We start from the raw sequence: 67,452 nt of genomic DNA, 5'->3' as shown, positions 1-67,452 counted from the left end.
GTTTACAGACCAGCCTGCCTTGCCTGGCCCCTGCTCACCTGCTTCAGTGGCCCCAGCTCCAGCCCGGATCCATTCCTTGCCCTGGGGGAGACCCCGAACATTCTCTCTGGATGCTGTCCCCCCAGACCACTCCCCTGGGGCTTCTCGCTTGGTTGCCCCTCTCCCCCTGCAGCGATCCCCACGGTCCAGAGGCCTCTGCAGCAAAGGCCCACCCCACACTTGGCTCCAGTCACCAGTGTGAGAGAAAAAGGTGCTGGCAACAGGATCTGGCCAGAAGAGGAGAAGATCTGTGTGCAGCTGGGCTCTGGATTCAGCACTGTTTCTGGCAGGTTGACCAGCTTGGCCTCCCCTTCCTTTGCTGGAGTCGGGGCAGGCTGAGAAGGGGTAGCAGAAGCCCCTTTAAGCTGTGGTTGCCACGGTGCTGAGGGACTCATTCCCAGGGCTGGCTGGGACCCCCTAAACCCTTCCTGGGAGAAAACTGGAACCAACCCTGCCCTACCTCCCTGCATTAACCAGCTTAGAGAATGGCACTGAAGAGCCCTGGGAGGGAACACACCTCCCTTGTGACTTTTACATTGACCATTAAAGTTATTTAACATCACCCTTCACCTGGTTGTTGAGGACAGATTGCCTCTTGACTTGGTCAGGACCCGCCACAGCCCCTCATCCTTGGAGCTTAGTTCACTAGTTGTGAAGTATGACCATGAGATTGAATAATCAGACAAGGGCTGGGTGGAGGGGAGTACTTTATAAATGCCACAGGGAAACAGAGGGCTGCTCTTGTCTCACATGCTGCTGAATCTCAGGATCTCAGCAAGGTCATAGCCAGTCACAGCAAAGGAGCTGCCTGAGGGGTCACAGAATCGGGCACCACAGATCTGGGTGTCAGGCACACACTCGCCATGGCCGTGTTCCACCTGGGAGAGAAGACAGCTGCTCAGGGCCTGTGGCCTCATCCTCGGGCCTCATTCCACTCCTCTTATGACACATACCTCAATGTAGCCACCCTCTGGGCTTCTGCTCAACTTCCAGATGTGTATGAAGGTGTCTTCAGCCGCAGAGAGTAGCTATTTTAAAGAAAGGCAAGGAGGACCAGTGGGAGTCAGAATGTGCTGACAGAGGGCTGGTACAGTGTGTAAAGCCCAGACCAGGTGCCTGGGGAGGGCACTACCCTGAGAGGCAGGGATAAGTCTGTGGAGTGCCTCTCAACATCCCAGCGCCAGGAAACAAGGGTATGCAAGGACAGAGCTGGAGACTGACCTTGCCCGCCTCAGGAGCCAGGTCCAGGGCACAGACAGCCCGGGCATGGGCGCTGATCTGGACGTGTAAAGTTCCTGTGCTGGCTTCATACAGACGCACCTGCCCGTTCCCATAGCCTGCTGCCACGGTCCCCTGCCACAGCTGCACAGAAGAACACGGGGCCCTGCAAGGGCGACATCGCACTTTGATTTCCCAGACCTCAGCCCACTCCCCACCTTGAAGCCGCCTCAGGAAGGCCTCAGCCCCCTCCTGCCTCACCTACCCGAATCCTGGAATCTGGGTCAGTAATTTGAATTTGGGCCCTGATCTCCAGACACACAGCAACCCCGAGTCATCCGCTGTGACAGTGTTGGCCACGCAGTCCTGAGGGGAAAGGCAGGGTTAGCCCTTTTTTCTCCCTGCTGGATCCTGTATGCAGGGCAGGAGGGGAAGGGAGGCAGTATTTGCATCTTTGCCTCTCCAGGGAAATGGGAAGATGTGGAGCCATCACTGGCTCGAAGGGCCTCTTGGAAGCATTAAATGCTTTCATTGTATTCCTTATAGAGTCTGACTCCCTACCCCAACCCCAGCACACATCCTGTGTGTTAGGGTATGTAATTGTCCTCACTGGATGAATGATGAAACTAGGCCACAATATCAGGACCTTCTGGAGGTCTTGCATTGAGCCAGTCATAGTCATGACCAGACTCTGGGACTCTAACTCCCCAACCCAGGCAGCCAGCAGAACCCATGGGCCCAACTCTGTGCCAGGTGTAGTGTAGCATAGGAATTATAAGATACATACCCTGTTTTCAAGAGGTTTACAATCTAATCAGGGAGATAAGAGTTGTCTTTATGGACAGTATCAATTCAGGGTTCAGCTAAGGGAGATGAGTGGGGGCTGGAAGAGGGGGAAGGCTTCTAGCAGAGGACAGCACCGGAGGTGGGCCTCAATAGGGGGGACTCGCCAAAGTTCAGAGAAGGAAGCCACACATGTCAGAGCTGGAAAGCAACTCAGAAACCATCAGTCCCAACTCCTCCATTCACACCAGGATCATAAAGTATGGGTGAACTATTAAGTACCATGTAAATATAAAGTATTTCGGGACTCATCACTGGACCTGAGGTTGCTAAAACTTAGCAAAGTGCACTAATTTGCCCAAAGTCAAGCAGCTGCTTAGTGGCAAAGCCAAGGCTTGAACCCAGGTCCCCTGCTTCCCCAAGGTGGGGAAGGCCCTCAGAGTCACTGGAACAGGTAGGGGGGATCCACTCACCTGTCCCTGGGCAGGCTCGGTGGCAATGTCTGTGATTGGTGTCTGGTGCCTTGCCAGCTCTTCACTCAGTACAATGTTGGGACCCTTGGTGGGGATGTCAAACACCAGTACCCGGCCTGACCATGTTCCTGCAGAACCAGTGCTCCACTGATGCCTTCCTGATCCTCCCAGATCTCCTGCCACCATGCTCATCCCTCCCTCCATCCCAGAAACCTTAGTAACAAACCCACCTCTCACGGTGCCAACAGCCCCGCTCCCAATATTCACTGCCCTTTTGCTATACCATCCTGCCCCTCTGAACCCCTCCATGGCTTTTTGGGAGTTTCTCAGACCCTCCTTCGCTCCCAGCCCTCTAACATCCCACAATTTCCTCAGACCTTCAGCAGCATCCTGGTCAAAGCCCACACCCCTATACCTCAGCACTCTCCAATGCCCTGCCTTTGGCCCCCTCACCCACACAGACGTAGTGGCCGCTGGCAGCAATTCCTCGGGCAAACACAGCCTGCGCTAGTATGACAGGGGAAAATGATTAGAAGCATTATCCCCCCTAGCCCCAGCAAACACTCCCTACCCCAACCCCGTCCTGCAGGTACCTAGAGAGGCATCTCCAGCGTCCAGTGCATGCCAGTAGACCATGACGGAGCCATCAGACTCGTACATCTGGAAGACCAGGGCAAGGATGGGGTCATAACCCAGCTGACCTTTGCTGCGCTCTGTACCAGCTACTCCACATAGGCATGTTAACCTCAGCCTGTTGAATCCTCAGAATTACCCTGGGAGGGAGGTGCTTCTTTTAGAAGCGCACAGAAGGCAGTGAGGCTCTGAGAAGTTCACTAAATTGCCCAAGGTCACGCAATTAATAAAAAGGCAGATACTGGAGATGGCACTTAAAAATTGGACAAGAAAGGTATGAAGATGAGAAATGAGGGGGCTAAGCATGAGAATTGCTTGGAAATGTTTAGAAGTAAGATCACTGGGTTGGGAAGATCCCCTGGAGAAGGAAATGGCAGTGTTCTTGCCTGGAGAATCCCATGGACAGAGGAGCCTGGTGGGCTAGAGTCCACGGGGTTGCAAAGAGTGGGACACGACTGGGAGACAGCACACATACACACACTAGGGGCCCTGGAGAGAAGCTGAGAAGACTCTACTAGCGCGGGAGGATAGGAAGGTCCTCTTCTTACTTGTATTCCTCGATGAGAGGTGAGTACCAGCAATACTCGGAAAGGGAGCACACACCAGTGGATCTAGAGGGAGATGAATCAGAGTAAGAAGCAGTCAGAGCAGAGGACATGAGGACTCGGAAGTGAGGAAATTCAGATGGTCAGGGAAGGCCTATTCCTTGAGGTTTGGAGAGGAAGTACCGGGTTCTAGGTAGGGCGGGGTTCAGCAACACCATTCCCAACTCCACACCTCACCTGGGTGATAAGTGGGGGGCTCACTCCAGCGCCCTCCTTAGCGTGGAGCTGGCGCTGGGCCAAGGGCACACCGTCAGGAGCAGCGCTGAGCAGCTGGGCGCTGGGCCCATGGACTACTCCAAAATGAGTGAGGTTGCGGGTGGGCAGCGGCAGCACACTGAGGTTGTTGCACAGGGCGGCCGCCGAGCCTCGAAGCGGGATGGAGCGCTCCCGGCGGAACATTCTTGGGGAGAGACGTTCGATCCCAGGCGCGCGGAAAGCAGAAGACAGCCGAGATTCCTATGGGGGCTTGGGGGTGGGGTGGTGCCGACTTGAGGCACTGGGAAAGCCCCCGGCGACTGGGTCGTGATGTGAATGAATGAGGGCCTCGGGGATGGTGATGGGGGTTGGTGGTCACATGGTGTGGGAAGAGTATCGCGGAGCTGGCGAGGGGAACCCTAGGGCTGAGTCATGAGGTGATGGGGGGGGGAACCCCAGAGGAGGAATGATGATGGCCCAGGACCCAGTGGCCCCAAGAGCCCGAGTCAAGGCAGGATGAAGCAGGGTAGCCCCTCGGCTCTTCCTCCCTCAGCCTGGCTCCCCGAAGCCCCCGGACCAGGTCAGAGTTAACACCAGCAGCTCCGAGACTCCAGAAGCGTTCTGTCTCTCCGAATCCGCCGCCACCATAGAGACGACGCACGTACGCACGGCCGTTGGGTGGGGTGAACTACCCTAACGTGCGACGCGCGGCCGGCGCGGCTGCCGGGGCAACTGTGGGCGGGGCGAGCCTCCCGGCGGCGCGGTTGCCTAGGAGACCGATGGGCTGCAGCAGCAGCTGCCGCTGGACAGGAAAGCTGCTGGAGCCTGGTGGTTGAAGTTACAGTTGAGGCGATGGCGCACGAAGGCTCGGTGAGCTTTAGCTCAGCTGAGGGTGGCCCAGAGCGGGGTTAAGACCGTTAAGACCTGTGTCCGGAACCGTGGGCCAGCTCTGTGCCACCTGGCATCTGCCCTTCACGCGGGCGTTAAAGATGCCCGAGAAAGCCATGTCGGTGCACTAGAACAGAAAACCTGCACCTGCACCACGCGCGCTCACAAGCATTGTCACACTTGGAGCCTGAGGGAAGGGGGTTAAATGCGTGATGAAGAGCCCAAGAACAAGAAGTGACTTTGGCAGCAGTTAATGCATTTAATGAGTCTCTTATATTGAGGTACTCATTTAAATGGATAAACCAGAATTGGTCAGGCACTGGGGAGAGGGTGTTGCTAGATAGGATTCATTTGGAGAATTTCGGGAGGAAGGAGTGGATTAAACAAGAACTTTGAGGCTGCACTTGAAAGTCAATTGTTTAAAAGCCAAGAAACTCTAAAATAAACAGACTGAAGAGTATTCATGCAGTAATATCTCCAACCCCTCTGGTCAGTCCATTTCTAGGTATAGCCAGCCATTAGCGCGGGTGTAATGAGAGCCTGGGCGGGGTTGTCTAAGGAATCAACTCTCCTCTCCCAGCCCTACCTACCCGTGCTCTGGCCAAGCCTGAACGGGGCTTTGGACCATTCCTTGGGCTTGCCAACAGAACTGTTCTCACTAGCAGAGAGGGGGGACGAAACTTAAGGGATTTTGAGTTCAGTGTGAGGTTTAGGAAACACCAGAGTTGGGGGAGAATTAATTTTAGAGAACACCATGTATGAAGCAATAATGTTGGGGCTGGGGAGACAAAAGTTAGGGAAATTGTGTTGGGAGGTAAATTTTAGAAGGAATCAGATTCAGGGAGACTGTCATGGGGGAAATTAAGAGGCTCCCAATAATTTACTAGTAAATTCATATGTCCCTAAAATGAGTTTTTGGGAGACTAGACTTTTATTTTTCAGTGGATTTTTCTTGATTATAAAAGGATATAAAGTCGTTGTAGAGAACTTATAAAATGGAGAAGAGTGTAGGAAAGAAACATATGCATGGTGCTTTCCTTTTCTTCAACACGTATTGGTTTACATACCTGAGATCATACTTGATATGTAATTTTATATCATTTCTTTCATTTAACATTACATCATAAGTATTTTCTTATGCTATTGTAAATTCTTCCTAAAGACTGCCTTTAATCATCACATAATATTTCATCATATAGGTAGCACACAATTATAGGTAGCACACAATTAGCCACCTATTTTCCTTGTTAGATGTATGCTTTCAATATTCTGCTATTATAAATGACATCACAGGGAATATTTTAGAGAATATATTTTCATTTCAGAGTATGCCTTTGTGTATTTATAAAACTGAAATTGGTACTTTTGAAGATTGGACATCTTTTCAAATGTTTATTAGTCATCAGTAGTTCCACTTTTGTGAAATATTATGTTCTTTGCTTATTATCCTTGGAGATCTTATGGTTATAAAAATTTATATGCATTTTTAATATAATTGGGAATATTTCTCTTTTTAAAAATTTGTTGCATGTATTTTTTGTTTAGGAAGCAGAATGAAGCCAAGCTTTGGAGTCAGACAGACCTGCATATGAATTATGACTCTACTACTTCCTTACTCTGTGATCTTGGGCAAATTCTGTAAATTGGGGATAAAAATAGTATGTAGTCTAAAAAATGTAGGAACTGAATCCATGTATGTGACTGATATACTTTAAGTGCCAGTAAATGATAACTACTATTATCAGCTTGTAATTAGGAATTTTAAATAAAAGCACAGGAAAATTTATATACACATATATGTGTATATAAATATATACACAGTTACCTACCCATTTCTTTATTATTTCTTACATTACTTTTATGCTCAGGCAGCTCTTTCTCACCCAGAGATTATATGACAATTTAAACTATTTTCCCTACATTTTATCTTTTAGTTTTGTTTTGTTTGTGTGCGTGCTTTAATTCATCTGGAATTTATTTAGATATATATTGTGAAATGAGGATCTAAGTTGATTTGGGGGATGGGAGGAGATGGGAAACACATCAATAATTCCTGTACTGTTTATTGACTTTTTAAAATTCTTGAACTCTGAAGAATTTTGAATACTTTGAACTAGCGCAAATAGCAGGGATGGTGCAGTCAGAGCTATACATAGCCTGTGTTCACTGTGTAATCCCAAGCAACTGGAGGTAAACTGCCCTCAGGTTTCAGCTCCTTTGTCTGTGAAAGGGACTGAGTGAGCTGTTTGAAAAATTAAATCAGCTGGGTCACCTGAAAAACATCTGTCACATAGGAGGCTCTTAGTAGTAAATCGTCCCTTTCTAAAGGCCTTTCCTTCGTCTTAGACAACCTAAGGAAGCTTCCTCCTAACCCATAACTGCTGCTCCACTCCTCGGTTTCCTGCCCTGATTGCCTTGTTCCTTTCCCACAGAGGCAGGTCCGAGACCGTGGGGTGACCCGATCCAAGGCGGAAAAGGTGCGGCCACCTACGGTTCCGGTGCCGCAGGTGGACATCGTGCCTGGGCGGCTCACTGAGGCCGAATGGATAGCGTTCACGGCTCTCGAAGAGGGCGAGGACGTGGTGGGAGACATCTTGGCCGATCTGGTGGCCCGAGTCATGGAGTCCGCCTTTAAAGTCTACCTGACCCAGCAGGTAGGCCTGGATCCTTGTCCTTCAGACATATCTCCGCTCTCCCTGACCCCTCCCTGCTGGACTGAGACTCTTTCTCGCCTCCGCAGTGCATTCCATTCACCATCAGTCAGGCACGGGAGGCCATGCTGCAGATCACCGAGTGGCGCTTTTTGGCTCGGGACGAGGGAGAATCTGCAGTGGCAGAGGACCCCACATGGGGCGAGGATGAGGAGCCCTTGGCTTGCACGACGGATGCCTGGGCTCAGGGATCCGTGCCGGTGCTGCACGCCCGGGCCTCGGTGGGGCTGGAGGAGACGTTTCAAGGCGAAGTAAGCCCAGCCTCTAGCTGCCGCCCACCTCTCACCGCTGCCCCGGACCCATTACTCGCCCCTGACCTCCACCCCTGTGCATTTCCCCAGGACCAAGAGAGCGTGGACCAGATCCCTTTAGAAGGATCGTGGACGGATTCAGGCTCTCAGGAGCGGATGGAATCTTGGGAGCTCACAGTCACCCCAGGCTCTCCACCCACGCCCGAGTTGCTTCAGGAGACAGGGCCCCGGGGTCCTCTAGAGAAACTGGGTGACCAGTCGAGGGGCGACCAGACTGACCAGTTTGCAGCCGGATCCTGGAACTCGAGCAGCCAACTGTCGATGGAGATGGTGCCGGCAGGCAGTACCCACGCTTCTCTGGAGCTGTCCTTGGTAGCCAGCCCTCAGGCCTCTGTCGAGCGGGCACAGCCCATCAGCTCTCAGTTCTCCCTCGAGGACCACTACGATTGCACGCCCCAGCCGCACGCGGCTGGAGACGGGCCGGAGCTCAGAGAGGAGAAGGTGCCCCTCATCTCCTCGCGGGTGTTGGTGTCCGATCCCTCCGCGGGCGGCTCCACCACGCTCAGCCCCTCGGCGGGATTCCAGCCGCAGCCGCCGTGGCTGGCTGACGAGCGGCCCAGCGCACTTCACTCCAGAATTGGCCGTAAGAGGGCGACGGCGCGTCTGGACCCCGCGCGGCTGCCGCGCCCCTGGGTGCGCCCGCTGTCGGAGGTTCTGGTCCCAGACTCGGAGGGCCGCCCGCTGGAGGCCTACCGGGGGCGCCAGCAGGGCGAGAAGACCGAGGCCCCAGGCGGACCGCAAGCCTACGTCTCCTGGTCAGAGTTCTTCCCTTTCCCACCTGGCGTTCCTGTCCGAGCTTTGGGCCCCGGTCTCAGCCTCCAGTTCCCTACTCTAAGCTTGGGCCTACCGTCGCCAGGCTTTGGTTCAAAGCTTCCCTTCCCCAGTCCCGGGCTCCGTTTTCTCGCCACACACCGGGCGCGCCGGGACATGGCACGCAGCCCCAGCCCCAAACTGTGGCCGGGTGCTAAGTGGCCCAGCGGCTGGGAGGGGGAGGCCGAACTGCTGGGTGAGCTCTGGGCCGGCCGCACCCGTGTACCTCCGCAGGGCCTGGACCCTGGGGACCGGAAGAGCCAGGATCCTCACCAGTGCCTTCATCCCGTGCCCCAAGTTCTGGAGGCCACGTCCCAGGTGACGTGGAAACCTGTGTTGCTGCCGGGAGCACTGAAGCTGGCTCCTGGTGTGAGCATATGGAACCCAAGTACGCAGGTGCTGGTCAGCGCCGCTGAGCCTCAACGGGACGAGAGAGAAGGCAGCGCCTCTCCTCCCATCCATACAGATGCCCCGAAGCCCCAGGTGACTGTGGCACAGCTGATGAACTCAGCCGTCAAATTGTGGTCACTCCCCTCCAAGCGCCTGCCCCATTCTAAGCCCTAGGCAGTGGGAATTCTACCTTCCTTCTGTCTGCTTGCCAGAAATAAACAGCTGAGTTGCCTTAAGAATTGGCCTGATGTCTATCAGTTCCTTCCAAGTGTGTGCTCTCACTGAACTGGAGAGGTCTATAAGAACACAGAACATAATTAGGTTACACCCTTAGGAGACCCTGCTTTAGGGTCAAGGTGGCTCTCCAGCAGAGGCATTCTGGAGAACCATCCCCATTTCCACAAAGGAGCACACAAGGGTTTCAAGAGGGATCTGCCTCAGTTGGGAGAACTTAAAATCTCCTTCCAGTAGGGGAAGAAGGGGATGGCTCTATTTAAGCACAGAGTGATTCAAGACATGAAGAATTTGATTTTCAGTCCCTGGAGCTCTATCAATGCACCTTAGAGTGCAAATCCAAGTTTCCTTTGGAGACAAATTTGAGACTATGTAGGATTTAGGGAAACTCTGACTCTCTTGATCTTTGACTTGGACCAGCATTGGAATGAGGCAATCAGATAGCTAGTGAAAATGATTTAAGGAGGAACTCACTCTCAGGTTCAAATGGGATATTCTAACACATCCAAGAGTGAGTGCCTCCTTAAATTTTGTGCTTTATGCTCCACACCAACTTGCTGGCTGGTCCTACTCAGCTTTGACCAGTCCCTGCCCACCTCCTGTGGGCAGCACTTCCCGGTGGCAGGCCAGTCTTCTCTGCCATGTCGCTGTGGTCTGTACTCAGCAGCCCAGTGTGGGGTGCTGGCTCTGTCCTCCTCATTCTGGTCCTCCTGCTTAGACTAAGTGTGCAGATGTGGCATAAGTTTTATCTCTGGGACCTTCAGCACTGCTCCACGGATTTGACTGGGAAGACAGCAGTGGTGACTGGGGCCAACAGTGGTGAGTGTTCCTCCTGACCTGCTGCAACCACAGCCTCCAACTGCCCCACCAGGGAGGGCAGAGAGGAGGACCAGCTCCTACCGTCAGAACCCTTGTTTCCCACCCTACTTGCTCCACTGGCCTCTAGTCACTCCCCAGACTAGTATAATCTGAAGCTGCCCTCCCACAGGCATTGGGAAGGCTGTGTCCCAGGAGCTGGCCCGCCGCGGGGCCCGTGTGATCCTGGCCTGCCGTAGCCGAGAGCGTGGACAGCAAGCCCTGGCCGAGATACAAGTAGCATCTAAGAGCAGCCGTCTCCTACTTGGTGAGGTGGACCTGAGCTCTATGGCCTCCATCCGGAGCTTTGCTCAGCGCCTGCTGCAGGAGTGTCCTGAGATTCATCTGTTGGTTAACAATGCTGCAGTCTGTGGTATGTGCCTTGACTTGCTTTGACACATTTCCAAAGTTTCATTTCTTAGGAACCTCAAAATAGGCATCCTTCAAGCCTAACCTGTACATCCCATGGAAAGTCTCTAATTCAGACACTATTCTGAAAAACCTAAATTATAGTCTCAAACATCATTGCCCCATCTCAACACATCCGTGCTCCTGTGATGTTCCTGTGCTGGGTTTAGTCACTCAGTCGTGTCCGACTCTTTGTGACCCCATGGACTGTAGCCCCCCAGGCTTGTCTGCCCGTGGAACTCTGTAGGCAAGAATACTGGAGTGGTTACCATGCCCTCCTCCAGGGGATCTTCCCAAACAAGGGATCCAGCCCAGGTCCCCCACCTTGCAGGTGGATTCTTTACTGTCTGAGCCACCAGGGCATTTCTACTGAACCCAATATATCCTCCCCAGACTCTGTCTCCCTCAGGATTCTCACTCCATCACCCACCACCTATGTTTTCATCTCTCTCAGGGCTCCCTACAACACTTACCCCAGAGGGCCTTGATCTCACCTTTGCTACCAACTACACTGGGCCCTTTCTGCTCACAAATCTGCTCCAAGGTAAGGAAGGATGGGTACTTACCTTCTGTGTGACCCCTGCTTTTCCATTCCTCTAGCATTTTCATGGCTTACTGTCTATCATGGTCATCTCCTTTCCCTTGGCACCCAGATGCATGCTGAGTAATAACCCAATACATTTTTACTTTTCATACCTGGCATCAGTCAAGATTAGGAGACTGGTAACGGAATCAGTTAGCCCCCAGATATCAATACAACCAGCAAGAGGATATAAGATCTACACCACACTTCTCTTTCCCTCAGGTCTGAGGTCTAGCCAGACCAGTAGAGTCAGTCATCTCAGGTCTGAGTTCTAGCCAGACTGGTAGAGTCAGTCATCTCAACAAAAGCTTCTTGAAGGTGGCATCAGGCTACTAGGTTTAAGGAGGCTGTGTTCTCCTAGGGAAGGGAGGAGTTAAGCAGCAGGCACATTCTCCCTAACATTTTCTCTGGATTGTCTAATAGCCTCTTTATAATTTTATTTATTTATTTTTGACTGTGCTGGGTCTTCCTTGCTGCATGGGCTTTCTCTAGCTGCCCTGCATAGGCTTCTCATTGCAGTGGCCTCTCTTTTCATGGGGCACAGGCTTTAGGGTGCGTGGGCATCAGTAGTTCTGGCATGCGGGCTCAGTAGCTGCATCTCAACTGTGCTGGGGCTCAGCGGTCGTGGTGCCTGGGCCCAGCTGCTCTGTGGTATGTGGGATCCTCCTGGATCAGGGATTGAACTCGTGTCTCCTGTACTGGCAGGCAGATTCTTTACCATTGAGCCATCTAGGAAGCCCTCTAATAGCTTCTTTAAAAGAAAATTAATTTTTTGGTCAGGTAATGAATATATGTCCAACGTACAAAAGGGTATATAGAAAAAGAAAGAAAGAAAAGAAAAACTCTCCTCTCCTGGAAAATCAGCTGCCCATTCCCTTCCTAGGAGGCAACTCTTATTGACAGGTCTCATGTACCCTTTAGTGGGCAATTAAATTAGTTCTGACTGGAAAGTGAACAAAGAGCAAGGCCAAGCTCTATGGGTTTGTAATGTATTAATATATGTTTTTCCCCTTTCCAAAAATTGTAACATGCTATAATACCCTGTGTCTTGCTTAGTAATAATTTCTTCAACTGTCTTCTTGTTACTGAAAAGCGTGTATGTGTGGGGGTCTTGCTGCTCGCCATTCAAAAGCCAGTAAACAGGCCAGGTTGATGGAAAGGAAAGTTTGCTTTATTTCAGATTCTGGCAACTAGTGGTAGGGAGGGTGGTGGACATCTGTTCAAAGGCTAACTCCACCACCTGACAAGAAGGGGGTGAGAACTTTGATAGAGTGTGTGTAGTCGGGAGATTACATGTGGAAACAGCACATTTATCTCTAACAGTCATCTTCAACTGGTCATCAGTAGTCTGACTAACATCGTCTTGATTGTTTTAGGTAGAGTTAATCTTCAGTTCCAGGGTCTGTTTGTTCCCATTTCTTTGTGGTCAGTTTTCAGAATTGTGGCAGCTCATGTCCTGGGTAGAGTCTGGTCACCATGTAGTTAACTTTTCCACCTGATATTTTGGTATCTATAAGACAGCTCACAGGATATGGCTCAAAATATTATCTATAACCCTTGAGAAAGAACTAAATGTCCTTGACTATGCTTAATGACTAAATTACTATTATTTAGTCTCTTTAGACCGTTTTCCTTTGTTTCAGTGTTTTTCACTTTTCTGGTTAAACTTATTCTCTGATTAAACTTTTCTACAGACAAAAGGCAGGCAGAGGACATGGGGCGGGGAGGAGGGGCAAGGACCTTATGGTCCTGGTCTGTTTCATTCTCTCCTGTCTCCTCTGTCTAATCTATTCTCCCTTCTGTGTCTTCTAAGAAATCACCTTTCATTATATCACTTTCTTGGTTCAAATTCTTGGAAGGTAGTCTGACCTTTATAAAGTAACTAAGCTGGTTCAGTTCAGTTCAGTCGTTCAGTCGTGTCTGACTCTTTGTGACCCCATGAATCACAGCACGCCAGGCCTCCCTGTCCATCACCAACTCCCGGAGTTTACTCAAACTCATGTCCACCAAGTCAGTGATGCCATCCAGCCATCTCATCCTCTGTTGTCCCCTTCTCCTCCCGCCCCCAATCCCTCCCAGCATCAGGGTCTTTTCCAATGAGTCAACTGTTCGCATCAGGTGGCCAAAGTATTGGACTAAGCTGTTTATCTCCACTTAAAAAACCTCCTGCAGACTGAGAGCATCGCCTTGGCCTTTCCCAAACCCACACCCTCATCTTCAGTTAAAATTTTTTCTCTCTTAGGCCACACTCTGTCTTCTAAATCCTGGCTGTAATTTGCACATGTGTTTCCCTCTTATTTGGAATATCCTTTCCCATCCTTTTAGCCTGGCTAACTTAATTCAGCTTCCAGCACTCAGCACAGATACCACTCATGCTGTGGATCCTGTCCTGACACCTCTGCCTCCCACGAGGTGTCCCCGTTTACCACGTAGCTCAGTTGATAAAGAATCTGCCTACAGTGCAGGAGCCCTAGGTATAATTCCTGGGTTGGGAAGATCCCCTGGAGAAGGGAATGGCAACCCACTCCAGGATTCTTGCCTGGAGAATCCCATGGACAGAGAAGCCTGGCAGGCAGTCCATGCGGTCGCAGAGTCGGACACAACTTAGCAACTAAACCAATACCACCAGCTGAGCCGCTGTAAACAGCTCTGTTCCTGTGCAGGTGTTGCATGAAGATCAGTGTCCAATTAGGTTGTGAGTCCCTTTGGTCTTTACGTCACTGTGTTTGCAAGTCTGGAGTTCAACTGTGCTCTTTAAGAATAATTTTCTCTTCGGCAAATTATGGCTGAATACCTCCACTCAATTTTTCATTTGTGTTTCTTCATTTAAATGGAAGACTCAAAATAGTTTTAGTATTTTGAAACAATAAGTAAACTCATATGTGATAACTATAATTTTTTATACTTTATATAATCCAGACTTTTTTTTGTATAGTTAGGAAACTCTTTTTTTTCCCCCAGAGATTTGCTTACACCTCTTCTATTGACAGTAATTTTACTTTCATTCTTTTGGAAGATAAATTCCAAAAATTTTTTTTTAATTTAAAAAAATTTTAATAAAACTCTTTCCCAAGCATCTCTGCACATATTTCTTTTCCCCTAAACCTAGCACACATATGTCTTTAGTGCCTAGCATGGCGTCTGCCATAATTCAGGGGCGCAGTGAATATTTGTGGGATGAATAAGTGAATGAATGAATGTATGACTGTGTGAAAGACAATTTTCACGGCATTTCCAGCCTCTCCTCCCCATTCTTAGCCATTAGCAAAATAAAAATATAAACAAGAATTAAATTAGCTTCAGCTGGCAAGTGGCAGAAAAGGGACAACTCCACTTTTATTTTAGGCAAAAAAAAGACCACACTAAAATAAAACAAGAAGAAGAACATTAGGAAAGCAGCTAATGAAAACAGTCACAGTTCACATTACACTATGCACAGGGCCCACTGACCGTCTTCTGAAAGCCTGGGATGGACCCTGCTCTCCTGTAATCTCATGGAGAAGCAGGCTGGGGAGTGGGCATGGGCGTTGACTCCATGACTTGGATTAAAGGTAAGCGGTCTTCTCTCCACCCAGGGGCCCTTCAGTGGGCAGGGTCAGCCCGGGTGGTGAATGTATCCTCCTTCCGGCAATCACATGGGTACATTGATGAGGATCATCTGGTAGGGGCCGGTAGACCTTTGGCCTTCAACCAGAACTATGATTGCAGCAAATTGCTTTTGGCCTCGTTCACTGGGAAGCTCGCCCAGAGACTTCGAGGGACAGGTGAGTGCCACTGCCACTCCCTACTCTTCCACTCCCAGCACTGCCTCCCAGCCCTTCCCATCTCACTCCACCATATTCTGGCCTTAAAATACTCCCAGTATCCCCAAGCCAGCTGTTAATCGCCTCCATTTATCATCTGTGCACCCAGTATCTCACTCAACCCCATCTTCCTACCTCCTTTTCATTCTCTTCCAACTTTCTCATCATCCACAACGTCCCTCTCCTCCAACACCATCCATCATATTCCCCCTCAAGATCACCCAATGCTTTCTAATCCTTCTATCTCCTTACTGGCTTGGGTATTGCCATTCATGTAAGTTACGAGACACGGACTTCTCTGGCAGCACCCCCAAGTCTCTGGTCACCTCTGCCTGACAGAACTGGTGGGCTCCTTCCTTAACTGCACACCGCAGAGCCACACTTAGCCCTCCCTTCCCTCCATCCTCCTCTCACTTCACTGTGCACTACGCTTCTCAGGTGTGACTGTGAACTCCGTGGACCCAGGTGTTGCGTACACAAAAATCATGAAGCACCTCTCCTGGTCATATCGCATCCTCTTCTGGCTCCTCAGCTTCTTCTTTAAGGTGGGTGCTGGAGAACCTGGCGCTGCCTGAAGAGGGTGGGTCAGGGCTCCGCTGCTCGGCGTCCCGGGAAGTCACAGCTTGCCTGGCGTTACTCTTCCACTTCCTCGGTGTCTCTGCAGGATAGCAAGCAAGGCGCAGTCCCAGTCCTCTACCTGAGCTTAGCAAAGGAGCTGGACGGCATTTCTGGAAAACATTTTAGCAGTTCCTGTGTGATAACTCTTCCCCCGGAAGCTGCTCAGGATCCTCACGTGGCCCAAAGCCTCTGGAATACCTCAGTCCGACTAACAAACCTAGACAAGGTGGACTGATCTTCTGTGACCCCTGCCCTAACTAGCCACCCTCCCTCTGACTCCCTTATGCCTTCTGTCTGCCAGCTCCAAGGATCAATCTCTTTTGTCTAGTAGAGTGACCGCTCCCTCTCCCTGTTGGTTCAGGGATGTGAGACCTCAGATCAGCCAGGGGACAGTTTCAGCTTCTACTTTATTGCTAGTTGTCTGATAGTAGTATTCATGTCTTAGGCACTGGGACCTCCAAACCTACTGAGTCCCACATTGTAGGGACAGGGAGTAAGACTCCTTTCAGTGGGTATTAGACGTGCCAGTAAGAGGGGGCACTTCTACCTATAGCCCTTGGTTCCTGGCCTTGGGAGAGGCAGCGCCACACTGTGTCCTCTGGATCAAGGTGTGTGCCGCGTCCTGCCGGGCCGCACTCCAACTCCACAGTACCGTGACTGAGCCTACAGGTAACCCTTCCACCTTGCTATCAAGCCAGCTGCTCCTGAGTGCTGAGTCCTGCAATAAAGATAGTGAATTCTGAGGGTGAGAGACCATTGTTTCTTTCAAAATCTAAATGAATTTTGAAATAAACTTTTCAAATTTCACATACACAAAGCCTGTATGTGTATGTGTCTACTTGGGAGGATTGAAGTTTTTATGACAATGAGTTGTTCTAAACATGAGCAGTGTGTACTTTTATCTATGTAAATCTTTTTAATATCTTTGTAAAATTTTGAATAAAGATCTTACACAAGTTTTACTATATTTAATTTCAGATACCTTACTTTTTATGCTATTGCAAATGGTATTTTAAAATTTGTATATTAATTGTATATCATTGAGCAACTTTATTGTTATCTAATTGTGATAAGTCATCTGTACATTCTTTTGGTTTTTGCTTATGGAAAATCACACCATCTGGGAATAATAACATTTATTTCTCCTCTTTCAATTAATATAAATTTTATTTCTTTTCCTAGACTTTAACTGATTTTCTACTATTAAACCAAACTTGAATTTAAACCAACTTTGTCAGAGTGCTAATTTTGTCTGAAAAAAAGTGGAAGTTAGTTACACAGTCGTGTCTGACTCTTTGTGATCCTGTGGACTGTGGCCTGCCCGGATACTCTGTCCATGGAATTCTCCAGGCAAGTTTATTGGAGTGGGTTGCTATTTCCTTCTCCAGGGGATCTTCCCAACCCAGGAATCGAACCTGGGTCTCCTGTATTGTAGGCAGATTCTTTACCAACTGGGCCACTAGTGAAGTCACTAGTATATAATTTTGTATACATGGCTAAATTTAGTATACTCATGTTTTTGTTTGGAACTATTTATTCATAAATGAGACTGACCTGTACTGTACTTTTCCTTACTTATACTGCCATTGTCTAGCTTTGCTGTCATGGATAGATTCATTTTATAGAATGAATTTGGAATTCACGTTAGTGTAGGGACATTATATAAGAAAGTGCTAATTGCTCAGTTATGTCTGACTCTTTAAGACCCCATGGACTGTAGCCCACCAGGCCACACTGTCCATGGAATTCTCCAGGCAAGAATACTGGAGTGGGTTGCCATTCTCTTCTCCATGGGATCTTCCCAACCCAGGGATTGAACCCAGGTTTCCTACATTGCAGGCAAATTCTTTACTGTCTAAGCTACCAGGGAAGCCCTTATATAAAATGCAGATGCCAATTAATTGAAGATTAAATGTGCAAGAAACGTGCTAGGGGAATTGGCTGTGAGAGAAAGTGGGGAGAGAAAGCTAAGAGATCCATCAGATTGTGATACAAGTCTGACCCAGAGAGAAGGTTGGTTGGAAGCATCTTAGAGTGCAGTGGAATGATTTTTCCTTTTTGGGGGGCCATGTTGCATGATAGATCTTACTTCCTCTACCAGGGATCAAACCCGCAGCCTCTGCCAGTGAAAGTACAGAGTCTTAACCAGTGGACAACCAGAAAAATCCCAGTTTTTCCTTTTTAAAAGCCCCTCTTGTATACAATCTATTTCTGTTCTTTAGTGATTAGTCTAAAAATTTTATTTTATTGGCCACGCTGAATGCAGGATCTTTGTTACCCCATCAGGGGTCAAACCTGTGCCCCCTCCAATGGGAGCATGGAATCTTAATCACTGGGCTACCAGGGAAGTCCCTGCATTTTAAAAACCTGAAATCTTAACTCTGTGGCCTTTGGGGTCTGTGGTTTTCCACATATAGGCTTAATTGCCCTAAGGCATGTGAGACCAGGGATCAAACCCATATCCCCTCCATTGGAAGGCTGATTCTTAACCACTGGACCACTAGGGAAGTTCCATCCCTGCATTTAACATTATCTTTTTATCTTTATTCTTCTTTCAAACAATACATAGATCTTAGAGGTCTTTAATGTTCTTTAACATTAATCATTCTCTTTAGATTCATATGCTTTTATAATCCAATATTTAATTTTATTGTTATCTCATTAATTTCACAAATCAGGTATTTTCTTATTTTAAATAGTTGATATTTATACGGATTTACTCATATGCCTAGTATTTTCTTAGTTCATTCTTCTTTCTTGTGTCTCAGATCCTCTATCTGGGATTATTTTTCTTCTACCCTGAAGTACATGCATCCTTTAGAAGTTCTTTTCGTGAGGGTTTGTGGTAGACAAAATTCTAAGGTGGCTCCCAAGATCTGCACACCCTCCTGCCTTGTGTACACATTCTCTATAATCACTTCTCCCTGGGTGTGAGCAGATCTCATGAACATGATGGAATTATACTCTTGTGATTATGTTGTATATCAGGGATTACATGGGATCTACTGATGTAATTAAAATTTGTGACCATTTGGCTTTGTGTATGTGCTGTGTGTGACTGCACAATATTCATGTCTATCATATTTTTATTACATCTTTCTACATTTGAGTTCCTCAAAGCTTTCCACAGTTTGTGTCATTCATTTATTCATTAAATGAATTAAAGGAGTGTCAATTGGTCCAGGCATTATTCTATATGTTATTGTCCTACAGTAATAAGTAAAATAGATAAACATTCATGAATTCAAGCAGTATATATTCTAGTGGAGTAAGAGAGATAGTAAACAAAAATATGTGGTAAAATTACATAGATATGAGTGCTTCTTGGCAGAAAAGCTATGATAAACAGAGATAGCATGTTAAAAAGTAGAGACATTACTCTGTCAACAAAGGTTCATATAGTCAAGGCTATGGTCTTCCCAGTGTTCATGTACAGTTGTGAGAACTGGACCATGAAGAGGGCAGAGCACCAAAGTATTGATGCCTTCAAACTGTGGTGCTGGAGAAGACTCCTAAAAGTCCCTTGCACAGCAAGGAGATCAAACTAGTCAATCTTAAGGGAAATCAACCCTGAATATTCTTTGGAAGGACTGATCCTGAAGCTGAAACTCCAGTATTTTGGTCATTTGATGTGAACAGCCAACTCATTGGAAAGGTCTGTGATGCTGGAAAAGATTGAGGGAAGAAGGAGAAGAGGGCATCAGAAGATGAGATGGCTGGATGGCATCACCAATGCAATGGACATGAACTTGGGCAAACTCCAGGAGATGGTGATGGACAGGGAGGCCTGGTGTGCTGCAGTCCATGGGGACCCAAAGAGTTGGACATGACTGGGTGACTGAACAGAAGCAACAGCAATGAGTGCTATGGACATAAGTGAAGCAAGAAAGAAAAGGAGTGTCATGATAAGGGGCCTGGGTAAAAATTTTAAATAGGTTGGCCAGTAAAAGACTCAAGTAACTTGTTGACTTTGAGATAATCAAAGGAGACCTTATTTTGGGTGTGTTAGTTGCTCAGTCATGTCTGACTCTTTGCAACCCCATTGTAGCCTGCCAGGCTCCTCTGTCCATGGAATTTTCCAGGCAAGAATACTGGAGTAGGTTGCCATTTCCTTCTCTAGAGAATCTTTACAACCCAGGGACTGAACCCAGGTCTATTGCATTGCAAGCAGATTCTTTACAATCTTAGCCACCAGGGAAGCCTAGCCTAAGTAGATGAGCCCTTTAAAAGGGCTTAGTCTTAGCAGAGAGATTCAACAAGATGGCTCCAGTCAGACTCTCTTGCCCCACCCTCTCATGCTCTCTGGCCCCATGTTCTGTAAACAAAGACTTTGCACAGTTATATAGCTGAGATTACTTATAGCACTGCGTATGAGCATCATGAGGTACTCACTGGGTCACGGGCTACTTTGTGCGTTATACCTATATGAGCTTCACCTTGGAAGCCCTGGCTGCTGCTGCACCGAAACTACTTTAGAGTGGGATCATGATTATGTTATGGCTATGTCATGGCTACATTATGGTTATGTTATGGCTATGTCATGGCTACATATGGTTATGTTATGGCTATGTCATGGCTACATTATGGTTATGTTATGGCTATGTCATGGCTACATATGGTTATGTTATGGCTATGTCATGGCTACATTATGGTTATGTTATGGCTATGTCATGGCTACATATGGTTATGTTATGGCTATGTCATGGCTACATTATGGTTATGTTATGGCTATGTCATGGCTACATTATGGTTATGTTATGGCTATGTCATGGCTACATTATGGTTATGTTATGGCTGTGTTACCGCTGCTGCGTCAGCCAGGAGAGAGGCTGTGCTATGGCTGCTGTGCCAGTCAGGAAAGAGAAAGTGTGTCTGCAGTTCCTGTGGCTCCTTGAGTCATCTTCCAGCCTCTTAACCTGTGCCTGGCTCACTGTGGGTTCAGCAAACAATGTGAACAGCAAGACAACTGGCATCACGAACAGGATCTGCAATACAACCATGTAGAAATAAACTGCCGTATTGTGGAGAAAACCACAAGGCCTCTAAAAGTTGAGGCTTTGGTTCTATAGTTACAAGGAGCTGAATTTTGCCGGTGACCAGTGACCTTGGAAAAGGACCTGGGGCCCAGATAAGATTGCAGCCCTGGATGGCACCTTGATTTCAGCCTGGGGAGGTCCTGAGCAGAGGACCAAGCTAACCTGTACCCAGACTCCTGACTCATAGAAACTGTGAGATAGTGTTGTTTAGTCCCTGAGTCGTGTCTGACTCTTTGTGACCCCATGGACTGCAGCACACCAGGCTTCCCTGTCCCTCACTATCTCCTGGAGTTTGCTCAAAGTCATGTCCATTGAGTTGGTGAAGCCATCCAATCATCTCATCTGCTGTCACACCCTTCTCCTCTTGCCCTCAATCTTTCCCAGCATCAGGGTCTTTTCCAACAAGTTAGCTCTTTGCACCAGGTGGCTAAAGTATTGGAGCTTCAGCTTCAGCATCAGTCCTTCCAATGAATTTCGGGGTTGATTTCCTTTAGGATTGACTGGTTTGACCTCCTTACTGCCCAAGGGACTTTCAAGAGTCTTCTCTAGTACCACATTTCAAAAGCATCAATTCTTTGGTGCTTAGCCTTCTTTGTGGTCCAACTCCCACTTCCATACATGACTACTGGAAAAAACAGCTTTGACTATATGGACCTATGTTGGCGAAACTGATGTCTCTGCTTTTAATATGCTGTCTAGGTTTGTCATAGCTTTCCTTCCAAGGAGCAAGTTTCTTTTAATTTCATGGCTGCAGTCACCATCCACAGTGACTTTGGAGCCTAAGAAAGTAAAATCTGCCATGTTTCCATTTTTCCCCATTTATTTGCCATGGAGTAATAGGGCCAGATGCCATGATCTTTGTTTTTTGAATGTTGAATTTTAAGCCAGCTTTTTCCACTCCTCTTTCACCTTCATCAAGAGGCTCTTAAAAAAAAAAAGAGGCTCTTTAGTTGCTCTTCAATTTCTGCCATTAGGGCAGTATCATCTGCATATTTGAGGTTGTTGATATTTCTCCTGGCAATCTTGATTCCAGATTGTGATTCATTCAGCCCTGCATTTCCCATGATGTACTCTCCTTTCCCAATTTTGAGCCCATCCATTGTTCCATATCTGTTTCTAACTCTTGCTTCTTGACTACAGTCTTCTCAGGAGACAGGTAAGGTGGCCTGGTATTCCCATCTCTTTAAGAATTTTCCAGTTTGTTGTGATCCACACAGTCAAAAGCTTTAGCCTAGTTAATGAAGCAGAAGTAGACATATTTTTGGATTTAGCTTGCTTTTTCTATGATCCAGCAGATGTGGGCAATTTGATTTCTGGTTCCTTTGCCTTTTCTAAATCCAGCTTGTAGATCTGGAAGTTCTTGGTTTACATGCTGTTGAAGCCTAGCTTGAAGGATTTTGAGCATTATCTTGCTAGCATGAGAAATGAGTGTAATTATATGGTAGTTTGAAAATTCATTGAGAAATGAGTGCATTATATGGTAGTTTGAACCTTCATTTTAGGAATCAATGAACTAAAATGGACAGAAATGGGTGAATTTAATTCAGATGACCATTATATCTACTACTGTGGGCAAGAAACCTTTAGAAGAAATGGAGTAGCCCTCATACCCAACAAAAGAGTCCAAAATGCAGTACTTGTGCAATCTCAAAAAGGACAGAATTATCTCATTTCCAAGGTAAGCCATTCAACATCATAGTAATCCAAGTCTGTGCCCCAACCACTAATGCCAAAGAAGCTGAAGTCGAATGGCTCTGTGAAGACCTACAAGACCTTCTAGAGCTAACACCAGAAAAAGATGTCCTTTTCATCATAGGTGATTGGAATGCAGAAGTAGGAAGTCAAGAGACACCTGGAGTAACAGGCAAGTTTGCCTTAAGTACAAAATGAAGGAGGGCAAATGCTAACAGAGTTTTGCCAGGAGAACACAGTGGTCATAGCAAACACCCTCTTCCAACTACATGAGAGATGACTCTACACAGCTGAAAATGGAGAAGCTCTTTGCAGCAAAAACAAGACCTGGAGTTGACTGTGGCTCAGATCATCAGCTCCTTATTGCAAAATTCAGGCTTAAATTGAAGAAAGTAGGGAAAACCGCTAGGTCATTCAAGTATGACCTAAATCATATGATGATCTTATGATTATGCAATGGAGCTGACAAATAGATTTAAGGGATTAGATCTGATAGACAGAGTGCCTGAAGAACTATGTGAGATAATAAGTGTTTTCTTTTAAGCCACTGAGTTTGTAATAGTTCGTTATGCAGCAATAGACCACTAATACAGGATCTAGTAATAACAAACTTCTTCAATTTTATTTGTTTGAAGATTTCTTTATTTTACCTTCATTGTTTTAAACTTCAAGAGAAGTATAGTTGATTTTAAAATGTTTAGGTGTACTGCAAAGTGATTCAGTTACATATACATTTTAATATTATTTTAAAAATTCTTTTTAATTATAGGTTATTACATATATTGAATAGTTTCCTATGCTATACAGTAGGTCCTTGTTATTTATTTAATTAAAATTTTAAATTTTACTTTGGAACAAAATTGATTTACAATGTTGTGTTAGTTTCAGCAAAATAATACAGCTATACGTATACACATATCCATTCTTTTTCAGATTCTTTTCCTACAAAGTTTATTACAGAATATTGAGCAGAGTTCCCTGTGCAGTAGATCTTTGTTGATTATCTATTTTATATACAGTAATATGCATATATTAATCCCAAACTCTTAATTTATACTTTCCCCTCAACTTTTCCCTTTCGGTAGCCATAAATTTGTTTTTGAAGTTTGCTTCTGTTTTGTAAATAAGTTCATTTATATCATTAAAAAAAAAGATTCTACATATAAGTGATATCATATGATATTTATTTTTCTCTTTCGACCTACTTCACTTAGTATGATAATCTCTAGGGCCATTCATGTTGCTGCAAATAGTAGTATTTCATCCTTTTTATAGCTGATTAACATTCATTATATATATAATGGAATATATATATATATATTCTTTATCCATTAATCTGTTGATAGACATTTAGGTTGTTTCCATGTCTTGCCTATTATAAATAGTGCTGCAATGAACACTGGGGTGCATGTATCTTTTTGAATTAGAGTTTTAATTTTTTCTAGATATATGTCCAGGAATGAGATTGCTGGATCATATGATACATGTATTTTCGGTTTTTTAAGCAATTTCCATATTGTTTTTCATAATTTCCATAGTTCCATAAATTGGCTGTACCAATTTACTTCTCCATACCTTCCCTAGAACATATTTTTAAAAAAAAATTTAGCACACTGCCTGGCTTGCAGGATCTTAGTTCTTTGACCAGGGATTGAAACTGTGCCCCCTGCAGTGTAAGTACAGAGGCCTAACCATTAGACCAGCAGGAAATTCTCCCCAGCATTTATTATTTGCAGACTTTTTGATGATGGACATTCTGACTAGTGTGAGGTGATACCTCATTGCAATCTTGATTTGCATTTCTCTAATAATTAGTGATGTCAAGCATCTTTCATGTGCCTGTTGGTTATAGCTCCTTTGGAGAAATGTCTGTTTAGGTCTTCTGCCCATTTTTTAATTGGGTTGTTTGTTTTTTGATATTGAGCTATGTAAGCTATTTATATATTCTGTAGGTTGTCTTTTTGTTTTATGTTTTCCTTTGCTGTGCAAAAGCTTTTAATTAGGTACCACTTGTTTACTTTTGCTTTTGTTTTCATTACCCATTACTAGGAGATGTATCCAAAAAAATATTGTTGCAATTTATGCCAGAGTGTTCTGCTTGTTTCCCCCTGGGAGTTTTATAGTATTCAGTCTTGCATCTAGGTCTTTCTATTTGGTCACACCTCTTGCAGGATCTCAGTTCCGTGAAAGCCCAAAATTCAAATCATTAGGCTACCAAGGAACTCCCTATAGTAACATCTTTAATGCATATTGAGTTTATTTTAAATATGTTATTAGAGAATGTTCTAATTTCATGCTTTTACAGGTGGTGGTCCAGGTTCCCCAGCACCACTTATTGAAGAGATTGTCTTTTCTCTGTTGTACATTCTTGCCTCCTTTGTTGCAAATTAACTGACAATAAGTGTGTGGGCTCACTTCTGGGCTTTCTATCCTGCCCATTGATCCATATTTCTGTTTTTGTGCCAGTACCATACTGTTTTGATTACTGTCATTTTGCAGGATAGTCTGAGGTCAGGGTGTATGATTCTTCCAGTTCCATTCTTTCTCAATATTGTTTTGGCTATTCAGGGTCTTTTGTGTTTCTATATAAATTAAAAAAAATTTTTTTTTTGTTCCAGTTTTGTGAAAAATGCCATTGGTAATTTGATAGAGATTGCATTGAATCTATAGCTTGACTTGGGTAGTATGGTCATTTTAACAGTATGCTTCTTCCAGTCCAAGAACATGGCTTGTATCCTCTTCAATTCATCTGTTTGTATCCTCTTCAGTTTCTTTCATCAGCATCTTAGACTATTTTGAGTACAAGTCTTTTTCCTCCTTAGGTAGGCTTATTCTTAAGTATGTTATTCTTTTTGATGCAATGGTAAATGAGATTGTTTCCTTAACTTCTCTTTTTGATATTTCATTGTTAGTGTATAGAAATGCAACAGATTTCTGTATGTTAATTTTATATCCTGCAACTTTACCGAATTCATGGATGAGTTCTAGTAGTTTTCTGGTGGCTGCCTTAGGATTTTCTATGTATAGTATCATGTCATTCACTTCTTCCTTTCTAATCTGAATTCCTTTTATTTCTTTTTCTTCTCTGATTGCTGTGTCTCCTGCAGTGGAAGCATGGAGTCTTAACCACTGGACCACCAGGGACGTCCCCCACTCTCCAATTGTTAAAAAGTTATTAGTGGGGGCTTTAGCTCAGCGGTAAAAAAATCTGCGTGCCAATGCAAGAGACACAGGTTGGATCCCTGATCTGGGAAGATCCCACATGCCCGTGGAACAACTTGGCCCGTGTGCCGCAACTATTGAGCCTGTGCTCTAGAGCCTGGGAGCTGCCAACTGCGGAGCCCATGTTCTAAACTACTGAAGCCTAAGCACCCTAGAGACTATACTCCACAACAAGAGAAGCCACGACAATAAGAAGACTGCACATTGCAACTAAAGAGTAGCTCCCACTCACTGCAACTAGGGAAAAAGCCCACATGCACAGCAACGAAGACCCAGAGCAGCCAGAAATTTTTAAAAAGTTATTAGCATATTTATCAATTAAAGACAATTTTAAAATTTACATTTTATTTCTTTTGGACAGCACCAGTATAACTAATGTAGATGCTTCTCTTCCCTGCATCTGTCCTCTGCCATACCTGGCTTTGCCACCTTTGATATGCTCTCTGCCTTTATCTAATCCCTTCTCCATGTCTCAGCCTGAAAAACCACTTCTTCCCTCCTGGAAACAGCATTCCTTTTTTCAGTTCAGTTCAGTCGCTCAGTTGTGTCCAACTCTTTGCGACCCCATGGACTGCAGCACACCAGGCCCCCCTGTCCATCACCAATTCCCAGAGTTTACTCAAACTCATGTCCATTCAGTCGGTGATGCCACCCAACCATCTCATCCTCTGTCGTCTCCTTCTCCTCCTGCCTTCAATCTTTCCCAGTGTCAGGGTCTTTTCAAGTGAGTCCTTTGAATTTTTTTCAAGGGGAGTTTTTTTTCCCTCTTGGTTCCTGCCCATTTTCTGAAGTGCCCAGAAGTCTACCCAAATGAGCACAGATATTCTTCTCTGTTCAGTATCAGGGATTGGAAGGATGGGCTCTAGTCATACAAATTGGAGTTTTAGGGTCTTTGGAATCTTGTTCATGGTCCCTGTCAGAGAAGGCCTCCGGTTTCACAGGCCACCTGTGAAAATACACATAAGACAGAGACAGTATTAATTTTCTTTGAAGACCACTCAGTCCAATTCAATATAAAAGAAACAATATGTCTCCTGTTTGTATGTCGTGTCTTCAGACCCCTTTTCATGATGTTGAAAAGGATTTGGGTCTTTCTTGTACCACTACCCCGCTTCTAACCAAGGTTTGGCATCTTCACATGAAAACTCAGCATATCTGTTAAAGGTTGTTAAAGCACTCAGAGAGATGGCTCCAGTTCAAATTAAAAATACATATTTAAAAACAAATTCAAAGCAGATCAAGATGTATTAATACGGAAAACCTCCAAGATGTAGTGTCCCATGGAGATAAAAACAAAGTTCAGCACAGGAAACAATATTTAATATCTTGTATTAACCTACAATAGAAAAGAATCTGAAAAAGAATATCTATATATGTATATATGCATATATACATATATCTGAATCACTTTGCCATACACCAGAAACATAACATTGTAAATAAACTATACTTCAATTAAAAAAAAAAAACAAGGTTTAGAACAGTATGCATACAAAGTTGCTCTTTGCATCTAAAATGCTTGCAATTTCAGAGGCTGACTCTGGATCCAAAAACAAAAACTGGCATCAAGTTACTTTGGGTAAGGATCTTGGGGATGGGACAAATGAGGTATAAGCTGCTGCTGCTGTCGCTACAGTCGTGTCCGACTCTGTGCGACCCCACAGACGGCAGCCCGCCAGGCTCCCCCGTCCCCGGGGTTCTCCAGGCAAGAACACTGGAGTGGGTTGCCATTTCCTTCTCCTATGATGTATGTACTTTTTTTTTTTTTTTAAAGGTGCTTATTTACAATAGCCAAAAGCTAGAAACAGCTCCCAAATCCATCAAATCCATTACAGGTGAATGGATGAACAAAATGTGGTGTGTGTATATGTGTGTATACACACACACACACACACACACACACACACACACATATGTAATGAATGTTTTTCAGCTTTAAAAGGGAAAGAAATGTTGACACATACTACAACATGAATACATTTTGAAGACATAAGCCAGACACAAAAAGAAAAATATTGTATGATTCTATTTATATGGAGTACTTAAGAAAGTCAAATTTATAGAGACAGAAAGTAGAATGCTTGTTACCAGAGACTAGGCTGAGGGGAGAAAGGGGAATTAGTGTCTAATGGATACAGTTTCCATATGGAAAGATGAGAAAATTCTAGAGACGGATACTGGAGATAGTTGCAAAATAAGGTAAATGTACTTAGTGCCACTGAACTGTACACTTAAGAATAGCTAAAATGGTAAATTTTATGTATGTTTTACCACAGTAAAAAATACATGTATACTGTGCCTTTAAATTTATATTTTATACCATTTTTCTTTAACTGCAGGGGATAAAGACCATTTCTATTAAAATCATAGCTACATTTAATATTTGGCCCAGATGTATCCTACAGATAAACCTGCTCACATATGGAATGTCATATGTACAAGGTGATTCACTGTAGCATCATTTGCAATAGCAAAAATTGGTATCACACTAGATGAGGATGGTTAACAATGCAACAGAGTACTATGCAGCTCAAAAAATGAATGAGGAAGATCTCTATTTACTGATTTAGAAAGGTCTCCAGGATATATTGTTAAGTGAAGAAGTAAGGTGCACGTGTATATAGTATGCTACCTTGCACATAAGAAGTGGGAGGAGTAAGAAATTGAGCAACTTGCTGAGCAATTTGCTAATGGAGAAACTGACACCAAGGGTTAAGTGCAGAGTGCAAGGAGGAAGGAGTGGATGGGGGAGGGGTCGCAGTGAGCTTTCTCAGTGCATACTTTTAATATTGTTTTGCCTTTTGAATCACACTAGTGCATTATCTATTTAGAATAATAACAAGAAATACTTGCTGCTTATTCGTGTCTGACTCTTTGTGACCCCATGGACAGCAGCACACCAGGCTTCCCTGTCCTTCACTATCTCCTGGAGTTTGTTGAAACTCATGTCCACTGAGTTGATGATGCCATCCAACCATCTCATCCTCTGTCACCCACTTCTTCTGCCTTCAGTCTTTCCCAGCATCAGGGACTTTTCCAATGAGTCGGTTCTTCGAGTCAGGTGGCCAAAGTATTGGAGCTTCAGCTTCAGCATCAGTCCTTCCAATGAATATTCAGGGTTGATTTTCTTTAGAATTGACTGGTTTGACCTCCATGCTGTCCAAGGGACTTTCAAGAGTCCTCTCCAGAAATACTTAGATGATGAAATGGGAAAAGAGGGGCAGGAGTGGGGAGATTGCCCAGTTCATCCTTTCTACCATTTACCACCCCAACTTCCACCCCACCAACAGTTTTAGGGATTTTTCAGGTTATTTTTCAATCTGAGATTAACTGAGACAAACATAATATTGCAATAGTTACACTTCAGGTTCTTTACATGAATCCACTCAAACTTACGAACAACCAAATACTGTAGGTTCTATCCTTAACATTCTCATTTTATGAAAGAGGAAACAGGTTGGGAGAGATTAAGTAAACAACCCAAGGTCTGAGACAGTGGGTAAACCGAATTCGAACCCACTGTCTATCAGATCCTGACTCTTCCAACATCCTTATACAAATGTCTGAACACTTGTTCTATTTTTTTTTTTTTTCATTTCTTTGGCATAATTAGAAATGTGTTCATTGTGTCAGGGAATTTGTACTTTCTAATGTTTTCTTTTTTTTCATAACTGAGATTTTATTGGTTGTTTTGAGGATCAGTACACAGACATTTCAATTTGTACATAATTCTTAACATTCATACAAAAAATCTAAATAAATCATGTAGTTTTGATTCTTTTCTGAATAGTTTTCCTACAACTTTACAGCTTAAATTTGGAGGCAAATTTTCCTTAACAGGATATCCAGTACAATATCGTAAGTTCCACCAGTCACAATTTAAAGTCATACTACATACTCAAATTTTCAATCGGCCACAGCACATTAACAGTGTTACTAGGAGAACTGGATTACCACGACTAAAGCTGTTACAGAGTGCACAAAATTCTGACCAGGAGAGCCAAGATCAAGCAGTGGTTTGTTGTAGGAAACAAATCTACTAAAAACATGGGAAGAGAAGTAATTTAGTATCCAAGACATTGAATGCACAATTGACTCCAAACTGCCATTTAGTACGCTTTGTATTATAGAGTATAAAAGTTCACCTCAATTTATGGAATGTTAAGCTGACACCCATGACAATCAAAACCTCCCATATTCAATATCCCACTATTTTCTGGTTGAACCAAAATATAAAGAACCAGCAAATGATTGCACCTCTTAAAAAGAAAAAAAAAGCACTTACACTTAAAAAGTGGAATGAGGGAGGATTCTTTCTTTAAAAAAAAAAGTGCTTTTAGAGCTGTCAAAAAACTTGCATTTACAAAATAGTTGATAAAAACAATCGTCTGGATTGTACAAGAAGGGAGACGGACCACTGATAGGATGGGGTGTGATATTAATCAGACTTGGCTTCCTCTGCTTCATTAGAGGCTGGGCTCTCCCTTCTTTCAGTCTCTTGGTTAGCCACTTCGGCTTGTTTTCCCGCTGTTCCCTTTTTTCCCCTTTTGTTTGACTTTTTTCTCTGAAGATTTCTCCTTTCCTGCCGCCTTCTTCGGCTTCGTTTCCACTTTTGCAGGAGCCGATTTAGCTGACAGTCTCGCAGATCTCCTCGTGGGCTCCTTCTCAGGCGCCCGGACAGCGGAGCTGACCTTCGTCCGGGGAGCCGCGGCGGCCCGGCCGGAGCGCGCCAGGTGCCTGCGGGTCGGGGCGCGCGCCGCAAGCCTTCGCGAAGCTGAAGTGCCCAGCCGCTGCCGCACCCCCCGGCCCAAGTGTTTTTTTTGTTTGTTTGTTTGTTTTTTTGAGAAAAAACTACCATAGTCCATTATATAAATTTTCATTATTTTACACTTACCACTATTGTTTGAATTAATAGCCTAGCACTCAAAAGCGTAGCGAGTCTCTGGGGGAACTTGGACCAAAGCAAGAGCCCTCCAGGCCTTCTCTACGTCGTCTACCGTCTGCCGGCAGAGGGCGCTGGCCGCCGCGCGCCGCTCCCCCGTGGTCCTCATCGGCTGCCCGTACAGTACGCACGCGCAAATTTCGCTCCAGGTGTCCAGCTTTGTGCCTGATCGAAGTCTCCCCGGCTGCGCTCAGCGCGCAGGGTTTAACCCGGGCTGGTCTTCCGGGAAGAGTAGCGTGTTCCCCCCGACCCAGAACACCTCTGGGCCTCAGAGACTAGAGGTCCTGGAGTGGGGCTCCAGGGGTCTGGCGGCACGGCGGGCAGCCCGTGCGGGCGGGGTGGGACCCCGCTAAGGCTTGGGCGTCGGTCGCCAGTGGGGCCCGGAGCCGGGCGCGGAGCCCCTGACAGTACAGGTACGGAGGCGGCGACCATGGCAACTGCCTCCTCCCCTGCCGAGTTCGCAAGGCTCTTGGCTGTGGTCTGGGGGCCCGCCGCTCGCCTGGGCGCGGCCGGGAGCCCGGTGTGCCGGGCAGGGGTCGGCAGGGGTGGGCCGCGGTGGGGGTGGGCACCCGCCTGGGTCTGGCCTGGTCTGACCCATCTGCGCTCTTCAGCCTGGCGGGGTCAGAGTGATTGCGTCTCCCAGTTCTCCCGGAACTGCAGGGGTTCCCCTCCTTTCCTGGGAACGTGCAAGGCACCCCTGAACCTATTCCAAGCTACAGGTTTCCAGTGGTGCACATGGTTGAAAAGTTGTGTCAAACAGAAAAAAGAAAAAAGAGGACTAAAGCTGGAGGCCGATATGCGTTTGGTGTGTCTCCCATTCCTGGGGTCCGCCTTAACTGGCAGGGTGACTCTTGAGCAGTCATGTTGCGCATCCCTCAAACTAAATCACACAGATGAGGAGTTCCGCTGTTTTTAAAGAGACGGTGATTTAGAAATTTACCGTCTTTTGTTACGGTGTGGAGACCAGCAAGTTCATCTTGACCCCTTGCCAATCCAGTATGCTTAAGGCACTGAGTCAGGGAACAATGAGGTGAAGGTTGACGTCCTTTACCTAGATTACGGCTGAAGCCCAAGGCACGGGGCTGTTAACGATAGTAGTAGATGATGACTTTTTCCCCAAAAGGCTTTTTGTGCTCAAATATGTTTAGAAACTTCATGGTTCAAGTTTTCTCTTCCCAGGTGGCGCTAGTGGTAAAGAACTCCCTTGCCAATGCTGGAGACAGGTTCTATCCTTGGGTGGGGCAGATCCTGTGGAGGAGGGCATGGCAACCCACTCCAGTATCTTGCCTGGAGAATCGCATGGACAGAGGAGTCTGGCGGGCTTATAGTCCGTGGGGTCACAAAAGAGTCTGGCTTAAATGAAGGAACTTAGCATGCAGCATGCGCATGTTTAGAAACTTCAGCTTTCAATATGCTGATAGTATTTTTACCAAGAATTTCCCACTGGAAGTATAGTATGGAGTTTCCCAAATTTGGGTGGAAAATACTGTTTTTCTTGGGTATAGCTTCTTTAGCATATAAGACAATTTGGGAAATGGAGTTCCAGAATTGGAAACTCAAGATTTGGAAGGGGCAGTTTAGGTCAGTGCTTTTTGAACTTGAATGGTGCATACATCTAGGGGTCTTGTTAAAGTACGTGCTTTGGTTGGTTCTACATTTTAAACAAGTTCTTAGGTGATGCTGATGGTCCATGGACCACATACACTTTGAGTACAAGGGTGTAGGTCTCTGGGTTGAAAGAGACCATGTTCTATTCCTTGCCCTCCAGAACAAGCTGTGCTGCCTTGAATAATCTCCTCCCCTGTCCAGGCCTATAAAATAGGAGACTGGACTAGAAGAGCGCTACTGTTTCTTTCAGACCTTGTGATAATTGAATTCCTTCTAAAATATTCTTGCCCAAAGGCCAGTTTGGGCTTGAACATTTCTAGTAATGGGGAATTTACTGCATGTAAGGCATCCCGTTTCATCATTAGATAAGCTCAGTACGGAAGTTTTTCATGTTGCTAAAATACATCTGTATAACTTCCGTCTTGTTGATCCTAGCTTATCTTTTAGAATCAGAGAAATAAATATGATTCCTCTTTAAAAGATGAGCCTTTGGCTGATTCATGTCAATGTATGACAAAACCCACTGCAATGTTGTGAAGTAATTAGCCTCCAACTAATAAAAATAAATTAAAAAAATAAAAAAAAAGATGAGCCTTGGGAATTCCCTGGCAGTCCAGTGGTTAGGACCGTTCTTTCACTGCCAAGGGTCGGATTCAATCCCTGGTGAGGGAACTAAGATCCCACAAGCTGTGTGGCACAGCCAAAAAAAAAAAAAGATTCTTAAAGTGTGAGATGACAGTGTGTCTACTGTGTTTTCCCCAAACTGAATTGTCCTTTAGTCTTTCCTGGCATTGTTTCAGATTCCTGTCTCTTAAATCTCTTCCTCCTGGGTGGAGGGTAGTGGGGTTGTAGCAGGACTTTGAAGGATGAGTGGGACTTGCAAAACCAGGGGAGGCATCCTAAGCATTTGACTGTGGTGCGGAGACGACACTGTATGTCAGATCCAGAACGGTTTGACTCAAGCAGGAAATGTTATGTCACTGAAAGATTTGGGGCAAAGCAATATTTTAGAGTGTGTAGTAGTCCTCCTATAGTGTATAATGTGGTTGGAAATGAGGAAGGAGAGAGGCAGGGAGCCAGATAGGCTTCACATACCAGTAAAGATGGCCTGGGATGATGATAATAGTAATGCCTTCTATTTATGCAACACTTTACAGAACTTTTCACAGACAACCTTTCCTGCGAGGTAGGCAGAACAGCTGTGACCCTGTTTTATAGACGAGGCACCGAAGAGGGTAAACGATTTGTCTTAATTCTCAAAGCTATTACATGGCAGACCAAAGTGATGATGATGGTAGCGAAGGAGAAAGGAAGAATGCAAGAGACAATACTGAGAAAGAATTGATAAGTTGGGCCAGACTGAACATGAGAGTGCAGAGGAAAAGAAGCTGTTAGGGAGGAGTCAAAATAGTTGGGAAAATCATAGTACATGACTGACGACGGCCATAGCTTGTACTCTGACAGATCTGACATTGTTAGTAGCTCTTTGGAGTTATAGGTCAGAAGGTATTGTAGAGCATTCCTAGGTTTAGCCTGTCTACAGATACCAGGTGGTGTGTGGGGGCTTGGGTTATCTGTCCCATGCCAAGGGAAACGAGAACTGGGTATTCAGTGTCCCCTGATAAGGTAGGTGTTAAGCAGTTGACTGATTCAAGTCTGTCTTAGGGTCCTTGCCATCCTGAAGTCTCTGGATTTGGTTTTACATAATTTTTCTTTCGAAGTTCCAGCTCGTATTGGTTGTACTTGGCTGACAAATTGGTTATCCAGTCTGACCTCCCTAAGCTCTGACGTATCCACTGAGGGCTGGACCCTTGTCACTCCTAAAACCTTACTAAAGTTATTTTCCCAGATCTACACTTCCTCTAGAGTCTAGGAGTCTTTCTTTCTCTTGTCCTTTTACCTTAGAAGCATATGAAATTGAGATTTATTGCCACTACTGAATTCCATAGGAACTGGAGCTGTCTCTGCAGTTTTAGTTTCTTAGGCTCCTAACTGGAGAAGAAAGAGCTACTTTTGCTGGGATGTATGTTGTATTTCCTCCATGGTGTCCCTGGGAAACCTGTCAGAGCCAACTTATATCTCTAGAGCCTGATGTTGGTACGGGCTTCTATTCAACATTGAGTATCTTCTCTGTTCAGTGCTTAGGATAACAGATGAATAAAAACTCTGCCCTGGAGGAATTCATGATGGGATAAGGAAGACAATATTGTAAGGAAAATGTGATCTTGTAATAGAGATATTTGTGAAGATCTGTGTGAGTGCAGAAGAGAGAATGACAGCTCCACATGGAGACATCAAGAGAATCTTCAGGAAAGAGGTGATGAGTAAGTTGAGCCTTGACGATGAAGAGAGAGAAAGGACATGCTGATGTTTGCAACATTTGCAGAAGCATAAGATAGGTGGATCCAAGTTTCTGGAATCTAAGAGGATTTGGGAATCAAAGAAGGGGTGATTGGTGAGATTAGATTCATAATGAGGCCAGGTTTTTAATGACCTGTAGTTTTGTTCTAAGATGCACTTTTGTGGTAGGGAAGTCTCTGGAGGTTTTCGGGCAGGGAGGTGATGTGGTTATATTTTGGGAAGCTAATTGTGGAAATAGACTGAAAGGGGAGGATCTGGATCAGGAACATCAGGAGACTCTTGTAATAACCTGGGCTTGGCTTCTGGCTGAATTAAGGATTAGTGCAGATGCAAAGAAGGGGGGGAATCAGAGAGGTTGTAGAGACAGAGATTCCCTGATGTAATGACTAATTAATTGGTTGTTGAGAACAAGAGAGGGAATTGTCCAGGATAACTCAGTTTTCTATTCTGGATGGATGGTGGTACCAGTAAAAAGGAGAATATAGAAGAGGAAAATTTGCTGGGTGAAGATTCCATGTGTTTTGGGTCACGTTGAATTTGGGGATCTGTGGCGCTTAGCAAATAGGTGGAAATGTGGGTCTGGAGTTCAGAAGAGAGTTTGTGCCTTGGGGTGGTGGATGATGATGCTCTTGGAATGGATGACCCCAGCATGCTTGCAGAAGGCTGAAGATGACAGAGGAAATGACAAGGCTTAGTGGGCAAGGTAAGAGAATGTTGTCCAGGGAGCTACAGAGGAAAAAGTTACAGGAAGAGAATCAGCAGGCTCTGTTGCTATAGGGAAGTTGAGTAGGATGAGCTTGGAAAATGTGTGTTGAGATTGGGCAGTTAAGAGATTATGGTTACCAGGACTCTTTTTTTTTTTCTAGTGTGAGCAGCTTTAGTGGAGTCATAAGGACAGGAACCAAGTGAATTGAAGAGTGGATGGAAAGTGAGGATAAGGAGGGTGTACTCTGAGTAGTTTGGCAGGGAAAGAAGGAAGGAAGATGGTGGAATAGCAGAGACAAGAGTCAGGTTTTTCTAGAAGTCTTGAGCATGGGTTATCTGATAAGAGGCCACATTTGAAGGCACAGAGGAAAAGATGATTGCCGAGGAGGGTGGAGGGTTATCTCTGAAAAGAAGACATCATTTCTTTTGAAGAGGAATGACTGAAGAAGGAATGACTTCCTTCTTCTTATGTAGGAAGAAAGGCAATGATGGATACATCTAAATTTGCAAAGAGGGTCCATTTCCTTTCTCAGCAAGGTTATCTGTTGGGGAGGGGTTCTGGCGTGGGCTCAGATAGGAACGGGGGCTTGAGAGTGGTAAGGGAAGGCTTGCAACAACTGTCCAGAGAGGAAAGGGGAAGAGAGCAGACTCAAGATAGCTCCGAGAACACTGAATACCCTCTGAACTTGAATCCTGCACTGAGGTCTCTCTTTCCTCTTCTTCATAATAATTATGGCTGTCATTTATTGAATGTGTCATACCAGGCACTGTTACAAGTGCTTTCCAGCCCTGTTAGAAAGGTATTGTTATTACCTGTGTTTTACAGAAGAAGAAATTGAGGCATGGAACAGTAGTATTTATGTTTGATGAATCTCTTACTTCTGCAGAAATGGCATTCCTTCTCTGAGGCATCAGAGAAAGGCAGAAATTTACTCCCAAGTCCCAGTTTCTGGTCTTGAGGGGCTGGAGTTTAGGGCTGATAAGGAGGGAGCCTTACCAGGCCAGTCTGTGGGTATGATAGTGGATGGGTGGACAGGGTGGTGGGGTCAGTGTTGCTGCTATCTTTTTACAACTACGTATGGAATTCTGAAATCCTTATGTGACTTGCCAGCAGCCTCACTTGAAGGACAAGTGACTGTAATGGTTTGTTAGGTACTGCAGGCTGAGACTGTGTCACTTGAGATGGTGAATAAGAAAAGAGATCTTGTCTCAGTCAGCCAGAAAAATTTTTTTTTTCTGCCAGTTATGGGACTAGGCAGATCTATAATCTTTCATAATAACATACAGTATTAACACTCAATTTTGGTGTTTTCCCCATTGGTGTGATACAGTTTGTCGGTAAGGTGCACACCCGACTTGAGTGAAAGAGGAGAATGATGAGATGGCATGGATGGAAGAGAACGGACTTACCTTTTCCTGCTGCAGCCACTGGAGCATCATTTCTGTGTCCTTCCTCTTGAGGTTGCCATGGATACGCCTTTGCTTGGTGACTTGAGGAGATTGATTTCCGTTATGATCAGTTGATGACGTGGGTTTAGAAAGAGAAAGGACAGAATGCTCTGCTTCTGGGGAGTGGCTGGTGCGCTGCCCAAAAGGCAGAGCCAGGCAGAGCCGAGGTGGCTGTGGCTTTGCTGGCTGCTTTGGCGTTTGCTGAAGTTGTGAAATGGTGCATCTCTGTCTCTACAGCGCAGGCTCGGGGTTCCCTGTCCGCAGGGTCCTAGTGCCAGGGACTTGTTGGTTGATCGAGGGGAGGAAGCAGCAGGAACTTTGAATAGTCTGTTAAGTAGGACTCCCACTAGCTCTGGGAGGGTTCTGGTTCTCGAATACAGGGCTGCACTCAAGTGCCTGTTGCCTTCCTGCAAAGCGCTTTTCTTGAGGATAAGTGATGCGTATTGTGTAGCTTTCCTTGCTGGAGGTCTGGGCCCTTTGGAAGCGGGTCTGGTGGTCACTGGGTATTTCTAGAGGGGAATATCCTGGGAGGGAGTAGACCTGTATTCAGTTTAGGAGTGGGCTACAGAAATTTCTGGGGATAAATGAAGAGCTTGGAGAGGTTAAAAAAAAAAGTCTTGTTTAGGGCCTCGGTCCTGTCTCTGTGAGATTTGCAAGGCAAAAGGCTCCATGTATTTTCTTTCTGGGTATATCAGGAATCTAGCCCTCCAAGCTTCCAGTCCCTAAGCTTCTGTTCCCCTCTCCTTTCCTGACTCTTAAGGGACTTATATCCACACGTATCCCTCATCTACTAGTGCTTTTAGAGATGTACAACTTCACCCTAGTTTTAAGAAAATCCCTATCTTGCTGATTACCTTTATGTTTCATTTTATCTCTTTGCAACCAAATCAGAGTACCCAGTGCCTAATGCAGTTCAGTTCAAGTGTGTGGACCCTGCTGTCAGACTGGCTGAATTTCAAACCTCTACAGGTAGAATCAGAGAAGGCAAACGATTGGGTTAGCCCAGGATCAAGGTTTGGTAAGGTGAGACAAGAAGAGGTCAGGGGCTCAAAGGATACTGGTATACCAGTAAAAAGCAAGGTGGAAATGGTGCAGAATGGGCGCCAAAGAGACTTTTCCTCCTTTCCAGTTCCTCCTTAATTCCCAATAATCTACTTCTTTTCCTGAAATGTTCACCAAGTCCACTGGTAACCTGTTTATCAGACTTAGATTTGTGTCCCTTGTCTCTTCTCGTTTTCCTAGACTTTTTAGCAATTTTTAATGTCATTGGGGAGGAAAATGGATTAGAAATCCAGGGAGTATCTGTCTTCTGGTTGAGGTAACACATAACTTAGAATTGTTCTGTGTGACTTGGGGTGGGTCCCAAAGATGCTGGTGAAGGATCACCTACCTGCTGTTGTTGTTTAGTCGTTTCAGTCATGTCTGACTCTCTGCGACCCCATGGACTGTAGCCTGCCAGGCTCCTCTGTCCGGGGGATTTCCCAGGCAAGAGTACTGGACTGGGTTGCCATTTCCAGCTAGTCAAATCTTCCCCACTGGCTATGAGACTTAGATGAGTCGTTTGACTTTTGAGACTTGGTTCTGTCACCTGTAAAGTGGAAATAACAGAATCCGTGTCGTCTTCATCACAGGTTCGTGTTGGAAGGAGATCGTGAAATTCATGTGTTAGTAGTCACAGTTAAATTTGCCCCTGAGAAGGCCTTGTGACTTATTTCCTCTCCCTTAACATGTTCAGTTTCCCTTCTCAACTCTGTTATCATCATTCTCATTGCTCCTGCTTGAGACATCCCAGGTTTATTCATCCCTTTGCTTATCCATGCACTCATCCTTCCATCCACTTATTCGTGCAACCTCTGAGTTCCTTCTGTGTGCAGTTGTCATTGAAGTACCCTCTCAGTGATGATGAAGACGTATCTACAATGTGTTGAACACATGTTCTATGCTAAGCACTATGCTAAATGCTTTACTTCTCTCTTAGTTAATCTTCATAACATCCCTGTGAGGTAAGTATTATTTCCCCCTTTTTTCAGGTGAGGTAACAAGGGCTCCTAAAATATGTTACCTATAGTCATACCAGTGAGGAAGTGGGAGAACCAAAGCTGGACCCAGATCTGTCCATCTCCAGAGCCCATACAGGCCTGCTGCTCCTTTCCCCGTGTTTGATCTATCATAGGTCCTTCTCAGAGTCGTTGTTGTTGTTTTTTTTTTTTTTGGTACTGTCTCTTCCCTTTCTTTTTCTTTTATGAGCCTAGTTCATACCCCCTCCAACCCTTGCTCATTACTGCCGTTAGCTTCCTTGCTGTCATCTCTGTCTTTATCAAGTTGCTCTGCCTCAACTCCATCCCTCTGTCCACCACCTGTTTGATGTTCCTAAAATAGTTTTCATTATGCCAGTCTCCTGCTCAGGAAGAGTCTGGCTTCCTGTTGTTATTGGATCCAATTCATCTATCTCTACCTGTTGTTAAACTCCCTGAATCTATCCATATTTACCTTCTAATACATCTCAACATCAGTGTTAGTTCATTCAATAATATTTGACACCATGTGCCAAGAGTGATGAAATCATAAAGAGGAAAAGTTGTGGAGTCTGCTTTAACAGGCTTACAGTTTGATAGGAGAACTCATCTAGAATTCTTTACTTCAGCCAAGCTAGGCATCTTTAATTTTCCCCAGTCAAGCAGAATTATTCTTTCTCTACTCATACTGTAGTCACAAATTATGTTTGTAGGCCTTTCCTTTCCATATATTCTGCCCCCCTGCAAAAAAAAAAAAAAAAAAAAAAACTCATGTAAGGCATAATCAAGTACCCCTTTTCTTTCTAGCTTACCTTTCTGCTCTCTGTAGCTCCTTGTAATATGTATTGCCTAGACATTTTAAGACCTGTACAGCTTCTGCACTTTTTATAGAGCACTCTTATATGCTTTATCTTATTTGACTATTAATGCAGATATGCCAGGTAATAGTCCCATTTTATAGAAGAAACAGCATCCAAGAAGTTAGATGACTGTGTATACTTGTGTTGCTAGTGAGCTCTGTGATGTCCTTAGATGTCGCTCTTTTGAATCTTTGAAGGTAATGTGGTCCAGAGGAAGAACATATTTTTGGAGGCCTAGAACTATGTGTGGTAACAGGAGAGTGGAAGGACACAGGGTTCTGATTCAGGCTTTGGCTCTAGTTTTGGCTCCTCTTCTTGTCTTGTGTGTAACTTCAGAGAAGTTGCTCAGTTGTCCAAGCCCCAATTTCTTGTTAGCATTGTTCCTAGCCTGCCTCTGTGGGGTTATTTTGATGTCCAGATTTGATAATAACTTTTGTTATTAGCTAACTTTTGTTGAGTACTCTGAATACCAGGCGCTGTCCTAAATGTTATACATGGATTGTCTCAGCTAATTCTCACAGCAGCTCTGAGAATTTCTTTGCTCGCAGTTGACAGGTGAGCAGATTGAGGTACTAAGATGTTTTTTTTTGTTTTTTGCTTTTTTTTTGAGGCACTAAGATGTTAAGTAGCTGGACCAAGCTTTTGTAGATATCAAATTGTGAAACCATGAATTGAATGTAAGCATTCTGAGTCTAGAACTGGCACTCTGAACCATAGTACTAACGATTGTTTTTTTAAGGTGCTCTGTACACTGTAAGGTGCTCTGAACATGCAGAAGTCCAGTTTGCAAGGAACTGTGTGGCCCTGTGTAATGGTGAATAGGGAAAGGAGGGGGCAGCATGGATATTTTGCAGGAGAGGAGAGAAATGGTTTCCTAGGAGGTCTGACCAGCATTGGAGATGTGGAGAGGTGTTTGGGGGGCCCTATATCTGGCTGTTGGCTGTCATTCTACTATTAGGTATCTGGTTTTCCTTAGAAAGAGTGGAATGGAGGAAGACTCTGTTTGGCCAGTGAAGCCCAGCGTGGACAAGACAGGTAGCCCTCGGCCCAGGGGATCCACGTCCGTACCGACCTGGTGGAGCCATAGGTCAGACCCTAGGACAGCTACTTAGGGGCATGGCAGCCTTTGCCAGTTTGGGGGAAGCTGGAGTACTTGACTTGCTTTGTTGTGTGTGTGTGTGTGTGTGTGTGCGCACGTGCGTGTGTGTATGTGTGCACGTGCATATGTGTACGTGTGTGTATATGTGTGTATGTGTATGTGTGTATATGTGTGGTGTGTGTGTATATGTGTGGTGTGTGTGTATTTGTGTGTGTGTATGTGTGTATGTATGGTGTGTGTGTGGGTGTGTGTATGTGTGTATGTGCATGTGCGTGTGTGTATGTGTGTGTGGGTGTGTGTATGTGTGTATGTGCATGTGCGTGTGTGTATGTGTGCGTGTGCATGTGTATGTGTGGGGGTGTGTTTGTATGTTTGTGTGTATATGTGTGTGTGTGTATGTGTGGGGTGTGTGTGCGTGCATGTGTGTGTATGTGTGGGGTGTGTGTATGTGCATGTGCGTGTATGTGTTTGTGTGTGTGCATGTGTACGTGCATGTGTGTGTATGCATGTGCGTGTATGTGTTTGTGTGTGTGCATGTGCATGTATGTGCACGTGCATGTGCGTGTGCGTGCATGTGCGTGTGCATGTGTGTGTGCATGTGTGTGTATGGTGTGTGTGTGTGTGTGTGGAGTTGCCTCCATTGCTGCTCTTTCTTTGCTATGTATTGGGCAGGGGGCCTGGCTGCTCCGGCCCAGGGTGAGATTGAGATTTAAGCCCTGCTCGTGTGGTTTGAGCCCCAAGTTTAGAAAGGGGCGGGAGAAGGAGGAGCCTCAGAAGGGGGTGAGAGACCCTCCTGGCGGGGAGGAGGCCCTGGGTAGCTGATTGTTTTGGAGTGTTGCTTGATGCTCGCAGGTCTGCTGCCCGCTCCCGTCGAGGGGGTGGGCGGGTGGCAGAGATGGAGAGGGGTGCAGACCGGGAGAGTCATCAGGGCTGTGCTCCCAGCGTCGGACAGTGTCCTCTAGAGGTGAGTGTTGAGAGGCTGTGCCTGGGCCCGTCGCGCCTTGCCTGTCTTGACTGGCCCGGGTGCAGCAGGGGGGCACTAGGACCCAGAGGCTAGCTCGGTCCCTGACAAGTCTAGAGCAGCACTAGCGCAGAGTGAGACTCATCAGCTGGCAAGCAGGATCGGTGTCTCTGGGTTCAGGAATCCTCCAGCAGCAGAGGGGACTTGCTCCTCAGCCCCTTTCTCCGTTCCCTCCCCGACCCCAGTAGGCCACCCAGTGAGGTCCATGGACGGGGGCGGGCCCCGCCTGCCGGCTTCTGTGTGTGTCCATGAGGGCCTGGAGCCCTAGCCCTCCTGCCTAGGTTTTGCCTTTTCTCTCCGTCTTTGGTCAGCTGGGGGAGGGGGTGGAGGCCGAGTGAGCAACATGGCCCAGAGCAAGAGGCACGTGTATAGCCGGGTAAGTGGCCCTGATCTGGGGTGGCCATGGCAGGGCTTCTGGGGAAGGCCTGGGTGCCTGTGGACAGTGCTGTGGGGGCTGGGAGACAACGCTGGAGCTCGCCGGGGCCACTCGCAGCCCTGATGGGGTTAGACCGCATAGGCGTCCCTTCCCAGAGTTGGGCCCTTTGTGGGTGCTGGGGAGCCCTGACCTTTGACTCTAGCTGGACCTCGGGCCAGAGGTTCCTGGGGGGCCGGACTGTCCTGGGGATTTCAGATGGGGCCGGTGGGTTGGACTGGCCTTTTGGTGAAGCCTTTCTTTAGAGCTGCTTTGTTGCCTGTCACTTGCTCTCTTGCTCTTCCGGCTCAGATTGGCTCTGTAGCCACTGTTGTGTCCACCTCGTTCTGAGGTTTATTAGGGTTAGGACGGTGGTGACAGTCTCTGACTTTGGGGCCAGCTCTGATGTGCCTGTCAGCTCCTTTTATTTTCAGGTCCGTGAGAGCCGCTCCACTGTCCCAGGTATGATTTGGCCTCTCAGGGCCCCTGGGAATGGCATCCTTGCCTTCTTGGATGAGTTCTTTGGGGAAGAGAGTTGGGGAGTGACTGGCTCTGGCAGAGCTTCCTTATGAAGCGAAGCGGGAGCATCAGAAGGGAGCCCTGTGAGGTCTTCAGGTCCATGCTCTCACTTCTTCATGCCTCATTCTCTGTTGCAAGGCCCCTGGTTCATGGAGCTGCTGTTGCTAAAAATGGCTTAGGTGTGATTTTCTTCTAAGCCATGGGCCTATTTGGGACCTAATTTCATGTTGTCTTGTCATCACGAGTATGTCAGAAGCCGAGAGCTTCCCAAGGACAATGTTTAGTCTATTCCCTTGGCTTGTCCATTCATTTGGACCACTGGACAGAGTCGGGGGACAGTTCGCAGGACAGATCTGAGATACCAGATTTGCCTGGCCTTTATATATATTTATTTATTCATAGCAAGATAGTGTGAGTGAAGGATCTCCAGAGCTTATAGATAGAGTTGATTGGCCAGGGCTGAGGCCTGGAAGAAGGGAGTTAAATGGTTGAATGGGCTTGGTGAGGCATCTTGGGGTGTCGTGGTGGGCTGGGGGAGGTCAGGTCGTGAAGGAGGCACAGTTGTGTGCCAGTGAAAGGGAGAGGTCTGGGAGAGCCGTGTGAACCTCAGGGAGGACAGGCAAAGTAGGGAGGACAGGATTCTGCGGGAACACTCACTGACTCACCTGTCTTCCCAGCTCAGACCTCTGTCAGGCACTGGGTTGTGGGGAACCGCTGTAAACTGAGTTAGTTGCTTGAGCTTCATTCCCCTCCTAGGGGACAGTGCTCCTGAGAAAGTAGCCATGTGGAGTGACATTCACAGATCTATCAATGCATTCTGATTTATTAAAGTTAAATATAAACTCTTAAAAGTTCTGGCAGATTCCAGGGGAGTTTGAAGAAGTTCTAGAACATAATACTGGCATTTTTCCAAAGGAAATTTGGTAGGTGTTGGGGTGGGGTCACTAATTTGAGAATGGGGTTCAGGGAAGTGACTTCTGGTCCTTCTTTAGGCCAGGATCCTGACTGGGGCCTCTCTTGTATATTAGGATGACACCCTCACCTTGAGGCTTTTAACTCCGCGTGTTTGCTTGTGTCTTTCAGACTCCCAGCGGCAGCAGAATGAGTGCCGAGGCAAGTGCCCGGCCTCTGCGAGTGGGCTCCCGCGTGGAGGTGATTGGAAAGGGCCACCGTGGCACCGTGGCGTATGTTGGAGCCACCCTCTTTGCTACTGGCAAATGGGTAGGTGTGATCCTGGATGAAGCGAAAGGCAAGAATGACGGAACCGTCCAAGGCAGGAAGTACTTCACTTGCGATGAAGGACACGGCATCTTTGTGCGCCAGTCCCAGGTACGCACTCCGGCTGCTGTGTGTGCGTGTGTGTGCACGTGCTCTGGTGCCTGTGCAGCTGGTGTGTTGGTGCTCTCTTTTACTGGGCGTGCACCTAAGTCTCTGGTTGGGAGAATGGGAGGCAACGAGGGAGGGAAGATCCAGAGCTATCCTCAGGGAATCTGCCCTGTACTCTAGGCTTGCTTAGGGCCCATGTTACCTCCAGTCTTGATCTAGCTATATTGAGTCTATTCTGTGGCCTCAGATACAGGTATTTGAAGATGGAGCGGATACTACTTCACCAGAGACACCTGATTCTTCTGCCTCAAAGGTCCTCAGAAGAGGTAACAACCACCCACTTAAGTTGCCTCCTCACACGCAGGCGTCCCCAGGACTTCTCCCCAGAACAAGGGGCCGCAGTGGATCCTGAGATTTTTCTATCACCACCATATTCTGTTGTTAACATCTTGCCTCCCCTGCCATGACGTTCTCTGCTCCTATCCATCTGCACAAACACACACTTTGTTTCTGTTTGCATTCTACAGAGGGAACTGACACAAATCCAAAGACCAGCAAACTGGTAAGTAGTTAGGGATGGGCGTGGGGAGTGATGGAGGAAAGAGGGAAAGGAAAAGGAAAGGAGGGAGGCCATACAGGATCTTACTCGTCTGCTGCTTCCACCTGAGGCGGTAAACTGAGTTAGCCTTTCCAGGCTCCATCCTCTCTGAGAAGGAGACTTTCTGGGTATGAGTTGCCGCTTTAGGTGTAAAGGTGCTAGCAGGGAAAAGCTACCAATGACCAGAAGTTCTGGATCAGTTGGAGCTGAGGCTGGGGGTGAAAGGGAGGACAGGTCTGCCCCTGGTGGTGGTGCTGCCAACTTCCCAGCTTTTGGTCCCCGAGGCTGCCGTCACCCGGTGGGTGTAGGGTAGGGGTGAGATAAAGACGGGAGGAGGAAGGCGCTCCCTGGCTCACAAGCAGGTGGAAAGGAGCTGGCCCTCTGGCACCTTTTTAGTTTGTACGTGGAGGGCCCACTGTGGCTGCCCTCCACAGCTCTGTACCGGGTGTGTGAGGTGGGGCTCCCAGCTCTCCAGCACCTCCCGGCAGGGAGTGGACCTCCTGGAAGCTGATCTTGAGGGAGGCCGCACCTCACTTACCCTGGCCTGGACAGTGACCTGCCCCTCCGATACCCGTGTTCGCTTGTGGGTCTTAATACCTGCACCCAAGAAGTCTGACCCGGCTAGCCCAGTGTGGTGTTTAACGCTTCTCTAACTCTGCCCTTTCAACTCCTCATGCAGCGGGGACTGAAGCCTAAGAAGGTGGTGTGTTTACTGTTTGTGCCTGGGTGGGTGAGGGCCATGCGCCCCCTCCCCAGCTGTCCTGCATGTCCTTGGGCTGCTCCTTGCATGTATGTGTGACCTTGGGGCTGGGATGGCCAGAGGAAATGGCAGCCTTGGCTTTCAGAGTTCCTTTGAGGGGTGCGAGGACATCAGGCTCAGTGTCCAGGCCCAGATAGTACGCATAGGGATGATCCTCACACCCCTGCCCATCGCCTCGGGACTTCTGGTCAGAGACGCCAAGCATTTGACTGTGAATAGCAGCACATGGAAGAGAGCATCTACTGGGTTACAGAGGATCCTCACTTAGCCTGAGCTTAGGGTTAGTGGGAGGAGAGACTGGGGGTTTGGAGGTGAGGAAGGTGCCCAGGGAGGTGGTTAGGTAAGTAGGCGGGAGGTCAAGGAACTGAGCACAGAAGAGCAGGCCTGAGTGGTACCTGCCTCTGGGTGGTGTGGCCATGAATACGCACTTTTGCTCTGTTCCATCCTTCTTTCCCTGCCTCCTCCTTCCTCTGGTGTTGTGCCCGAGGCCTACCTCCCACACCTTACAGCCTTCCATCAACCATCATTGGGGTGGGGCTGCCACCCCTGAGACTCTTTTAGTCTGAAGTTGCTGCCATGACCGCTTCCTCACACCAGTTCATGCCTCCGGGCTGTGCCCAAGCCGTCTCTGACCTGCACGTGCCTGTCTGACCTGTATGTGCTGTGCTGTGTGTGTGACGTTCTGTGATTTCCTGTCGCGCATCTGTGTCAGGACCTTCTGACTGCATGGAGAGCTGTTAGATGGGGGCAGTGGGAGGGGAGAGTAAAACTTCTCTGTTTTGATTTCTGGTTGGTGGTGGGTCCTCATGTTGGAGTCTTGCCTTGGAAGAGACAACATGATGGTATTTGCTTTGGGGTCCTGGCTTGGGAGGGAATGGGGATATAAGAAGGAAAATAATTCTCTAAAGGATGCTGGGCCCATTCCGGAAGCTTGGCTTCTTCCCTTGATTATTGGCTCCTGGTTGGGGCTCCCATCTTACATCAGACCCCAAATAGAGAAGAGCATGGACCTGCAGTCTACTGTCTGTGGAGGGGTTCTGGCTGCAGTCTGACCTGACCATGAGTGGGATGTGAGCCGTGCCCAAATCTTGGTGTTTTTGGCGGCTGACTAGGGAAATGTGGCAAAGCCTAGCCTAGGCTGCCTGCGCTGGGGCATGGTACCTCCTTGGGTCCTGGTGCAGAGTGGTCGGTCAAGTGGTCAAGCCCTTCCCTAGTTCTTTCTCTCCAGGGCTTCTCTCGCGGCACATCACTTAACTCAGGAAACAGGGAGCTAGCACCACAACAAAAGAAGGAACTTTGAGGGGCAGGGTGGAAGAGAGGACCCAGATGTCTCTGCAAGGTGCCCAGTCCTTTCTGGAAGCTCTTTAGAGACAGACTCTAACCTGCCCACAACCCAGGGAGAGTCGGGACAGGAGCCAGCTGCTGTCGTTAGAGCTGCTGCTGCCCAGATGGAATGTTCTCCGGGTTTCTTAGTGTGCCCCGCAGAGCCGATGCAGGAGTGCTGGGTGTGTGTGCGCCTGACGAGCCACCATCAGGGTCTCATCTGTATGTATAAGAGACAGAAGTAGAGTTGACGGGGTTGTAGACCGAGGGGAGTGTGAGTATGAGAGAGGCCTGATGAAGCAGTGAGGTCCCTTGTCCCTGTGCAGTGATACCCTGGTTCCAGAGAGGTCATCACAGAAATGGGACGGCCCCCAGCCCAGTTTCTTTGAGCAAATCCGTGGGGATGTGGGAGAGGGAGGAGCCAGCCAGGACTTGTTCTTTGGAGGAGGAAGCAGGGTGGGTTTAGCAGAGGACTTTGTCCAGTCCTGGGGAGGAGGAGGAGGAGCCGTCAGAGCCTGGTGGTTGCTAGGTGACCGAGGAACAGTGGCTCCGCCCCTCGTGGAGCAGAGGAGGGTGGGCACATGACGTCAGGTGGAGCTGGTGCGGCGGCCACTGAGGCTGCCGTCAGCCTAGGCTGGCGAACTAGGCCGGGTGCCTCCCGAGCGCCTCTCCGGTGCCTGCCGGAGCCCGGCCATCCCCACCGTGCACCGGTGGGGCCTTCTGCATCTGAGCTGCAGCCGTTGGCCAGCCGGGGAGCCGCCGGGCCGGGGAGCTGAGGCTGCATTGTTGGGATTTGATACACTAATCTGCTGTCTCCGCCGCCTTCCCCTCTGTTCGGTCTTTCCCCCCCTCCCTTGGTCTGTCCTGCCTTCTCTTTCCTCTCCTGGCTTTCTTTGGTTTTCTGCAATGATGAGACAGGCACCGACAGCCCGAAAGGTACTCTTGCTTGCTCTGGTCCTGCTGCCAGCTTGCCAGCGCGATGGTGGCTGGGGTGGGGGTGGCGGCCGATTGACTTGCTCTGTCTGGTTGGGGGACAGGATGGGGATGAAGGTGGGGGGCAGGGAGAGTGTGTGTCACTGCCATGCCCCACACCCTGGGCGTTTGCTCCCTAGCCTTCCTGCTTTTGGCTCTGAATCTGTGTTTTGGGCCTTGTACCCAGTGGCCTCACCAGCTTGAGCTTCAGGCAGCTTTTGCTGCAAACTGGCTCTGGCTGTGTTTCCTAGGACAGAATCTGGGGAAGCAGGTCCAGATGTCTTTGTGCCTCTAGCAAGCCTACCTCACTCGACCTTTGCTAGAATGACACTTGGTTGTAATACTAGCATCCCTCCTTGACTGGGGTCTGTATCAGGGGCTTTTTCTAGAATAGTTTGTGACACACAGTTATGGAGGCTTAGCCCACGGTAGTAGAGGTGGGAGTTGGTCTCCTTGGGAGACCTAGAAGAAGGGCCCAGGCCAAATCTTGTGTTTGCCAGAGCTCTGAGACCGTGGGTATCAAGAATACTGTTCGGGAGTTGGAGTTAATCATCTGTTTATCACTTTGCAATAATCTGGGGTGGTTGGTTTCAGATCTGGTGTAGGGCAGTAGTTTCCCTATGCTGCTGCCCACCCCCACCTCCTTTCTTGCAGCCGGGTGGGGTCACTTTGCTGAGCTCTGGGCTTCTGGCTAATGCAATATTCATGGCCCTGACACCTGAGCCCTCTGCCCTGGGGATGGAGAGTGCTGCCGGAATTGATCCTGGGGAGGGGGTGGGGGTGGGGCACGTGGCCGCACTGTGCTCCCTTGGGGGCCTGGTCTCCCCCTCCTGGTTTCGTATCACTCACGTCCAGGCTTGTATCATCGTTCTTGTCACGTGGTATTTCTCAGGAGTCCTGTACGGAATCTAGCACTCAAAGGAAGGGGCTGACCTGGGAAAGTCCTTGGGAGTGGTGGGTGGGCGGGGCTCTGGGCTGGAGTGGGAGAGGTGGTTGTGGGAGGACTCCTCTCTGGTCTCTGGAGACCTTCTCTACTAGCTGCTGGCTTCGGTCTCCTGGGGCTCAACCTGGGAGACGGGGACAGAGCTTCCAGGGTGTCCGAAGGGGTGAGGCCTACAAGGGTAGGACAAGAGTGGGAGAAGGAGCCAGTGGGAACTAGGAGTCCTGAGCTCCTGGAGCAGGATCGAGGCGCTTCACTGGAAGGAGGGACGGGACCGGGCTGGGAGGAGGGACGGGACTGGGCTGGGAGGAGGGACTGGGCTGCTGACTGCAGCCTCATGTCTGTCGCTTGTGCTCTCATTGCTGTCCCCTCTGCTGTCTGTCTCTCTGCCGTCACCCTTTCTTTCCTGACTACTCCTCCTCTGGCTGCTGTTGCCTGTCCAGACTACAACTCGGCGGCCCAAGGTGAGGAAGAAACAGGCCTCTGTACAAGCCACTGCTGAGTGGACACAGATACCTTAGGCATGTGCGTGCATGTGGGCATTTGTGTGAGCAAGTGTAAGTTGGTCACAGTGTGTCCTGGGTTCTCTTAAGAGGAGTGGGGGTGCTGAGGGTGATGACAGGCCCCTCCTGGGAAAGCGACTTCCAGCTCTTAGGAGCATGTCTGAGCCGGTAGTCTGAGTGTAGAAGAGAAACGAGAGTGGTTGTGGTTAATCAAGGCAGACTTTCTTGAAGAAGGGCATCTTCTTCCAGCTGCTTTTGACCGGCTTTGGGAGGGTGTGTGTGTGTGTGTGTGTGTTGTTGGGGAAGGGGCGGAGAATTAGAAGAAACGTGAGAAAGAACTTGGAATGTAAATGTCAGGGGCTGCGGAGGTGGGTGTGACTGTGAAAGGCCTTGGGTGGGGGCGTCCGTGGATAGCGTGTGGTCTCTGGGCGTCAGCCCACTGGGAGGGCTTCAGGGCTCAGCGCGACAGGGAGGAGAATGGGGCAGACCTGTCTGCTGTAGCACCTCAGTTCCGCAGGGACCCGGGTACTGTCGCCTGATTAGAGCCCCTCTGTCTTGGAGGAAGGAGGTGACAGATGGGTTGGCAGTACTGACCTTGTTTCAGAGGAGAGCCAAGGATTGCAACTTTCACCCTGGCCCTTTTACTTGCAGGATCCCCTGAAATAGACCAGGGGGAGGAGGATGAGCTTGACGGTTTATCAAAGTGTAGAACCCAGGACCCCTAGTTTTAGCCCAGCCTTCTCTGGGAACATGAAAATTAGAGATCAGTCTGTTCTTTCTCTCTGGGAATGACACTGAGGCGCTTTTTCCCTCTGGGGGGAGGTGGGTACAGGCTCAGAGCAACAGTAGCATTGGGAGTATTAAGAAATTGCTACAATGATTACAAGTGGGTCACAAAAGAAATGATCAGGGGAGTGAGGGCTTCTGCCCTAGCAGGGTAGTGCTAGAGCTTGGAGGAATGTGGGGTCAGTGCTAAGGGAGGAGTTCCTTGTAATCTTATGTCTTTTTCCGTCCCTCCCTCTCCCACCATCTCCCCCCTCGCCCCCCCAAATCCCGCCCGGCCCTTTGTCACTGCCTCTGACTGTGTCACTTTCCCTCTGCCCTTCACTGTTTCTCTGTTCTCATTGTCCTGTGATACTCTCTGCCTTTTTCTTTCTCTGTCACTTCCTTCACCGTATTCTCGTATTCTGTCTCACTCTCTTTTACCACCCCTGTCCCCTACACTTTTTCTGGTCTGCCCCTGCCCTCTCGGAATAGCCCACCCGCCCAGCCAGCACTGGGGTGGCCGGGGCCAGTGGCTCCCTGGGCCCCTCCGGCTCAGCGTCAGCAGGTGAGCTGAGCAGCAGTGAGCCCAGCACCCCAGCTCAGACTCCGCTGGCAGCGCCCATCATCCCCACGCCAGCCCTCACCTCTCCTGGAGCAGCACTCCCACTTCCTTCCCCCTCTAAGGTGAGGTCTGGGGTTGGAGCAAAGAAGAATCAAGATACAAAGGGCCTGTGACCCCTGACAGGGTCTTGGACATTTCCCCGGGTTGGGGGAGACCCAGAACCTTGGATAAGGAGGGTGGGGTCTCAGCATATAAGTATCCCATTATGACTAAGCCACCCTTTCCCCTCTGCCCTTCTTCCACACTTCCCCCATATGGACTGGGCTCTTCACAGATATTTGTATGCCACTTGCTTTGGCCCTGGACCTGGAATGACATCCGCACACATTCCTGTCCTTCCTCTCCAGCTCAGTCTCGGTGGGGGAAAGCAGGGAGGCAGTGCCCAGACTGAAGGGTCTCTCCTTTGCAGGAAGAGGAGGGGCTGAGGGCCCAGGTGCGGGACCTGGAGGAGAAGCTGGAGACCCTGCGGCTGAAACGTGCAGAAGACAAGGCAAAACTGAAGGAGCTGGAGAAGCACAAGATCCAGCTGGAGCAGGTGCAGGAATGGAAAAGCAAAATGCAGGAGCAGCAGGCAGACCTGCAGCGGCGCCTCAAGGAGGCTCGCAAGGTGCGGCTTGGGGCGGAGAGGGTCTGGGGGCCACGGGGCCCGAGGACGTGCAGGAAGCTGGAACTGGGGCCTGGACTGTCCTGTGAAAAGGGGTATGTGAGGCATCTCTGTGAGTGTACCCCCAACCCCCACTTCTCTTCAGGAAGCCAAGGAGGCCCTGGAGGCAAAGGAACGCTACATGGAGGAGATGGCTGACACTGCTGATGCCATCGAGATGGCCACTCTGGACAAGGAGATGGCTGAAGAGCGGGCAGAGTCCCTACAGCAGGAGGCCGAGGTGCTGAGGGAACGTGTGGAAGAGCTCACTACTGACTTGGAAATTCTCAAAGCCGAGATTGAAGAGAAGGGTAAGGGGCCAGGAGCTGCTGGGGGCCAAATGATGGGGTTGGAGCCCTGTCTGAAAGTGTTCTTGGTCTTCCCCAGGCTCAGATGGTGCTGCATCCAGTTATCAGCTCAAGCAGCTTGAGGAGCAGAATGCCCGCTTAAAGGATGCCCTGGTGAGGTAGGGGCCTCTCGTTGCGTTTCACTCTCCTGTCTCCAGATCTGCACCTGACTCTTGACACACGGTCTTTCTCCTTCTCTCTTGCCATTTTCCCACAGAATGCGGGATCTTTCTTCCTCAGAGAAGCAGGAGCACGTGAAACTCCAGAAGCTCATGGAAAAGAAGAACCAAGAGCTGGAAGTTGTGAGGCAACAGAGGGAGCGTCTGCAGGAGGAGCTGAGCCAGGCAGAGCGCACCATTGACGAGCTCAAGGAGCAGGTGCGGGCAGCCCCGCCCCTGGCGCAGAGCACCGCGCTACGCACCTTCCGGTGTCTCTTCTGTCTCAGCGCCTTTCAGTCCTTCTCCTTGTTCGCTCTGTCTGACACAGGTCGATGCTGCTCTGGGGGCGGAGGAGATGGTGGAGACGCTGACAGACCGGAACCTGGATCTGGAAGAGAAAGTGCGCAAATTGAAGGAAACAGTGGGGGACTTGGTAAGAGAAGAGCGGACTCCTGACTTACACCCTTGATGGAGAGTATTTGGAAGAGACTTGCCGTGAGAAGGATTGACACGTGCTCCCTGATCTTTGAGTAGGGTGTGTAGTGAGTGAACGCGCCCTGGCCCGGTACCCTGACTCTGACTTTTCTTTTCCCCAACTCCTTTGTGGTCTCCCAGGAAGCAATAAATGAAATGAACGATGAACTGCAGGAGAACGCACGTGAGACAGAACTGGAGCTGCGGGAGCAGCTAGATATGGCCGGTGCACAGGTCCGGGATGCCCAGAAGCGTGTGGAAGCAGCCCAGGAGACCGTTGCAGACTATCAGCAAACCATCAAGAAGTACCGCCAGCTGACCGCCCACCTGCAGGTGATTGAACACCCACTGCTCTCCACCCACAGTCACCCCAGGGCTTCCCCCAAGACTCAGCTGCGTCTTGTCTTCCATCCTTCCTCCCAGGATGTGAATCGGGCTCTGACAAACCAGCAGGAGGCGTCTGTGGAAAGGCAGCAGCAGCCACCTCCCGAGACTTTTGACTTCAAGATCAAGTTTGCCGAGACTAAGGCTCATGCTAAGGTCAGGAAAGTGGGTGAGCTGGAGAGGGGTGGGTGTTGGAGACCCCAGCCTGGGTGTGGCCATGGGCTGATCTGCTGTGGGGTTCTGGCCTTCACGTTCCTGGAGTTGGGAGTGTTTTGTGTGGTGGTTTGGGAGACTCCTGGCCTGGGCCTGTCCCAGAAGCAGGAGACACATTGGAACGTGGCGTGGAGGTTAGGAGGTTCTCCGCGGCCTAGCTGAGAACCCGCCTCCCTGTCTACCTCACAGGCAATTGAAATGGAACTGAGGCAGATGGAGGTGGCCCAGGCCAACCGGCACATGTCCCTGTTGACAGCCTTCATGCCCGACAGTTTCCTTCGGCCAGGTGGGGACCATGACTGCGTTCTGGTGCTGCTGCTCATGCCTCGTCTCATTTGCAAGGTACGGTCTGTCAGCCACGTTCCCAGCAGGGGTCTGCTGAGCTTGCCGTGAGCCAGGCATTGGGGATGCCAAGCGAAGACGGTGGTCATTGTCCTTGCTCTCAGGGTTTATGGTGAATAGGAACACAGAATCACAGACAGATGTATGTTACAGATGACGTTTTATGAAGGGGAGATGCAGGTTATGAAGTGGAGGTAGTGTCTGGGAGAGAGCACGGCCGGGGAGCTGATGGAGATAGTGGGATATTACTGAAGGAATAACATTTGAGGTGAGACCCAGAAGATGACTAGGAGTTAGTGGGGGGATAACTGTCAGGATCACATTCTAGTTGGAAGGGTAGCAGGCGCAGCAGCTTTAAGGTGGGAAAGAGCTGGTCCCACTGGTCCTGCTGCCCTTTCAGCCCCATATCCAAATCTTCATCAGCACCAGCAATCACATCACTCTTTCCCCACGTGCGGCTCCCTGCCCATCTAAGAGCTGTTTCCGCTTTCTCTGCCATGTGTTCGTGCCCCCCACATAGTTGCTCAGCTCTCTGTACTCCTGAGTCTGTGTTCTCCATCCTCTGCTCTGAGCCCCATGTCTCTGGTGCTTCTTCCCACAGGCAGAGCTAATCCGGAAGCAGGCCCAGGAAAAGTTTGAACTAAGTGAGAGCTGTTCAGAGCGGCCAGGACTTCGAGGAGCTGCGGGGGAGCAGCTCAGCTTTGCTGCTGGGCTGGTGTATTCACTGAGCCTGCTGCAGGCCACACTCCATCGTTACGAGCAGTAAGTGATCCCTGACCCCCACTGCAGGGCCGTGGGTCCCGGATCGGCTGAAGCTGAGACTGCCTTGTAGACTCTGGCCTCATGGGCCCTCCTCTCGTCTCCAGCGCCCTCTCTCAGTGCAGTGTGGACGTGTATAAGAAGGTGGGCAGCCTCTACCCTGAGATGAGTGCCCACGAACGCTCCTTGGACTTCCTCATCGAGCTGCTGCACAAGGATCAGCTGGATGAGACTGTCAACGTAGAGCCTCTCACCAAGGCCATCAAGTACTACCAGGTCTGGGGCAAGAATTGAGGCTTAGCCCAGGAGGAGGGAGGGTTTCTTCTGGGGCTGTTGCCAGTGTGGCCAAGGTCGTATGTCCCAGGATGAAGACTTGAAACTCTTAGATGAACTCACCTTAGGATGCAGCTCCTTGAGGGTTTTGGATTCTTTCATACCTCTGGAGTCCCATGATGACTGGGGCTCAAACTGCAGTTTGGGAAGAATGCTCTGTTCTTCCAAGGCCTAAAGACTGTTCATTTGCCATCCCTCCTCAGCATCTATACAGCATCCACCTTGCTGAACAACCTGAGGACAGTACCATGCAGCTGGCTGACCACATTAAGGTGAGGTGTTTGGGCCAATGGTTGAGCCCCTTGTAGAGATCAGAAATGAAAGACATCAGATCACACCCTCAAAGGGTGGAGCAGGCTCACTAAGGCCAGATCAGGGAAGCCAGAGAGCTCCTGGATGGGGTCGGCCAAGGGTGGAGACTTCTTTAGAGATGTTAATGGGGCAGAAGGGCCCTGTTGGAGGCTGACAGCCACCTGCTTCTGTCGTCACAGTTTACCCAGAGTGCCCTGGACTGCATGAGTGTGGAGGTGGGACGGCTACGGGCCTTCTTGCAGGTGAGAGCACAACCAGATCTGTTGGAGTTCCTCTTCCTTCGTAGTCCTCACCTCCTCGCCCCCAGCCCTAATTCTGACTTGGCTTCCCGTCTGTCTCCTGTTCTGAGTAGGGTGGGCAGGAGGCTTCAGATATTGCCCTCCTGCTCCGGGACCTGGAAACTTCGTGCAGTGATACCCGCCAGTTCTGCAAGAAGATCCGGCGGCGGATGCCAGGGACGGATGCGCCTGGGATCCCGGCTGCACTGGCCTTTGGACCACAGGTTTAGGGCTGTGAAGGGGGACGGGAAGGGAACTGTGAGCAGAACCAGGAGGGGCGCAGCGTGTCGAGATCTGGATCCGGTCAGGGGACAGGGATGGTTTTGAGGTAGCTGGGCGCTGTGGTGTTGAGCCCAGAGTGGGCTCCTGACTCCGGCCCGTTGCACAGGTATCCGACACACTCCTCGACTGCAGAAAACACTTGACGTGGGTGGTGGCGGTGCTCCAGGAGGTGGCAGCAGCGGCTGCCCAGCTCATTGCCCCACTGGCAGAGAACGAGGGACTGCCTGTGGCTGCCTTGGAGGAGCTGGCTTTCAAAGCAAGCGAGCAGGTGGGCCGGGTTGGCTGGGCGGAAGGTGGTGATGGGAGAGTCAGGTGGCTGGTGTGGGGTCTTCACTACTGCCGTTGACACCTGCAGATCTACGGGGCCCCCTCCAGCAACCCCTACGAGTGTCTGCGCCAGTCGTGCAGCCTCCTCATCAGCACGATGAACAAGCTGGCCACAGCCATGCAGGAGGGGGAGTACGATGCCGAGCGGCCCCCTAGCAAGGTGGGTAACTCTCTGGGGGAACTGCAGGAGCCAGGAGGAGCAGGACTTGGGGAGAGCTGCTGCTCCTTGTGGGAGGGCTGGGAGGCAGGAATTTGGGGAGCACTTCCTCTTGCTTAAAAGGCAAGGGGGAAGATTTTCTGTTTGGCTGGATCCCTCTGAAAGGAGAGCGCTGATAACCTTGCCCTCTGCCCCTTGCTCTGCCCCTTAGCCTCCCCCAGTTGAGCTGCGGGCTGCGGCTCTTCGTGCAGAGATCACGGATGCTGAAGGCCTGGGTTTGAAGCTTGAGGATCGAGAGACAGTTATTAAAGAGCTGAAGAAGTCACTGAAAATCAAGGTGAGGATAGGGGAGGCTCAGGATCTGAGAGGCCAGGAAGTAGCGGGGGCACAGGGGGGCAGTGAGTGTTTGTTGATTGTACCTGAGAGGGGTTGAGGACTGAGGGGAGGAGGTGGCAGCTGCGATCAGTGGGAGTTCTTGTGGGAGCTTGCTGTCTCATGGTCTGTCCCAGGGCTCGGGTTGGGGTGGTCATGGGAAGTGTAAGGCAGCTGGACACGCTCCATCCTCGTCCAGGGGGAAGAGCTCAGTGAGGCCAATGTGCGGCTGAGCCTCCTGGAGAAGAAGCTGGACAGTGCTGCCAAGGATGCAGATGAGCGCATTGAGAAAGTCCAGACTCGGCTGGAGGAGACCCAGACGCTGCTGCGGAAGAAGGAGAAGTCAGGCACCTCCCTGGTCCCTGTTCACTCCACCCTCCCTCCTGCGAGCGGCTCCCTGCCTCCTAACCCAGGCCCTCTTGGAGTGAGCCTCCCCAGGGGGACAGAGGCCATCTCCTTCCCAGCTGACAGCGCCATTGTCTCATCCCGATATGAGCCTCTTCCGCCCCTGGCTCCTGGCCGGCAAGGCTGCCCTCAGGACCTGTCAGGACTGAGAAACGAGGGCAGGGCCCTGGGGGAAGGGACACTGCCCATGCCCAGGTTCTCTTTCACAGAGAATTTGAGGAGACCATGGATGCACTTCAGGCCGACATCGACCAGCTGGAGGCAGAGAAGGCCGAGTTAAAGCAGCGATTGAACAGCCAGTCCAAGCGCACGATTGAGGGGCTCCGGGGGCCCCCTCCCTCGGGTATTGCCACGCTGGTCTCTGGCATTGCTGGAGGTGAGTGCCGTGGAGCAGGCAGCACCAGCCCAGAGGAGATTGAATGTCCCCACTCCTGTCCTTGGCCTCCATTTGACTTTTCTCCCCCTGGCCCCCACCGCCCACAGCTGGATGTTCAGCCAGGAACACGCTTGCCCAGTTTCACTCTGTGGCAGCTTTCACCAGGTTTTTACTTCTGAAGATACGTGCAGAGTTCCTTTTACCAAGGTGGGGCAGTGGGGCCTTACCAAGGTGTCAGTGAAACTCAGAATTCCAGTAGCCGTCCCTCCTGGGTCTGCCGTCTGGCCTTTCTGTCCCAGCCCTGTATTCCAGAAGGCCGTCAGCCTGCAGCAGACCGGGGTGTCTGCTGTGGTGTCCAGTTGTGGCTGCTCTGCCCTTGATTCCTCCTCTGCGGGGGCACCGCAGTCTCTGCAGAGTTCACGTCGCTTCACCCTATAGTGTGGTTCTCTCCTCCAGTGCTGAATGCTCCCAGTTACACTTGGGGCTTATGTTCTGACCTTTGCCTGGTCTCTTAGTGTGGTCAGGGCTCCTTACCTGGAGTTTTTCTGGCTTCCAGGCCTAGTCTCACCAGTTTCCTGACCAAGGAGGTGGCCACTGCTATCTTGGTTCTCATCTACTATGTAGTATGTTTTTTTTTTCTGTCTTTAGTTTCTTACTTCCCCTTCTTACCTCCAGAAGACAAACTCCTTGAAATGGAATTAAACCTGCAGGATCTCTAGAACTCCCCTGCTGTGCTTGTCTTGTCAGTTGGCCTCACCTAGGGTCTTGTCCTCGTCAAAGCCCCCATCACTGGTGCTGCTTGACTCTGAAAAGTGACCAAGTATTTTCTTGTCTTTAGACTCCTGTGAGTCAGATGGTTCCATGTTCCTGGGAGGGGACAGAATTACCACATTGTATTGTTTTAGCATAGGCTTTTTTTTTTTTTCTTCAGTTGCACTGGGTCTTTGTAGCGATGGACAGGCTTCTCTAGTTGTGGTGTGTAGGTTCAGTAGCCTTGCAGCATGTGGGATCTTTGTTCTTTGACAAGGAATTAAACATTCGTTTCCTGCATTGGAAGGCAGATTCTTAACCACTGGACCACCAGGGGAATCCTAGCATAGGGTCTTTAAACAGATACTGGTTGTTTTTTGTTTTTTTTTTTTTAATAATTTTACTTATTTATTTTCAACTGTGCTGGGTCTTCGTTGCTGCACAGACTCTCTCTAGTGAGCGGGAGCTACTTTTGGTTGCAGTGCACAGCTTCTCATTGCAGTGGCTTCTCTTGTTGTGCAGCATGGCCTGCAGGGCGCGCGGGCTTCACTGTTTGCAACACGTGGGCTCAGTAGTTGCATTTCCCAGGCTCCAGAGCACAGACCAGTTGTTGTGGCACACGGGCTTAGCTGCTCTGCAGCATGTGGGATCTTCCCAGACCAGGGATCGAACCCGTGTCTCCTGCATTGGCAGGTGGATTCTTTGTCACTGAGCCACCAGGGAAGCCCCAAATATCGGTTTTTAATTTCTGAAACTTTGCACCAAAAATGGGTGACTTTTGTCTCAGAGCAATGGGTAACCTGAAGAAATGGGTATGTGTCTTCATGCTCAGTTAAGTTTTGCTGGTGGGGAGCTCTAGGGTGCAGACATATCAGGGTCTCAGGAGCGGTCCATCTGCCCTTCTGGGAGATAGAGTGTGGGGCAGGGAGGCAGGAACAGCCTCGGGCCGCAGGTGTTTCCAGCACACTGCTGCTGCCACTCTTCCTCACATGTTGCAGCTTGTATCGTGGCCTGACTTCCCTTTTCTATCTTTCTTTCACACATATTTGCTCTTTCCCCAAACGTAAAGGCAGGATCTTGTTAGAGAAGGTATGGTGATCAGGAAAAATGTTTTCTTGCATGACCAGGATTCTTCTGGTGTGTCCCCCTCACCACCATACCATCTAATTCCTCTCTCCTCTTTTCCTGCTCCCCCATGGGCTGTCCTGAGCGCAGAAGAACAACAGCGAGGTAGAGCGCCAACCTGCTGGGGGCGTTAACAGGGTTGGTGGGAATTGGGGCTGGGGGAGCAGGGCGAGACTGCCCCCTTGGGAGCAATCAAGACTGGAGGTAGCAGGGGATAAGGAAGGGGGATGGGTAGGAATGGAACCCATCTTCAACCCTTCCCACATGGGGCTCATGACGTTTGTTGTGGTTCCCATAGGAGGTGCTCCTGGGCAGCCTCCGGGGTCTGTGCCTGGCCCAGGGCTGGTGAAGGACTCGCCCCTGCTGCTTCAGCAGATCTCGGCCATGAGGCTGCACATCTCCCAGCTGCAGCACGAGAACAACATCCTCAAGGTGAGGAGGTCACAGAGAGGGTAGACATAACTGCTTCATTGATGATAGACGGTAGGGCTTTCTGTTACTTCTTACCGCCACTCTTCTTCCCGCTTCGCTCACAGGGGGCCAAGATGAAGGCATCCTTAGCAGCCCTGCCCCCTCTGCACGTGGCCAAACTCTCTCTCCCGCCCCACGAGGGCCCTGGCAGTGAGCTTGCTGCTGGAGCGCTATATCGTAAGACCAACCAGCTGCTGGAGACGTTGAATCAGTTGAGCGCACGCACCCACGTGGTGGACATCACTCGCTCCAACCCTGGTATGGACGTACCAACTCCTGAGATGAAAACCACAGCCCCTCCCCTTGCCTCATATAGTCCCTGCCTAGGCACTTCCCACACCAGAGAGGCTCTTCCTAGCCCTGTTCTTTGATCTCTGTGTTCAGTTTGCATGAGGCAGGCAGCTGGACTGGATGAAGCATCACTAGTCCAGCTGCCTGCCTGCGCCTTGGCGGGCCTCACTAGCCTTCTCTCCCCGCAGCTGCCAAGAGCCCCTCGGCCCAGCTCCTGGAGCAGGTGGCTCAGCTCAAGTCCCTAAGCGACACCATTGAGAAGCTCAAGGTGAGTTTAGACCTGCCTTTTCTCGCCCAGGAGTGCCCACTTCAGAGCATTCTGTGCTGGAGGCCCTAGCATGGTCATTCCCCCCAGGACCCCCAGGGTTCCTGGGGTCCAGCCCTGCGCTAGGTGACACGTAGCGAAGGAGGAGGGAGGGAAGACGGGGCTCCTGCCTTGGGGGTTCACTCCCACACAGATCCTCTCAATAGGAAGGAGAGTCTTACCAACAAAATGGGTTGAGCTAGGGTCATCTTTAGTGTAGTGCAGCTTCTGTCAGAGCTGAGATCACTGCAGAGTAGAATGGTTGAGAGTGGCTTCCCAGAAGTTACAGAATCTGAACTGAACCCTGAGGGACAAATATCTATAAAGTAAGGATGTTGGGTAGGGGTGGGATTGGAGTTGAGAGCAAAGGTATGGTGATAAAAGAGGACTGGATCCCTGTCCTTGGTATTAGTATTCCTGTGAAGCCAGGGAGATACTGGGCTAACCTGTGGAGGGTCCCCTAAATGACTCCTGTTCCTCCCATCTGCCAGGATGAGGTTCTTAAGGAGACTGTATCTCAGCGCCCTGGAGCCACAGTCCCCACTGACTTTGCCACCTTCCCTTCATCAGCCTTCCTCAGGGTAAGAGGGAGCGTGGGGAGGGGGTGGGCAGTGTGGAAGGCTCAGACGAGTCCTTCCCCTCTCCTCCAGAATTTGAAGAGGCTTCTGAGGGCCTCAGGTCCAACGACTGAACTTCTTGAGTCATCTGGCCAAGTTTTAACTTGCAAGTAACTTAACAGTGCTTGCAGTGCTTTCCAAAATGCCAGTATTTTAGCAGTTAAACATCATCTGTGATTTCTGACACCAGGAGAGACTCAAAACTCCCTTGTCAGGCTGTGTGCCTCAGTTCTGGTTTGGAAGATGTGGTCATTGTAGCCTAGGGGCCTCAAAGCCTCCGCCTCCCAGGGTTTCAGTGCCCCAGGGACCATGTCAGCGGCACCCAGCTGAAGTGAGCCCCTGACCTGATGGCCGCTCTCCCTGCCCAATTCCCAGGCCAAGGAAGAGCAGCAGGATGACACTGTGTACATGGGCAAAGTGACCTTCTCGTGCGCGGCTGGCCTCGGGCAGCGACACCGGCTGGTGCTCACCCAGGAGCAGCTGCACCAGCTTCACGATCGCCTCATCTCCTAAATGCTTCTTCCCTCACTGCCCGCTGCCGCCCGCAGCCCTCCTGGAGCCGCTCTTCCTGCTGCGTAGCCACCAGGCGGCCCCGGGGAGAACCGCGTGTAAGCTCTTCCTGCCCTGCTCGGCGTCACGCCCCCCCTCGGAGCCCCGCCCCTGCCCCTTGATCTGGGTTCCCCTGGCTCCCGCCCCTGGCCTCTGCCAGAGTTCGCTGTTCAGTGGCTCCCTTCTTCCCGAGGAGCTTCAGGGGCTCTAGGGGGTAGGTAGGTTGAGACCCCGCAACCACAGGTTGAATGAGGTCTCTTCGACTGAGGACTTCACTCCTTGATTAAAGCCGCTTCTGCTTCAGTATTGTCTGTGTGATGTTGGGAGTGGGAATTGGGCCACTTGACTCAGAGCAGGGGTAGAGCAGAAGGGATGCTGAGAAGGCTCTGGCTGTGCCAGATTTGAAGATCTCCCTCTTTCGTGACCAGTGGAATGCTCTGTCTGTCAAATTTGTGTGCAGTTAAGTTTCTCTGAGCAGGGGGAAAGGGCTCGACCAAGGGCTTGGCTCCTGAGTTCCTCTTATGGAGTTAGGAGGCTAGGGAGTATGTCGCCTCTGCGGCCCGGCCTCTGTTTTCTGGATCTTTCACTGCTCTTCAGGCCAGCAGTGTTTAGAGCTTGCCTAATGGTATGATTGCCACTCCAGCCAACTTTCTGAGGTGCTGGCAGTCTCCCTGTAAGATCTGACGCCTCTCAGAGGGAACATTTACTAAGCAACGGAAGACCAAAGTCATGGACTGGTAAGAAAGGATAGATGTCACTAAAGCAGCTCCCAAATCCCACTACAGATTAAGATCACCTGGGGAGTTCCTTTGAAAAAGTTTGCACATTTCTGGGCTTTGGCTCAGGTGGTGCTAGTGGTAAAGAACCTGCATGCCAGTGCAGGAGATGTAAGAGACGTGGGTTCGATCCTTGGGTTGGGAAGATCCCCTGGAGGAGGAAATGGCTACCCACTCCAGTATTCTTGCCTGGAGAACCCCATGGACAGAGGAACCTGGCGTGCTATATAGTCCATAGGGTTTTATAGAGTCAGACTGAAGCGACTTAGCACGCATGGGCTTTGGCTCAGATTTGGGGCCTGTTGTGCCAATGAGCAGTGCCTGGGTGTTTTAGAGCTTAGCCCCAGTTTAGTTCAGTTTCTTGATACTCACTCTTTTTTTTGGCTGTGTTGCACACTCCCTGTAGTGGAAACACAGCCCCCTAGCCAGTGGACTGCCAGGGAATTCCCTCCCACTCCCTTTATTCCCTCCTTGGGGACGTCCCGCCCAGGCTGCCGGAGGTCTCGGATCCAGATGGGTGGAGACACCCTTGGTGCTGAGGAGCAGCTCCGGCTGCTGTCCTGTCCTCTGCCTTGTGGGAAAGGATCACACAGGACGGGGGGGCTCCAGGCGGGCACGTCCCCAGTTGACGCACCCTCTGGGAAGGTCCGTGGAATACCGTGTTTGATACCTGCTCTGTACCTTAGCTTCTTTCTACTGGGGTTCAAGAGAAAATGATTTGTGTGACTTTCCTCAATACTCTCAAGGATTACATGTAGCTGATACCATTCTAGATGCATCGAGAATAATTCTTTATATACAAGGGATACCTTAGGGTGTTCGGGCTTAATTCTTCTAGATCCGATTGAAAGGGTGGCTGTGTTTTGATATCACAGAGTTTTTACCTCACCTCTCCACACTGGGCTGCCCTAGTGCTGAGGAAATTGCAGACCACGCTGTTTTTTCCCTGGGATTGGATTGTGTTCCTGTCGTGTCAACCTAGTTGGCTGACCTGCCTTCCGCTCGGTGGTTAAGATTCCGAGGGCCATGACTAGGCAACTCCTGGGGGCGTGAGAAGAGGACGGGTCTTTCTTGTTCTGTTCTTTTTCCTTGGAGGTGGCTCCTCACCGTTACTGCTCCCCGAATGCCACACTTAGATTTATTCAATTGCCGTGTGCACCTGTGTCTAAAATGGAAATCATCTTCTGCATGTCCTGTGTACGGCAAGGCACACACCAGGCCTGATGTCCTTTCCCCCCTCCTGAGCTAATTTAGTTTCTCAGTTCAGTTCAGCTTCTCCTTCATTACCGTCTCTCAGATCTGTTCACTTCACCCCACCCCGTACGGCTCACTTGGTGTGTAGTTTTTTGCTGTGGGTATTTCAGCAGTCTTTAGAGTGGTCATCCTACCTCCATTGCCTTTCTCTCAGTTCTCACAGAGGCCCGAGGGACACCTTTCCAAAATACACCCTGGGCCATGTCCTTCTCTGTTTAAATCCTGAAATGGTTTTTCCAAGTACAATTTAAAAGTTAAACAGAATCCTGAAAGAGTTCCTCCAAGTGTCTAGAGGTTAGCATGGCACACGTCCGGGATTTGGCTCCTGCCCACTTCTCCTGCCTCTTCTGCGCCTTCGGGTCAAGCATTAGTGTCTCCCTGCACTTGCTCTGCCACCCTGTGATTGCTCAGCCTCTTCCCACTGCCCAGAAGGCCCGTTACCTCCTTTCTTTCTTCCTACCTCTCTGCCCCCACCCCAGCCCATCTTAGCTGACATCCTGTTCATTTATCAAGACAGTTCTGGCTTTGCTACCTTAGAAAAATGCCAATCCCAGTAACCTCTTAGGTGCTCCTCTTCTGGAGCAGCAGAAAACCTGAACCTTTTTTTTTTTTCAGGTGTGCTTGGATTTAGTTGCTTTGTGACATTGTCGAGATTTCTCATCTCTTGGTCTGCTTTCTCAACTGCAAAATAGAAATAACAATACCTTACAGGGCTGTGGTGAAGGCTGAAAGAGTTAATGCATGCAAGGGTGGCACGCAGCAGGCCACCTTCTCTTTTTTAGTACATGATCCTTCGGCATTCCTTTATGCCAGTGAGCTTCTCTTTCAACTAATTGTGAGTTAGCCCATCTGTCTCCCCCTTTAGCCAGACTGAGAGTTCTTTTAAAATGTCTTTCATCTCTGCCTCCCCCAAAACACAGGAGACGGGCACATGTTCGAGAAGGAGCACTGCGGTTTCATTTTAGGAATGAGTTTGAGGTGCCTGTGAGAGTGTCCTAGTAGAGATGTCCATTGTGGTTGGATCAAGCTCAGCAGAGAAGTCTGGATTGCAGATGCAGTTTGGGGAATGGGGTGGGAGTGTGTCAGTGGTGGCTGAAGGCATGATTGAGATGAGGTGTGTTGTTTCAATTCAGGTTACTTAGAACACTGAACCTGAGGCAGAGCTGAAGTGCTGGTGCTTTATTGGTAGATCCACTACCCAAGCAGTGAGGGTGAGGAAAGCTAGGCAAGGAAGGCGAAGGAAGCACAAGGCGTGTTTTAATGAGTTGGCCACTGCTTCACCAATATACAGCTGGCCTCTTGTCCGTGTGTGGTCTCTGGATAGACGATGCAGAAACACTGTGTTTGGGCTGATGGGGAGGTGGAGAGCTGACTCAGCCTCCTCTCTGCTCTGTCTCCTGTCCTTTGTTGCCCCAGATTTGCCCCGTTGGGTGTTTGCTCCCCATCGCTTGCTGGGGTTGTGTTAGTCGGCCACCAGAAAAGCCAGATACCACGCCCTGCAGCATGGCGTTCATTGCATCCAGGTCCCGAAGTGGCAAGGCGAACAGGAGGGCACTGGCCAATAGGACGTGATCAGGGCAGAGTAAGCAGCCAGAGGCCCGGGGATCAGGTGAAGCTGCAGATCAGCTGAGAAGAGAGGCCAGGGCAGGAGGAGGGTGGAGCCCTGGGCAGTTCTGAGAGTCAACCCACAGCAGAGGCCCGGGAGTCACCCGCTAGACCAGAGGCCCCAGAGGATGTGTCACAGGGCCAGGGGGGAGAGAGAGAGAGAGAGCTGATAGTTCCTGGTAGCCGAGGTCAAATGTGCTTGAGTTCAGAAAGTGGCATCTGATTCTGAGATGCCTGGTGAGCTGGCCAGAGCTCCCTCTACTGATGGAAGAGAGGGAAAAGAAACTGGTCTGTGGTGGTGAGAAAGGGGAGAGCAGTGCATGCGCTACTGTGCCCCGATGCTCAGTGGTTCAAGTCGGGTGGCCAGGGGATTGGCAGACGGCTGACACAAGCATTGTTGTCTGCAGATGATAATGGGAGCTGCTCGTGGATCCCAGGAGATTTCTGGGACCTGGGATAGGATGTGATGGTGGGCAGGGACGCTTTGTGAGGCACTCGGTGTACCAAGGATGGTGCAGAGCATGGGAACAGCCTCCTCTTATCCATCTAAACCTAGAACTGCCAGTTGTGATAGGAGAATACAGTCTCAAATTTTGTCTCCTAGGAGCCCCTCTCTTTTGGGGGACCTTGGGCAGATTTCCAGGGTCAACATTACCTTCCCCAGTGTAGAGACAACTTAATGAAGTTATACAAGGCTTGTGTCCCAGCTCTTCCACTTACAAGCTATATGAACTCCGGGAAGTTGCTTAACTTTCCAGCCTCAGCTTCTGTATCTATAATGTGAGGCTGATGGCACCTTCCGCAGGTGGCGTTTTTTCCTTCAGGTAACCTTTGGGGGAAGATTAAAGGAGATAACATGTTTGACACAGGTATTCAATAAACAGTGATACTGGGGGAGGCTGATATTGGACAAATGAAAAGGAAATGAAGTACAAGCAGCCACGTTCCCAAGACATACACTTGTGACACAAATAATCGTATTTTGGGTTCCAAAGGCCAGGCAGTCCCCAGGCCCCCAGTTTTTGGCTTGTCTCCAATGGGTGATTGCCATCCTCTTTCTACCATCCAGGCACTGTTTCCTCCTACTCCTAGCCAAGGCTGGGGAAGAGTTAAATGTTTGTGGTGCTCCTACCTCACTCCAGTTTGAATTTACCTTCTTCGTTTCCATCTTCTGTGCTATCCTGCAGTGAAAAGCAGGAGTGGAGGCAATACAGAGATCTGAGTCTCTGCTGGCTCACCATAGAGAGTGTGCCAGGCTCCAGGCCAGTCCTGCCCTCCTCAGCCTCGAGGTCTGAGCGTGAGCCAGGAGCCTGAGCGCTGCCGCACCCAGGTGCCTCCCTGGGGAGGCTTCCTAGCACTGAATACCTCGAACCCAGTGGGCCCAGATCACCAAGAGGACCTGGACTCTGAGGGCAAGCGGCCTCTCCTGCTTCCCTGCAGACGTTAACCTCTGTGCTGCCCTCTCCTCCTCTGTATGTATCGGGACACATGTCCATTCACTTGGGCCTTCTTCGTCTCTCCCACACGAGCCAGCTGAAGCTGGCAGTGCTGCTCCCAGGGGCAGATGGCCCCTATTGCTGAGGCGTTCAGAACTGTGGCCTGGGACGTTGGGCCTCCATCTCTCTGCAGAAGGCCGGGGAGTTTGGGAGTGAGACCTGGACTCTTCTCACTCAAGTAACTAGTGGCTGAGTAAATATGTGTCTGTCTCTCTGTGTTTTCTTACTTTTTATGGTGGGGAATTTTAGCATACAGATGAAAAGAAGTAGCGTGTAGTGATCCTGTTTCCTCCATGAGGCTCTTCACTCACCTCTGCCTCCAGATTATTTTGAAGCAAGTCCCAGACAGTTTATCATTTCATCCAAAAGTATTTTAGTATCCCTAAAAGATAGAGTAGTTAAGAAAAACTACAGAAAAGGCCAGCACTATTCTCTCAGATCATCCCACCCTCGCTTTCTCCCATAGAGTCCAAAGTCTGTTCTGTATGTCTGTGTTGCATTGAAACATGTATATTATCAAGGGTGAAACAGATTGCCAGGCCAGGTTGGATGCATGAGACAAGTGCTCGGGGCTGGTGCACTGGGAAGACCCAGAGGGATGGGATGGAGAGGGAGGTGGGAGGGGGCTTCAGGATGGGGAACACATGTAAATCCATGGCTGATTCATGTCAATGTATGGCAAAAACCACTACAATATTGTAAAGTAATTAGCCTCCAACTAATAAAAATAAATTGAAAAAAAAAGAAAAGGCCAGCTCGCGGCTCCTGCCGCCTCCGTCTCTCCCCCAGCCCCTCAGGCTAATTTGCCAAAATGACCAACACAAAGGGAAAGAGGAGGGCACCCGCTACATGTTCTCTAGGCCTTTTAGAAAACATGGAGTTGTTCCTTTGGCCGCATACATGCAAATCTACAAGAAGGGTGATATTGTAGATATCAAGGGAATGGGTACTGTTCAAAAAGGAATGCCCCACAAGTGTTACCGTGGCAAAACTGGGAGAGTCTACAGTGTTACCCAGCATGCTGTTGGCATCATTGTAAACAAACAAGGGCAAGTTTCTTGCCAAGAGAATTAATGTGCGTATCGAGCATATTAAGCACCCTAAGAGCCGAGATAGCTTCCTAAAACGTGTGAAGGAAAATGATCAGAAAAAGAAGGAAGCCAAAGAGAAAGGGACTTGGGTTCAGCTGAAGCGCCAGCCTGCTCTACCCAGAGAAGCACACTTTGTGAGGACCAGTGGAAAGGAACCCAAAATGTTGGAGCCCATTCCCTATGAATTCATGGCCTGAAGGGTGTAAAAATAAAGACCTGGACTGTACAAAAAACAGAAAAACTACAGTACCAGTATTGCAACTAAAATAAATTTTATCAAATATCCAGTGTCCAGATTTCCCTGATTGTCTTAATAAATGTTTTATTTTATAGTATGTGTATTTGGGTAAGTTTCAAGAAAAAGATAATATACTGTATATATATTATATAAATGGGTTTCCCTGATAACTCAGTAGGTAAAGAATCCGCCTGCAATGCAGGAGACCCCGGTTCGATTCCTGGGTCTGAAAGATCCACTGGAGAAGGGATAGGCTACCCACCCCAGTGTTCTTGGGCTTCCCTTGTGGCTCAGCTGGTAAAGAATCTGCCTGCAATGCAGGAGACCTGGGTTTGATCCCTGGGTTGGGAAGATTCCCCTGGGGAAGGGAAAGGCTACCCACTCCAGTATTCTGGCCCGGAGAATTCCATGGGCAG

The 67,452-nt window shown here is 48.9% G+C and overlaps 5 protein-coding genes and 1 pseudogene across 14 annotated transcripts in view; 5 read left to right on the top strand and 1 right to left on the bottom strand.

Moving 5' to 3' along the window:
* RTKN (rhotekin) overlaps positions 1–608 on the top strand; it is a 15,133-nt gene extending 14,525 nt beyond the window's left edge. For 3 of the 4 annotated variants that reach the window (XM_061155771.1, XM_061155768.1, XM_061155769.1), the window contains one exon: positions 1–608. This exon is cut by the window's left edge and continues 94 nt beyond it. In XM_061155771.1, coding sequence (XP_061011754.1) covers positions 1–241 — 241 coding nt within the window. In that variant the 3' untranslated portion in view covers positions 242–608. The other variant, XM_061155770.1, reaches the window with a different exon arrangement.
* A 121-nt stretch (positions 609–729) lies between these two features.
* Positions 730–8,096, bottom strand: WDR54 (WD repeat domain 54). Of its 3 annotated transcripts, XM_061155766.1 has the most exons (10): positions 8,076–8,096; positions 3,929–4,151; positions 3,695–3,757; positions 3,107–3,173; positions 2,967–3,020; positions 2,514–2,641; positions 1,523–1,623; positions 1,261–1,423; positions 993–1,067; positions 730–917 (listed from the first exon to the last, which is right to left on the bottom strand). In XM_061155766.1, the coding sequence occupies exons 2-10, from the start codon at positions 4,148–4,150 to the stop codon at positions 786–788; spliced, it is 1,005 nt and encodes a 334-aa protein (XP_061011749.1). In that variant the 5' UTR covers position 4,151; positions 8,076–8,096; the 3' UTR covers positions 730–785. The 3 variants fall into 3 exon arrangements, with proteins under 3 accessions (XP_061011749.1, XP_061011748.1, XP_061011750.1); XM_061155765.1 differs by lacking the exon at positions 8,076–8,096 and having other exon boundaries at positions 3,929–4,617; XM_061155767.1 differs by lacking the exons at positions 3,695–3,757; positions 8,076–8,096 and having other exon boundaries at positions 3,929–4,617.
* On the top strand, positions 7,011–9,230 carry C11H2orf81 (chromosome 11 C2orf81 homolog). The gene has a single exon (XM_061155764.1). The coding sequence runs from the start codon at positions 7,611–7,613 to the stop codon at positions 9,228–9,230; it is 1,620 nt and encodes a 539-aa protein (XP_061011747.1). The 5' UTR covers positions 7,011–7,610.
* A 637-nt stretch (positions 9,231–9,867) lies between these two features.
* On the top strand, positions 9,868–16,703 carry LOC133065085 (retinol dehydrogenase 12-like). Of its 3 annotated transcripts, XM_061155761.1 has the most exons (6): positions 9,869–10,109; positions 10,279–10,518; positions 11,008–11,097; positions 14,712–14,900; positions 15,378–15,484; positions 15,604–16,703. In XM_061155761.1, the coding sequence occupies exons 1-6, from the start codon at positions 9,932–9,934 to the stop codon at positions 15,790–15,792; spliced, it is 993 nt and encodes a 330-aa protein (XP_061011744.1). In that variant the 5' UTR covers positions 9,869–9,931; the 3' UTR covers positions 15,793–16,703. The 3 variants fall into 3 exon arrangements, with proteins under 3 accessions (XP_061011745.1, XP_061011744.1, XP_061011746.1); XM_061155762.1 differs by lacking the exon at positions 11,008–11,097 and having other exon boundaries at positions 9,868–10,109; XM_061155763.1 differs by lacking the exon at positions 14,712–14,900 and having other exon boundaries at positions 9,870–10,109; positions 15,604–16,702.
* A 13,922-nt stretch (positions 16,704–30,625) lies between these two features.
* Positions 30,626–60,879, top strand: DCTN1 (dynactin subunit 1). 3 transcript variants are annotated; one of them, XM_061155759.1, is made up of 28 exons: positions 30,626–30,862; positions 43,582–43,827; positions 44,072–44,150; positions 44,352–44,386; positions 50,178–50,369; positions 50,717–50,914; positions 51,057–51,261; positions 51,338–51,416; positions 51,515–51,674; positions 51,784–51,888; positions 52,071–52,262; positions 52,353–52,469; positions 52,716–52,868; positions 53,470–53,630; positions 53,735–53,903; positions 54,164–54,232; positions 54,452–54,514; positions 54,625–54,774; positions 54,939–55,100; positions 55,188–55,319; positions 55,528–55,653; positions 55,888–56,030; positions 56,303–56,469; positions 58,643–58,776; positions 58,881–59,073; positions 59,295–59,374; positions 59,902–59,991; positions 60,403–60,879. In XM_061155759.1, the coding sequence occupies exons 2-28, from the start codon at positions 43,600–43,602 to the stop codon at positions 60,538–60,540; spliced, it is 3,720 nt and encodes a 1,239-aa protein (XP_061011742.1). In that variant the 5' UTR covers positions 30,626–30,862; positions 43,582–43,599; the 3' UTR covers positions 60,541–60,879. The 3 variants fall into 3 exon arrangements, with proteins under 3 accessions (XP_061011742.1, XP_061011741.1, XP_061011743.1); XM_061155758.1 differs by lacking the exon at positions 30,626–30,862 and adding an exon at positions 41,896–41,943; XM_061155760.1 differs by lacking the exons at positions 30,626–30,862; positions 58,643–58,776; positions 58,881–59,073; ... (1 more) ...; positions 59,902–59,991; positions 60,403–60,879 and adding an exon at positions 58,435–58,493.
* Positions 60,880–66,314: 5,435 nt separating this feature from the next.
* LOC133065084 (large ribosomal subunit protein eL21-like) lies at positions 66,315–67,019 on the top strand (annotated as a pseudogene).
* Positions 67,020–67,452: the final 433 nt, after the last annotated feature.

Source organism: Dama dama, chromosome 11 (genome assembly GCF_033118175.1).
Source record: "Dama dama isolate Ldn47 chromosome 11, ASM3311817v1, whole genome shotgun sequence".
NCBI classification, from domain to species: domain Eukaryota; kingdom Metazoa; phylum Chordata; class Mammalia; order Artiodactyla; family Cervidae; genus Dama; species Dama dama.
The sequence above is the reverse complement of the archived record's forward strand: the minus strand, read 5'-3'. Positions and strand labels throughout refer to the sequence as shown.

What these genes read in the sequence shown, in the direction of transcription:
- WDR54 (XM_061155766.1), bottom strand. Translation starts at nt 4,150, where the DNA reads ATGTTCCGCCGGGAGCGCTCCATCCCGCTTCGAGGCTCGGCGGCCGCC. An exon ending in CCGAGCCTGCCCAGGGACAG is followed by an intron (nt 1,624 to 2,513) that starts GTGAGTGGATCC and finishes CTTTCCCCTCAG; the next exon opens with GACTGCGTGGCCAACACTGT. An exon ending in TGGCTCCTGAGGCGGGCAAG is followed by an intron (nt 1,068 to 1,260) that starts GTCAGTCTCCAG and finishes TCTTTAAAATAG; the next exon opens with CTACTCTCTGCGGCTGAAGA.
- DCTN1 (XM_061155758.1), top strand. Translation starts at nt 41,911, where the DNA reads ATGGCCCAGAGCAAGAGGCACGTGTATAGCCGG. An exon ending in AGGAAACAGTGGGGGACTTG is followed by an intron (nt 51,889 to 52,070) that starts GTAAGAGAAGAG and finishes GTGGTCTCCCAG; the next exon opens with GAAGCAATAAATGAAATGAA. An exon ending in CTGCTGCGGAAGAAGGAGAA is followed by an intron (nt 56,031 to 56,302) that starts GTCAGGCACCTC and finishes TCTCTTTCACAG; the next exon opens with AGAATTTGAGGAGACCATGG.
- LOC133065085 (XM_061155761.1), top strand. Translation starts at nt 9,932, where the DNA reads ATGTCGCTGTGGTCTGTACTCAGCAGCCCAGTGTGGGGTGCTGGCTCT. An exon ending in TAACAATGCTGCAGTCTGTG is followed by an intron (nt 10,519 to 11,007) that starts GTATGTGCCTTG and finishes CATCTCTCTCAG; the next exon opens with GGCTCCCTACAACACTTACC. An exon ending in CCAGAGACTTCGAGGGACAG is followed by an intron (nt 14,901 to 15,377) that starts GTGAGTGCCACT and finishes TACGCTTCTCAG; the next exon opens with GTGTGACTGTGAACTCCGTG.
- C11H2orf81 (XM_061155764.1), top strand. Translation starts at nt 7,611, where the DNA reads ATGCTGCAGATCACCGAGTGGCGCTTTTTGGCTCGGGACGAGGGAGAA.